Genomic DNA, 72,089 nt, shown 5'->3' with positions numbered 1-72,089 from the left:
CTTCACTCATACATACATCAAACAGGGACAGCACAAGCAGTTCAAGCTTCACTCATACCTACATCAAACAGGTACAGCACAAGCAGCAGTGCAAGCTTCACTCATACATACATCAAACAGGTACAACACAAGCAGCAGTGCAAGCTTCACTCATACATACATCAAACAGGTACAGCACAAGCAGCAGTTCAAGCTTCACTCATACATACATCAAACTGGTACAGCGCAAGCAGCAGTGCAAGCTTCACTCATACATACATCAAACAGGTACATCACAAGCAGCAGTGCGAGCTTCACTCATACATACATCAAACAGGTACAGCACAAGCAGCAGTGCAAGCTTCACTCATACATACATCAAACAGGGACAGCACAAGCAGTTCATGCTTCACTCATACATACATCAAACAGGTACAGCACAAGCAGCAGTGCAAGCTTCACTCATACATACATCAAACAAGTACAGCACAAGCAGCAGTGCAAGCTTCACTCATACATACATCAAACAGGTACAGCACAAGCAGCAGTTCAAGCTTCACTCAGACATACATCAAACAGGTACAGCACAAGCAGCAGTGCAGGCTTCACTCATACATACATCAAACAGGTACAACACAAGCAGCAGTTCAAGCTTCACTCATACATACATCAAACAGGTACAGCACAAGCAGCAGTTCAAGCTTCACTCAGACATACATCAAACGGGTACAACACAAGCAGCAGTGCGAGCTTCACTCATATATACATCAAACAGGTACAGCACAAGCAGCAGTTCAAGCTTCACTCAGACATACATCACACCGGTACAACACAAGCAGCAGTGCAAGCTTCACTCATACATACATCAAACAGGTACAGCACAAGCAGCAGTTCAAGCTTCACTCATACATACATCAAACAGGTACATCACAAGCAGCAGTGCAAGCTTCACTCATACATACATCAAACAGGTACAGCACAAGCAGTAGTGCAAGCTTCACTCATACATACATCAAACAGGGACAGCACAAGCAGCTCAAGCTTCACTCATACATACATCAAACAGGTACAGCACAAGCAGCAGTGCAAGCTTCACTCATACATACATCAAACAGGTACAGCACAAGCAGCAGTGCAAGCTTCACTCATACATACATCAAACAGGTACAGCACAAGCAGCAGTGCAGGCTTCACTCATACATACATCAAACAGGTACAGCACAAGCAACAGTGTAAGCTTCATTCATACATACATCAAACAGGTACAGCACAGGTACAGCACAAGCAGCAGTGCAAGCTTCACTCATACATACATCAAACATGTACAACACAAGCAGCAGTGCAAGCTTCACTCATATATACATCAAACAGGTACAGCACAAGCAGCAGTGCAAGCTTCACTCATACATACATCAAACAAGTACAGCACAAGCAGCAGTGCAAGCTTCACTCATACATACATCAAACAGGTACAGCACAAGCAGCAGTTCAAGCTTCACTCAGACATACATCAAACAGGTACAGCACAAGCAGCAGTGCAGGCTTCACTCATACATACATCAAACAGGTACAACACAAGCAGCAGTGCAAGCTTCACTCATACATACATCAAACAGGTACAGCACAAGCAGCAGTTCAAGCTTCACTCAGACATACATCAAACGGGTACAACACAAGCAGCAGTGCGAGCTTCACTCATACATACATCAAACAGGGACAGCACAAGCAGTTCAAGCTTCACTCATACATACATCAAACAGGTACAGCACAAGCAGCAGTGCAAGCTTCACTCATACATACATCAAACAGGTACAGCACAAGCAGCAGTGCAAGCTTCACTCATACATACATCAAACAGGTACAGCACATGCAGCAGTGCAGGCTTCACTCATACATACATCAAACAGGTACAGCACAAGCAACAGTGTAAGCTTCATTCATACATACATCAAACAGGTACAGCACAGGTACAGCACAAGCAGCAGTGCAAGCTTCACTCATACATACATCAAACATGTACAACACAAGCAGCAGTGCAAGCTTCACTCATACATACATCAAACAGGTACAGCACAGGTACAGCACAAGCAGCAGTGCAAGCTTCACTCATACATACATCAAACATGTACAACACAAGCAGCAGTGCAAGCTTCACTCATATATACATCAAACAGGTACAGCACAAGCAGCAGTGCAAGCTTCACAGTTACATACATCAAACAGTACAGCACAAGCAGCAGTGCAAGCTTCACTCATACATACATACATCAAACAGGTACATCACAAGCAGCAGTGCAAGCTTCACTCATACAAAGCATCCTGGGACTGAATTCAGGGTATCACCCCACATTAGCCAGGCTAGCTTGACGCCAGTGGCATAGTAAGCACAGGACCCACGTCTAGGAATACCTGTCCCACTCGGGGTGACAAATGCAAAAAAGCATTTGCAATGCAATAGGTCTCGCAATATTACAGTTTGAGCTATTGGCATTGCTAAATAATGCAACACCAATAGCTCCAACTTTAATAATGCGAAACCTATTGCATTGCAAATGCACCACTGCCATGCACACACGGACACCACCACTGCCATGCACACACGGACACCACCACTGCCATGCACACACGGACACCACCACTGCCGTGCACACACGGACACCACCACTGCCGTGCACACACGGACACCACCACTGCCGTGCACACACGGACACCACCACTGCCGTGCACACACGGACACCACCACTGCCGTGCACACACGGACACCACCACTGCCGTGCACACACGGACACCACCACTGCCATGCACACACCGACACCACCACTGCCATGCACACACCGACACCACCACTGCCATGCACACACGGACACCACCCGTGCTTAATTTGTAAAAAAAAAGTGCCAGGGCTTTCATTTGTAAAATATTAAGTGAAAGGGCACTCGTCAGGAGGCTACTGTAGTTTGCCATACACATTAGGCGACTTTGAGCTATTGGCATTGTAAATGACAATGACTTTTATTTATGTTTTGGTTTTTAAAACATAAATAAAAGACATTGTCATTTACAATGTCAAGACCTTAAACTGGCGTTCATTTACAATGCTAATAGCTCTAACTTCTGCAATGCCGAGACCGTTGCATTGTAAATGCTTTTTTATCATGTTACTGTTCATAGCTGCCTTTAAAGAGCCCTACCCAAATGACCAAAGTAAACACTCCTGGGATTAACTTGTAAATTCTATTGACAATTTACATGGAAATCCTTTTGAAGATAGAACCCTGCGTATGTGTAATTACCTGGACCCACAGCACTGTTGTATCCACGCTAGCCTTAGCAGGCCAGAGGAGAGGGTAGTTACGGCCAACACAAGCGTGGGAGTGACCACCGAATTTCTTTTTACTCCCCAAATATTCCACAGCTGTCTAGCACCTTTGTGCACTCAAAAACACTGAGAATGAGGCAGTATCACGCTGGATTTTATAACTGATTGTTTTTGATAGTGTAGAGTCGCTCATTGCTGATTTCATTATCAACAGACTGGTATTTATTTCAGGGAGAGTCCAAGGAAACATCCCTAAAAAGCCTACCTACACTTTGCTTCAAACTGTTGACACAGCTAGTTCCTTTGCTGGGGTGGTCGGTAGAAGAGCTGGTCTTGCTGTTCATATGTGGTTTAGCCTGTGCACAAGACTTGAACAGAATCCCATTTCCACCATCTTGCTTTGGAGGAGTCCAGAACATGTGTGTATTGTTAAAACATATTCTATTGATGCCAGTTCTTGTTTGTACTCTAACATTTGCTTTCTGCTTACTTTAAAAGAAAAGGACATTTTCTTATGTACAGCGGACGTTCTCAAGCTACGATGGTTCAGAAGTTTTCTGGACTAGATGGGATTTTTGTCTTAACCCGACTATCACTTTTGGGTTACTGATTCTTCCAAGACGTATGGCAAGACAGTGTTATTGTCATTCAGTATTGGTGCTGTGTACAGTTACCTGGGTATTTTGAGGAAGGCGCATGGTTCTCATTCTTCCCTTCTCAAATGTTTCACAACATCAATATTTGAAATTACAGTCCCTAATTGACAAGATCATTCAATTCACAAATTGGCTCGTGTGGATATCAATCAATCCCTATGCCGTCCGTTTTATTAGTCTTGAGGCACTTGTCTGTGTGGTAGAGGGTGGTAGGTCCCCACCCATTGTCGTGTGTAAAACCAGCACTTTTTCTAATGTATTATTCAGTCAAGAAATACACAATAAAATGTGTGAAATATGTTCTTATTTTTTTACAAGCTGATTTGACTTTGTCGTCATTGCGTTTGTGAGTGGTCATACCATTTGTTTTCCATTCTCGTGTAGCCTTTCTTTAGTCTATGTTGTAAAACTTGCTTTTTTTGCTCTTCAGATAACTGTGTTGTTTGCCAAGAACTCAAGCTATTTCTAGGTACTTGTAGCAGGGCAACTTAGCCCTTTAAACTTATTACTGTTCCATCTTTTCTCTAGAAGGTGCAATGTTTTGGTCTTTTGTCATCGGCATGTGATTTTTAAACGGTCAGGTGTTATAGTGCCAATCTTTTTGTACAAAAGTGAACGCCACCCGTTCACGGCCAAATACTTTATTTCAATGGCATACTTTTTCGTGAGTAAATTGATAACAATTGTATATCATTTTAATGTGTTTATATGAAAATCTGTCACATATTCATGATTATCAAACATTTTGTTCAGCAGAAAAAAAAATATAGAAACTGAACACCCGTACCGTGAAAAACTATTGTGCTGCAAACAATTCTTCCTGTGTTATTGTAACAGAGTTGTGCCGTGCCACGGGTTGAGTGCATATGAAGGATTTGCAAAAACACTAGCAACACATGGTTATGACCGGAACCTTGTATCATCAGGTCAGTTGTCAATCTAAAGAGGAGGAGGTTGTGCATTTAGAGGGTTTAGAAAACGAGTACTGGTAGTGCTAATCGGTCTCGTTTGTATAAATTAAGCGAGACTAGCATTGATAACTTAATTTTATTGAAACCGTATTATTTCTTCATATTTGTATCTCCGTGATTGCACGGTCCACTAACAAAAAACATAAATTTATCAGCTTTCGTTTTGCTGCAGTTTGTTTAGTGACCACTAGATGGCACTTAACTGCAGCAAACGGGAGATTACAGTGGCGCTGGATGCAATGCTCCTGTTTGTAGCAGGACGAAATGAAGATCTCTACAGACGGCGAAACCAGAAAGCTCTGTGGGCGGGCTGAACACAGAAATGGATGGAAAGCTTCATGTAAGAGCAATGCAGCTGAGAAGCCATGTAGTCTTTAGCAAGGATTGACTCCGTGCACTATTATATACAAAGCTGTCTCCCAAGGGTAAGGACACGGCACAACAAAGCAGGAAGACCGTGGCAGTATGTAAACACATGTGATTGCACCCTACAACAAAAATATTACTGAAAAGGCAAACTTCACAGTTGAGGGGTGACGCTCATAAGGGTCATGACCCCACTTGTTTGTTGATTTCCTCATGCCTGGGACAGCTGAAAAGGAGTAGTAAACCGGTCTAAGGAGTCAACACCCTATTGCCATACAAAACTGCACATGCATCTAAAAATCCAAGGCAGTAGGATTTAGATTTCCGTGCCCGATGGTCCTGCATGCTGTTTGAGCGGGGCGCGGATGGAATCAGAATATCTTTATTCGACTTATTAAAAGCCATACAAAGTGGAGAAAAAATTAAAAACATTTCATACAAGGTTTTTCTTCCTTTTTCTTAAAAAACAGTAAATATAAATAGACAATTAAAAAGTATTACAAACGGTTAAGAAAGTATTACATTCAGAAAATGAGTATAAGTAATAAAACATTTGCTTTAAGGCGAATCTTGGCAGACAGCTTTCACCCTTGAGGCGGCTACCAGAAAATTAGCTATGCAAAAGGTAATGTGGGGATTGGGCAATAATTGTAAAAAGAGCAGGGCCGGTCTCACTTGAGTGAAGCCAGCCTCTTTAAGAATAGGGAACAAATATTTTTTTCTTGGCTCTAAATACAACCCACAAAACATGACAAAATGCATTGTATCTTGTACAGAGAACTGGTCGCAGCTACAGGGCGGAGCTAATTCCGGCTTCTGCCAGCTTTTAAAAGAGCCTAAATAAAAATGTAGCAAATTAAATCTAAACTTGGTTAAAAGGAACCTGTGGAAGGGAATTGTAACGAAACTGAGGTAAAGTGCAAGTGAAAATGAGTTAACAAGTAGGCAATGTTCCCTTACTGACGATTTCGCCAATTCACGTTCTTCACGGCATGCTTCCTTCCTTCCCATAAAAGACTTTTTTACAAAATCGATGTCATGTGCCTTAATGTTCTCAGGGGAGGAAAAAAGCTCCGGACGTCCCAGATCTAAGAATGCCTTAGCCAAATAGGCCAACCAAGGGATCTTATTAGATTTGTCCAGAGACAGGACGTCAGACATGATTTTATGATTTAAAGGAAGTTCTTCATTCATCCACATTTTCAACCAAAAGATCAGAGGGGCCATGCTCAACGTGTCAGACAAAAAATGTAGGCCCACTTCTTTGTGGATGGAATAGGTTGGGGTCGACTGTGGTACAGAAAGCAGGGTTCTAATGAATCTATTCTCTGCTCTCTGGATTGATTCCAAATTTACATGCCCCCACAATGCGGAACCATATAGCGCAATGGCCACAGATTTGCTCTTATAGATATTTAACAGAGCTTCCATAGGCCTAGCCCCTAGCCTACCAGCAAAGCCCAGGAGTGCTGATGATGATCTAATAACAGCCAGCCTCTTTGCTCTTACCTGCGGGCCCCAGGTCCCTTTCTGATCAAACAGTACGCCTAGATAGGGAAATGTAGATACCCTGGAAACCATGTCCCCCCTGCAAGTAAATGTTTTATTTCTCTTCTTACTGCACTCACGCCCCATCACCATTGTATGCGACTTAGTTACATTTACCTTAAGATCCAATCGCTCCATGAACGAACCAAAGGCATTCAAAAGGTGCTGAAGGCCAACACCCGTGCGAGCGATCAGTACGGCGTCATCCGCATACAGAAGCGCTGGGATTTTGACGGCTCCTGCATGCGGGACGTCGGCTTCCTGCTCCCCTAGGTGTGCGCCCAAGCCGTTGATATAAATGGTGAAGAGCAAGGGGGCTAATATACAGCCTTGCCGTACCCCCTTTAAAGATTTAAAAAGGGGGGTACGTCTACCCTCATTCGTTACACGTACAGCTGCAAAGAGCTCCTGGTGCAGAGTGGCCATGAACGAGACCAAAGCCTCATCAATGCCCATCTCCAACAAGATGGCCCACAACTTTGTCCTATTGACCAAGTCAAAAGCCGAGGAGAGATCCATGAATGCAAGAAACACGGACCCCTCCTTGGCCACGGTATATTTGGAGATAAGCAAGTACAAGTTAACGCACTGTTCGATGGTCCCTTTTCTTTCTCTAAAACCATATTGTATCTCAGACAACCCGCCACAGCTCCCAACATTTTCCCTCAATCTAGATAAAAGGACTCTACCTAAGATTTTTACAGATGAGTCCAAGAGGGATATAGGCCTATAGCAGGCGGGATCATCCCGCTGGCCTTTTTTAAAAATGGGGACGATGGTAGAAGTGTCCCATGAGGCAGGTGCTGGGTTGCCATTGACTGCGTTAAACACGTTTGCCAATACCTCTGCCCACAATTTTGGTGAATACATGAAAAAGTCAGCAGGGACTCCATCAGGACCGGGTGCCTTGTGCTTTGTAGTAGCCAGGATAGCTTTTTCCACTTCTTGGTAGTTAAAAAGAATAGGACAGGCGGCTACTGTTACCAACGGAACACCTTTAATTGCTTCGTCATTATCCCCGTATACATTTTTAAAATGAGACAACCATTTTTCGTCGGGGATAACGCAGTCCATGGATTCATTATTATCATCTGAGAAGAAGGGCTGTTTAATAATCTCCCAAAATTTCCTACTGTCCTTCAGGACTGCCACTGAGAGGAGATTTTCCCACGCTTCACGTTTAATGGTGTTCTTTCGTTTCTTTATGGCTAGCTTATAAGTTTTCCTTAGTCTGGTAATCTCATCTTTTACCCTAGGAGTATTTTTTAGGGCTGCCAGCAATAATCTGTGAGCTTTAGAGCATGCTGAGTCAAACCAGCGCTTGTTTCCTGGGATTCCTTTTTTTGGCTTAGCTAAAAGATCCTGTGACACCTGGCCACATATTACCTCGAATGCCTCTACAATTTCTTGGCCCTGCGCACAAGGATTTTTACAAATCTCAAACTGGTCCTTGATCTTAAAGAAATTTTCTGCATAACATTTTTCCGGGATCGCCTTTGCCCATTTCACTCGCCTGCCTTGGTCAGAAATCCTCAGGGTGTGAACGGGCTTTACTATTATTGGGGATGTTCCCATATGGGCTCCCCAAGCCACTTCGAGTACTACCGGGTTATGATCGCTAAGGTGTGTTTGTACCGTACGATAGTCCATAACTTGGTTTAAAATACCTTGGGAAACAAAGATATAATCTATTATTGTACCTTGGTGGACACCAGTAAAAGTTGGCAGTCTGGGGCCACCATCTGGTTCGTGCAAGTCGAAGTTAGCAAGAAATTCTTCTAACTCCTCTCCCTCAGTGGTATGTTCAAAGTGGGGTCCCTCTAGTCCTTCGTCCCCGTCATCACTGCTTCCCCTACAGGCTAGGTTACATGGGTGAATGTTAAAATCGCCTAATAAAATATACTCTAAGTCATACTTGATATTCTGGCTGGCTGATTTTAAAATGATATCTAGATTAGTAATGTTACATCCTCTATGGTCACTGTTCCCTGAGTTGTAAAAGTTTATATATATGGTCCTGCTAGTGTTGTTGATCACTCTTTCTACCATTAAGATATTATGGGAATCGGTGCTAATCTGCCTACAACTTCCCTTTAAGTCTAAGGAGAACAGAATTAAAAGGCCTCCCTTAGCTCTCCCCATACGACTGGGAACAGCTGCTTTGGTAAAGCTAGTAAACCCATCCCACCAAAGATTGGCGGATGTGTCCCAGGTTTCCTGGAGAGCAATGATATGGTGGCCTAAAACAAAACTTGACCATGCCTTATCCTGTCGTTTGGCGTTTAGCCCCGCTATGTTCCAACTTATCATCTTGCAAGAATCTATAGATTTCTTAGGTTCTGGGTACCGCACCGATACCCCTTCAGCTGCTCGTGACAGTTGGGTCCCCTCAATAATTCCCACTTTCGAAAGACTCTGCGGGTTATCACTGGCAAGGCTCTGGTTCGCACAGTGCTCAGGCAGATTTAGGGTGGGGAGATGTTCATATTTTGATATAACTTGGCCTTCTTGCCCTGTCTGATAGATGGACTCACTGGGATCTAGGCCATAAATGAATTGGCTGCTCTTGGCTGGTGGCAAATCCAAAGCATCTTTTACCAATTCAATGTCCTCCATATGTCAGTCGCAGTCATTTAAATTGGATAAGACTCCATACCTATTCCCCATTCCAAATCCTCAGTCAAAAGGGGTGGCCACCTGACCCCATCCGCTAGCTGTAGTGTTCCACATGGGTCGTGGGGTATTTGGACGCATCGGGGGCTGTTCATTTCCCATCCGGGCTATAAACCCATTTCCCCGACCTCTATGGTCATATCCCGGGGTGCTTGGTCCCCATCTGTTTATAATGGGCCCATTTAGCCTTGGTGTTCTGGCAATTGGCTCAGTCGAATAGTTACATTGTCCTGTCCCAAGACTGATCATGGGATGGAAACGGTCATTATTATATCTGGGTCTAGTGTCCCCTCCCCAGTTAGTGGCTTTTGTATTTCTTCTAGGTCTAGGGATGTTGGAGAAGGTCGCAATCTGGTTCTCACTATAAAAGAATTTCAGGGTAAGGGGGATAATGGAACCACTTCTTCGTTGAGGGGGAAAGATGTTGGACAGGATGTTTGGGAGCACTTCTGCGTTAGCAAAGTTTAATATTACGCAGTCCCCCTTAAACTTCTTTGGCTTGTTCCCAATCCATGGTACCCTCCTTGTCATTACGATCTCCCCTGCTAGTTGGTCAAACCCCTGATATGCCATATGCATATTATTAGTGAGCCAGTGTAAAGCTTTATCTTTTAGTCCTTGAATAGATTCTATTTTATCATGTGATAGAGCAGGGACATTGGCCAATACAAGTACTACTGATGAGGCTTCCATAATGAATTGTGATGAGTCATCCCCTAGTTGTAGTGGTGCTGGCACGACAGATGGTACAGTGGGGGACTCTCTTACTACTTCCTGGCTAGGCGCAGATGGTGGTAGCTGCCCTAGCGGAATAGACTGTATTTGGCCTTCCGTAGGACCCATGTCCGCACCAGTGTCCTCCACAACTGTGGCCACCGGTTTTGTGACATGAGTAACTAGGTTCTCCACTTCATCAGCCAACTTACTTTGTGACCCACCCAACTTTTTCACCTCAGCAGTTAATTTGTCTAATTTCCCAATCGATGGTTTAATGATATTCCTGATTTTCATATCTATCATATCTGAGATCCTATTGAATAGGTCGTCATCAATGATGTGTCTTGACTCAACGTCAACATCAAACTCCACATTTTTCCCTTTGCGCCTAGGTGGTGTGGTCGGCTTTTTTCTTCCTTGCTGTTTCCCCCCACGTTTTGGCTGAGATTTTCTACAAGTTCTCACGGCCCGTACTACAGGCAACGGGGGTGATAGAACTTCATCGACCATATTTTGCTGTTGATCAGAGTCAGACGCTGCATTTGCTGACAAGTCCACTAGCAGATCTGAGTCTTCATCATCATTGCCAATGTCTTGAGAATTAAGATCCGGTATATATATGGTGGGATTTAGTGATGGTGTGTCAGACATTAGTGCATTAGAGGAAGGACTCGCTGGGAGCAAAGTTGGTGATTGGCTCAAACCTAGGGATTGCCTTCTTTCGTTATTAATCTTACTTACCACTTGTACTAAGTAAGAATCTAAGGTGTTAAGTGACTCTGTAACTGCAGGTGCCAATTTCTTAGGCATGTTTACAGCAGGGTTAGGATGCTATCAGGAGTCTGAAAGGTACTCAAGGAATTAACTCCGAAGATATTACACAATACTAATAAGACGAGGGAAAGATACGACCATGCAACGATAGGCAGGTTCTTGCTCCAATCAAGTCATGGACCAGATGCAAACAGTAGCTAGGGTCCAAGAATGTTCGTTAACACTGTACAGCAATGATCCACAATGTTTTCCTACAACGGGTACAGTACCTTAGCTGCTCAATGAAGGAGATATCAGGGGGATAGCCTTGCCTGGCCTTTTCGTGCCTCTGAGGGCCACAGAGGGCCCGCCCTTTGCCCGGGCTTAGCCCCGGGCGTCCCGCGACGCTGAGGGCTCGCTGAATTTCTAGCCCCTCCTGGCGCGTCTAGCGCGTCCGGGAACGCGCCGCCGCAAAGGCTGCCGGGATTTGAAGTCCCGGAGCGGCGGCGGCGTGCCTGGTGGCGGCGGTCGCTGTTTGTGAAGTTATCCGGCGTGGCGCGGCTCCTCAAGACTCCCCCAGTGCCTCGCTCCCAACGTCTGCTTGCCAGGTAAAGGATTGGTTCCCCCCGCTCCACCGAGGGCTCGCTGAATTTCTAGCCCCTCCTGGCGCGTCTAGCGCGTCAGGGAATGAGCCGCCGCAAAGGCTGCCGGGATTTGAAGTCCCGGAGCGGCGGCGGCGTGCCTGGTGGCGGCGGTCGCTGTTTGCGAAGTTATCCGGCGTGGCGCGGCTCCTCAAGACTCCCCCTGTGCCTCGCTCCCAACGTCTGCTTGCCAGGTAAAGGATTGGTTCCCCCCGCTCCACCGAGGGCTCGCTGAATTTCTAGCCCCTACTGGCGCGTCTAGCACGTCCGGGAACGCGCCGCCGCAAAGGCTGCCGGGATTTGAAGTCCCGGAGCGGCGGCGGCGTGCCTGGTGGCGGCGGTCGCTGTTTGTGAAGTTATCCGGCGCGGCTCCTCAAGACTTCCCCTGTGCCTTGCTCCCAACGTCTGCTTGCCAGGTAAAGGATTGGTTCCCCCCGCTCCACCGAGGGCTCGCTGAATTTCTAGCCCCTCCTGGCGCGTCTAGCGCGTCAGGGAACGCGCCGCCGCAAAGGCTGCCGGGATTTGAAGTCCCGGAGCGGCGGCGGCGTGCCTGGTGGCGGCGGTCGCTGTTTGTGAAGTTATCCGGCGTGGCGCGGCTCCTCAAGACTCCCCCTGTGCCTCGCTCCCAACGTCTGCTTGCCAGGTAAAGGATTGGTTCCCCCGGATGGGGTTGGAGGAAGAGTGTGAAGTTTCAGTGTCCAGTCCATGTCAAATCCAAGGTGCCTGAGCCGATTCCTTGAAGCTACACTCGTACCTTTCTGGGGAGTTTAAGAGATTGTATTGTATTGTAATTGCATTTATATAGCGCTTACTACCCCTGACGAGGCGTCGAAGTGCTTTTTCGGCGAGTAGCACGCTACTCTCCGGGACCCATAGAGGATTAGTGTTGAATTAGTATAGTGAAAAATGCAAGTACATTTTAAGTGGTGGATAGGTTAGTTAGTTATTTGGAATGATAGCAGAAGGACAGAGGAGGACAAAGGATTGTATTTATTTAGCGCTTGTTGACCTACGCTATTCAGGAAGTCTATAAAGGATTAGTGGTGAATTAATATGGTGAAATATGAGGTAATTTCAGTTGTGGAAATTAGTCTGTTACTTGTAGTGAGAAGGAAAGCGGAGGGATAAAAGGGGAAGAAAGATTGCATTCATCTAGCACTTGTTACCCCTGATGGGTGTTGAAGCGCTTTTCTGGCGAGTAGCACGCCACTCCGGAACCCATAAAGGATTAGTGTTGAAAATGAGTATAGTATAAATATGAAGTAATTTGAGTAGTAGATAGGTTATTCAGTTATTTGGGTAGTATATTATTATAGTCTGTTAATTTTGATTGAAAAGGATAGTGGAAGGATAAAAGAGTGAAGTATTTTTTTAATTTTTTTTAGGTTTTAGCAGTAGGAGGCTTTTGGATGAGTAAAAATGAGTTATGGAGGAGAGGAGTCAGAGGGAAGAGTTTAGAAAGGTTTGTTTTAGGGGATCGGTATAGTAAAAAGAGGTATCAGATGATGCAAGGAGGGGTAGAGTAGGAGAGAGTCTAGAAAGGGTTATTTTGGCGATCATAGTAGTGGCATGGCGTTTGGGATAAAAGTGTTTGTAGAGGATATATTGATGTATAGAATGAGAGATAGGGTAGTGCATTGGAAGGAGTAGTAGAAAGAAGTATGAGATGAGTTAGAAGGTGTTGCTGGATCTGCGCTTGCCTGGTTGGCCTCATTTCTCAATGAGCGTACATTCCAGGTTTTTTCAAACAAAGCTGAATCGGCGATCTGTCCATCTGCGTACGGCGTCCCTCAGGGGTCTATATTGAGCCCTTTGTTGTTCAATATTTACATCAGACCCCTTGCTTCTATCGTTGAGGACGCCGGTCTGTCCATATACTCATATGCTGACGACACGCAGATTGTGTTTTCCCTGTCTGGCAGCAGGGTCCAGGATACCTCTGCCCTTAAAATCGGCCTTTCCCGGGTTGCTGCCTGGATGCAGGCTAATCTGCTAAAACTTAACGGTGAAAAAACCGAGGTTATTATACTTGGCAAACATAAAGATCTGTGGGGCTCTAGACACTGGCCCAGTGACATGGGTCCACTGCCCACCCCCGTGCCAGTTGCTCGTAACCTCGGCTTTCTAATCGACGAGAAACTGTCGATGCGACAGCAGGCAACTAAGGTCGCTGCAATCTGCTTTAATACCTTACGCTGGTTGCAGAAGATCCTATGGATGTTGCCTGAGTCCACTCGTCGAATAGTTGTTCAGGCTCTTGTAATGTCCCGTATCGACTATGGAAATGTGCTCTATTTGGGAGCCGATAAAGCCACTATAAATGTTCTCCAGGTTGTACAGAACTCAGCTGCCCGCATGTTGTGCAATGTCCCACGAAGAATGTCTGCTACGCAAGCCCTGTGTGACCTTCATTGGTTAAAAATTCCCGACCGCGTGGCTTTCAAAACTTTGTGTTTTCTGTTCAAGATTCGCCAGGGCTCTGCCCCTACTTATCTGTACAATCTTGTTCAGGCTTACCAACCTTGTCGTCCCCTCAGGTCATCCAATCAAGCCAACCTTGTAGTTCCTAGAATTCGTTTGGCAAAAATGGGAGGCCGTTCATTTGCCCATTTGGGGCCGAAGATGTGGAATGCTCTTCCGCTGGCGCTAAAAATGGAGACTAATCTTTTTGCTTTTCGCAAAAAACTGAAAACTTTGTTGTTTAACTGATCACGGCTCTGTGTATTCTTTATTCAGCATTCATCTGTCTTTTCTTCTTCAGTCTGTCCCTGGCGCCGGGAAACCCATTACGGGTAGCTGCGCGCAATACAAATTTAATAAATAATAAATAATAAAAAAAATAATAGAAGGTTGGGCTAGAAGATATATTGAGCGAAGTGCAGGCTGAGAAATAGGGTTGTGCATTGGAAATGCTAAATTAGAAGAAGGTGTTAAATATATAGATCCATAAGTACATTGAAAGTATATAGATACATAAAGGAAGGAAGTATATGTAGATTACAGATAGTGATAGAGGCACAGGATGAGAAATAGGGTAGTGCATTGGGTATGCTTTTGCAGGAGAAAAGTAACGGACACACAGATCCAAGTACATGGAAGGTACATAGATGCACAATGGAAGTATGTACATGTAGACCAAAGATGATTTTTGCACAATGGAAGTATGTACATGTAGACCAAAGATGATTTGTATTTATTTATTTATTTATTATTATATATATTCTTTTCTCTCTTAACATAATTATTTTACATGTTTATACAAAGTAATACACAAAGATAGGTACATGTCTATAGTGAAAACAAATGTTTATATACAGAGGGATATGCTGTAAATTTCTGTTTGCGTATGGTGCTTATGTGGGGAAGAGCCAAATCTTGAATAGTTTTCTGAACATAAGGTGGTTGTCGGTGGATCTCATGTTGGGCGGTAAAGAGCTCCATAGTTTGGCTGCTTGAACAGAGAAGGATGTGCTACCCATTTTTAGGTCTCGCCTGCCAATGCGCTTGCGCATTGCTGGCGAGAGATATAGAGGGCAAACCAAGGTCTGAAACCATCGCGGATTTCGGAGAGTTCGTGTGGTGCACTCGGGCAGAACGCGCGTCCACATCAAAGCCATTAGCCTCCCTCCCACAGGCATCTGAAGCTTCCTCCAGCGTGCGCTCGGCCTCAGGCATTTTTCCTCCCCCCCCCTAATTATTCACCCCTGCTGTTGCTTCCACGGCCGTACTTTCACTTTCACGGCTGCCATGCCGTGTCTCGCTTTTCTCCTCCCCCCCCCCCTAATTACTCACCGTACTTTCACTTTCACGGCCGCCAAGCCGTGTCTCTTTCAACATTTATTCAATTATTCAATTATTCAATTATTTATTTTTTCCTTTCAAGGAGGCAGTTTCAGTCACATGTGCTTTTTACACCGCTGCCTTGTCAGGCAGTCAAAAGTGTCAAAATGCTACGAAGACGGTCGCAACACTGCACACTATCCACAAATGGTCACTAAGTGACCCTCTAGATCATTGAATACAATTTAACAACCCTATATCAAAAATAAATCACAAGAATAACAAATGTACTTGTAAATGTAAACCTTTACAGATAATTGTTGAAATCCCCCACATTTTTTTTACATTGATATCATTTTTTAGTTGCATTCACATAGAAATCAAAAGCATGAATTCCTTATACATGTATCTTGAGAACATTTACAAAGAGACAGATAATCAATTGTTTACCAAAAATTTTTTAGCGTGGGACCAATGCATTTCGGGTCCTGAGAGTCCCTTCTTCAGGGGACAATCTGTCCGTCCTGTGGGGAGACCTTCTGAATAACCTCAGATAAGGTAGACAGTGGAGTCTTCAAAATCTATAACGAATACCGGCAATTTTCAGGTGATGCAAGTGAGAAAAAAACGAACAGTCACCACTTTGATTCAAAGTCTTTTGTTGAAATCAGACTCCCGGTTCTAACTGCGAGAAGAAACAGTCTGGGGGTCTTCTGAAAGAGAAACGCTACTGGTCTCCAACTTGCACAAGGTGGAGACCAGCAGCGTTTCTCTTTCAGAAGACCCCCAGACTGTTGTTTCTTGATATCAATGTAAAAAGAAATTGGGGGGATTTCAACAATTACCTGTAAAGATTTACATTTACAAGTATATTTGTTATTCTTGTGATTTATTTTTGATATAGGGTTGTTAAATTGTATTCAATGACCTAGAGGGTCACTTAGTGACCATTTGTGGATAGTGCGCAGTGTTGCGACCGTCTTGGTAGCATTTTTACACTTTTGTCTATTGACCCCTGTTAGACAGCGAAGGTTACACTGTTGCACCAATTGTGTTAAGATTGTTTATTTGTTATCAATATTTGATTACCTTTTGAGGACTTTTAATTGGTGTGCACTTCCAACCCCACTTCTTTTGTCAGGCAGTCAGACACAAAAAGAACACGCGCAGCAGAGCGCAGACTGCCACATCACTGTATCTCCTACACAAAGAGCGAGTAAAGATGATCGTGCTGCTCGGGTTGTTGCTGGGCCCTTTGGCAGGGATTGTCCACTGCTCCCCGAGGTGCAGCCCCATGGACGAGGCACTAGGTAACACTTTTTTTTTGGCGTGGGATTTATTTTACAACCCGGCCAGGAATGTTTGCGGCTGTACATTTCTTAAATTTCGTGTAGAAACATGAGACAGACGTAGACTGGGCTAGTACACTACATGCGGATATGACGTATACATAGTTATTTTTCCACATTTCATAGGCCGAGGATGTAAACGAATATTTGAGACGTGTAATACTTTTTATCTACAACATGAGCACTTGAATTTCGCATGCGGTTATATTATGCTCTGTTTTTTGTTATGGGTACATATTTTTGATGTGTTGATTTGTACGTGGCAAAAACGTAGCTTTTCACCCTTTGAAAGTTGCGTGCAATTGCCCATGCGTTTTTCTCGCACCTATGAGTCGTTCAAACATGAACGCTGAGCACACCAACAAGAAAACAATGGAGTGTAACAACAGCATGTTTGTTGTGCGCATTATTTTCCTTCGTGAATGATGTCATATGCAAAGCCACGAGGTAACACAACTGTATGACTTGTAATTGAACCTAACGTCACTACTCCAATATTTTTAATAGTAAAGGTATGAAGCGGATTTCAAACTCATTTGTTCTTTATCATGATTGCAAATCAGACACAGCGTGTTTCGTGGCGCAGGCGGAGTTCAGCTGTAATTAAAACATTGGGATGATTACTGTAATACAATTTTGCAAAGGTTCACATCACTTAATGGTTTGGTTTATTTTGATATCGATTGTTGGCAAAGATTGAATCCACATAATGTGTTCAATGTTTTATCCTTTCGTAGTTACATGCCAGAATCTAGTTCAGGACGTCCCTTCTGACATCATAGGCTGGTTAAACTAAAACATCTGTGATTATTTATCACATGTATGCCTTCATGAACGCTCCCACCCCCCCCGCCCCTCTCCCTCTATCTTTTCTCTGTGGTCTTGTACTTTAAGGGTGTTGGTGATTACATCAGAGGCACCACCATCATTTGTCTTCAAAGGCTTGAAAGCCCGAAGGCGTCTGCTTCTCCGCCCCCTGGCGTTTATGGCTTTTATCGCTCGCTTATGCGTTTCCCCCTTCCCCCCTCCCTTTGATGTCCGCCGCGCGTGGCTTCTGCCTGTCGCCTCTCCGTCCTTCACAGCCCCTCTCTGTCATGGAATCTCAAATTTGGGGACTACATCTTCAAAACAAGCCAGTTCATGTTGACACTTGCAATTAGAATCCTTTCTTTCTTTTCGTCCTTTCTTTCCTTCTTTTCTTTCCTTCTTTGTTTCCTTATTTTCTTTCCTTCCTTTCCACCCCAGCATCACTCAGCCCCACCCCAGCACCACTCAGCACCACCACAGCATCACGCAGCGCCATCCCAGCATCACTCAGCACCACCACAGCACCACCACTCAGCAGCACCACTCAGCAACACCCCAGCATCACTCAGCGCCACCCCAGCATCACTCAGCACCACCACAGCACCACTCGGCATCATCACTCAACGCTACCCCAGCATCACTCAGCGCTACCCCAGCACCACTCAGCACCACTCAGCACCACCACAGCACCACTCAGCACCACCACAGCACCACTCAGGACCACCACAGCACCACTCAGGACCACCCCAGCACCACTCAGCACCACCACAGCACCACCACATCATTACTCAGCGCCACCCCAGCATCACTCAGCGCCACCCCAGCATCACTCAGCGCCACCCCAGCATCACTCAGCGCCACCCCAGCATCACTCAGCGCCACCCCAGCATCACTCAGCGCCACCCCAGCATCACTCAGCGCCACCCCAGCATCACTCAGCGCCACCCCAGCATCACTCAGCGCCACCCCAGCATCACTCAGCGCCACCCCAGCATCACTCAGCGCCACCCCAGCATCACTCTGCACCACCCCAGCATCACTCTGCACCACCCCAGCATCACTCGGCGCCACCCCAGCATCACTCGGCGCCACCCCAGCATCACTCGGCGCCACCCCAGCATCACTCGGCGCCACCCCAGCATCACTCAGCGCCACCCCAGCATCACTCAGCGCCACCCCAGCATCACTCTGCACCACCCCAGCATCACTCTGCACCACCCCAGCATCACTCTGCACCACCCCAGCATCACTCTGCACCACCCCAGCATCACTCTGCACCACCCCAGCATCACTCTGCACCACCCCAGCATCACTCTGCACCACCCCAGCATCACTCTGCACCACCCCAGCATCACTCTGCACCACCCCAGCATCACTCTGCACCACCCCAGCATCACTCTGCACCACCCCAGCATCACTCTGCACCACCCCAGCATCACTCTGCACCACCCCAGCATCACTCTGCACCACCCCAGCATCACTCTGCACCACCCCAGCATCACTCTGCACCACCCCAGCATCACTCTGCACCACCCCAGCATCACTCTGCACCACCCCAGCATCACTCTGCACCACCCCAGCATCACTCTGCACCACCCCAGCATCACTCTGCACCACCCCAGCATCACTCCGTGCCACCCCAGCATCACTCCGTGCCACCCCAGCATCACTCAGCACCACCACCGCACCACTCAGCACCACCACAGCGTCACTCAGCACCACCACATTATCACTCGGCATCACCACAGCACCACTCGGCATCACCACAGCACCACTCGGAACCACCACAGCACCACTCGACACCACCACATTATCACTCGGCACCAACACATTATCACTCTGCACCACCACAGCATCACTCAGCACCACCACAGCACCACCACAGCATCACTCAGCACCACTTAGCGCCACCCCAGCGTCACTCAGCGCCACCCCAGCATCACTCAGCGCCACCCCAGCATCACCACATTATCACTCAGCAGCACCACCACAGCATCACTTAGCGCCACCCCAGCATCACTCAGCGCCACCCCAGCATCACTCAGCGCCACCCCAGCATCACTCAGCGCCTCCCCAGCACCACTCAGCGCCACCCCAGCACCACTCGGCGCCACCCCTGCACCACTCAGCGCCACCAAAGCACCACTCAGCGCCACCACAGCACCACTCAGCATCACCCCATCATCACTCAGCGCTACCCCAGCATCACTCAGCACCACATTATCACTCAGCACCACTAAGCACCCCCACAGCACCACCACATTATCACTTGGCACCACCACAGCACCACTCGGCACCACCACAGCATCACTCAGCGCAACCCCAGGTTATGGGTGTCACATTTGCGAAAGTTATAACTATTGGCATTGTAAATGACAAAGCTATTAATTTAGCTATTTTCAAAACCAACACATAAATAAAAAAATTGTCATTTACAAGACCAATAGCTCAAACTTTCCTAATGCGAGACCTATTGCATTGCAAATGCTTGTTTTTTTTATTGTATGGTGGGATTTGGAGGCGAGATGCTCTTTTAGAGCGGAGGTTCCTTTGCTGAATGTCTTTGGTGATTTTATTCCTGATGAAGTGTTCCTAGTCCATGTATTGCTTTGTGGATGATACAAAGCAGCTTCAACGAGGATCTTCTGTCAACCGGTAACCAATGCAGAGCTTTCAAGGCAGGGGAGATGTGGTCTCGGGGTTTGATATGCAAGAGTAGTCTGGCAGCAGAGTTCTGAATCCGTTGTAGTCTTTTCATGGTCTTTAAAGGTGATCCGTGGTAGAGGCTAATGGCGTAATCAAGTTTGGACAGAACAAGGGAGATGGTAGCTTGGACCTTCTGTGGAAATTGTTGCTACCGTCGGCCGTAGCAAGCACTACCTCAGTAGTGCTGCGCACGTCCGTTGGCCGACGCGGCCCCGCCCGCGCAATAGAACGCCCGCAGCGAAGCGTATTCTGCACCGCGCTAAACGGGTTAATAAGCCTTTCATTTATTTATTTATTTATTGAAAAAGTTTTGCATAGTGTTGAACAAGGCGTATCAGAACGCTTTACAGATTGGCAGTTATGAAGGTACAAAAAATGTAAACAATAGCACAACCAGACAAGAAAATGACAAAACAGATCATAACAATCGTAAGAGTTCAATAAAGACAAGAGTAAGATAGTGAGTCCTAAGGTGAACTGGGGATCTAGCCCAGAAATTTCTCAGCAGAATCTCTTTAACTTTCCTTTGCAATAAATTGTAATCCCTGTCTGGAGTTGCTGAAGTAGGCATGGTGGTCTAGGGTTGTGGCTCTCAGAGGCTTATTCATAGTTGCTGTAAGAACATATTGACCAACAAGGCTCAGTAAAGATGCAAATCGCCTGTAGCGGCATGGCTGGACAGCAGTTCTTTTGGGCATTCTCAGTACCTACATACCAAAAGTAATATACAGGATGAGGAACAGTTCCTGAGACCAAACATAAGAGGAGGATGGGGATGGTGGGAATAACAAAGGTAGGAGTCATTGGTGTCAAGGTTGGCGTAATCTCACTTTATTCACCACGGACGACTTGGAATCTCCCAGCTTATTCTTGAAGTCTGCAAAAAAGAAGATAATGTCCACCATTAAAGACACTGAGGACATGACTTGTGTTCAGAGCAACAAATGAGAGTCTGGGGCAGATGTTGCTACATTCTGGGCATTCTGATTGGCTGGTGGTAAAGATACTTACCTTCCATTGCACATCCATACCTGCGTGTAGCAATGTTCTGTTACTAATGGATATCTAGTATTTCAGGGTCCACGCTCCACCTCATCATCCCCATCTTTCTTGGTATGCACATTCACGCACCTTTGTTGCAGTAGCTCACCATCTAGGTCCTGACGAAAGCCTGACAATGGGTCTAATAGGCTGAAACATGTTGACCACCTGCACAGCGCCACAGTGTAGTCATAAGTTTCAACTACCTGGCGTGTTTTTAACATTAACACTCAGACATCTCTGAATAAACCATTTATTTGCCTGAGTCGCTAATTTTAATTTTTTCACCACAGCACTGCACACACACCCTGAGCACCACCCTATGAGTAACAGTTTGGCTAGAGTGTACATTCTACATCCATTTCCGCACCATCAGCCGATGGTTTGGGCGGTAGGTTGGATGTTGTAACAAATATCCCATATGATGATATTCCGCCAAAAATGGGTGGTCTGATGGGAATATCTCAGCCTACTGAAACTCTAGTATTCGCTTTAGCCTGCTCTCACAGTTACTTGTACAGCCACGCACCATAGACCATTCATTCTCTCATTGTTATATATGACATAGACACCCTCACCTCAACCTTGGCAACTCCTTATATTTTTATTACAGATATTTCAAATCATTTAACTGCTTCCTCCTCCGCTAACAAAAACCAACTACAGAGGACCCTCCAATCTCTCCCCACCACCACACAATTGCTAGCCACAAGCATTGCAAAAGAACAGTAGTTGCCCTTCCCTGTACACTGTCATTGGTGGATCTGACTAACCTCTCCCATTGTAGTCAGTCTTCTTTGTCCCAAAAACTTTAGTACCTAGTATTTCTTAGGCATAACACCTCTCCTTAACCAGCTTATACAACCCTCATGAGATAGTCTTTCACAAAGCTCCACTCAAATAAGATAGCTGGACAACTTTGTTTTAATTTTAATGCTGTTGTATTCCACAAGGACCGAGCTCGCCCTCTTGTATGTCTCTTCCACTTGATGTGTGTCCCCATTTCATATTACTGTGTCAGGATCCTCATTAGCTTCTAGTAACTGGATTTTTTTAATCTTGGGAAAGTTCTCACTTTATACACCACACTCTGTTCAGCCTTCCACATACACCCCATATCCCTTTACCTCACCAGGCCATCTGATTCTCTCTTCATAATAAAACTCTGTAAAAATGATTGCTGAGGGCTTCAAATTATACCATAACCTTACCCTGACCCTGATTACTTGGACCTATCTTCATCTGTACACAAACATAGCATCTTCTCACCACCCCTTCTGTCCAGGGGTTTCTAGTCCATTGCTTCCTCACATCAGAATAAACAATCCCTCCTCCCAAGGACTAAAGGTCTGTCTTTTCTTTGCCCCATTTCAGAGTCACTCTGAGAATTCACCTCTTTGGCCCAGAGTTCATTCAATAAAATGATATTGCATCCTGCTCAGGAGCACAGGAAACAGGAACAGCATGAGCTATCAGTGCAAGGTCTGGACAATGGAGCGATCTCTTCCCTAAACTGCAAAGCCATGTTATGTCATACTCACCCTCATGTACAGTCTGGAACAAGGAATCCCTGGATAATGTCACTCTCGACTGGTCTCTAAACATAGACTATTCATCTCTGCACTCATTTTGTGTGAGGATCAGGAAATATGAATAAAACCTGTGGCACGTGAACGGAGGTGTCAGTAGTATTAGACAACAGGAAAACCAGTTTCCCCTGTTCCTGGAAAAGCAATAGACTGCTTCAGTTGTGCCTCACCCTGGATATTCAGGTTGTCCTTTAACCTGGCAACACAAGTTTGTACACGACCTGAAAACAAAGTATGACTTCACTGTTGCGTTCCTCTTAAAAAGAGTAGGATTTACCAGCAGGCCATACTCATTAGATGTGTCTGTCTGTGGTGGACGTGGGGTTGTGGTGGTGGACGTGATGGACATAGTGGATGTGGTGGACGTGGAGGTGGAGGATGTGGTGGAGGTGGAGGATGTGGTGGAGGATGTGGTGGTGATGCGAGTGGTAGTGGTGGACATGGTGGTGGTGGACATTGTGGTGGTGGTGGACGTGGTGGTGGACATAGTGGTGAACGTGGTGGTGGACGTGGTGGAGGACATAGTGGTAGTGGACATGGTGGTGGATGTGGTGGACATGGTGGTGGTGGACAAGATAGTGGTGGACGTGGTAGTGGTGCTGGACGTGGTGGTGGTCGTGGTGGACATGGTGGTGGACGTGGTGGAAGACGTGGTATTGAAGATACTGGGACCAAAAAGACCCCATATAGTGCACTTGATTTGGTGGTGGTGGACATAGTAGTGGTGGATGTGGTGGTGGTAGAGGTGGTTGTGGATATGCTGATGGACGTGGTGGACATGGTGGAGGACGTGGTGGTGGTGGTGGAGGACGTGGTGGTGGTGGTGGTGGTGGTGGTGGTGGTGGACCTGGTGTACGTGGTGGTGGTGGACGTGGTGGTGGTGGACATGGTGGTAGAGTTGTGGGTGGTGGTGGTGAATGTGGTGGTGGTGGATATGGTGGTGGGGGTGGTGGACATTGTGGTGGACATGGAGGTGGATGTGGTGGACATGGTCGTGGACGTTGTGGAAATGGTGGTGGATGTTGGACAGGCCCCACGAAGGGCTCGCTCCCTCCCCGCATGGCAGGGCCCAGACACCGGCTCTCCGGGGGCTACCCGCAGAAGCAACCCGCAACCCGTCCCCTCCGGGACGCCTGCTCCCGGATATCTCTGTGTCACGGGCCCGGGCCCCCGTCAGCCCCATTGCCCGGCCCAGCCGCCATCTTGGACACTGCACCACGCGGCCGCGTGACCTCAGCTCGACCCCAACCCTGGGCCCGGCCAGGCCCCGCCATCCCGGCACCACCATCCATCCAGGAGGTGAACGGACCACTTGGCAGGCTAATGGGAGAAAGAAGTGTCGATGGCTCTCCCCCGCCAGGTGCCGATCACCCCCAGCCTCCCCGGGCGCTGGCTCCACCCCCCTGCTGGGTGTCTGGACTCCCTCATCCCGGACCTCCCGACTTCCCAGTGCGAGGGTCCGGACATCAAAGGGCGCCAGACCTATAACCGAGGCAGCCCCAGAGCAGGAAGGCAGTTGTATCCTGGAGTCGAGAGACACGGAGAAGAACTCATCCTTGACGGACTGCTGGCGCTGCCGCAGCCCTGCCTTGTGAACTATCGTCCTGCCTGCTGGCGCTGCCGCGGCCTTCTGCAACCTTCATCCTCGTGGGACCTGCTGGCGCTGCCGCGGCCCGTTGTAACTTCCATCCTCGTGGGACCTGCTGGCGCTGCCGCGGCCCGGGGTAACCGTCATCCTTGTTGGGACCTGCTGGCGCTGCCGCGGCCCGTTGCCACCTACGATCTCTTCGGGACCTGCTGGCGCTGCCGCGGTCCGACCTGTCCGACCGCCGAGCTCGAGGATTGTGAGCTACTGCCGTTTCACCTCAGTACCCATAGGTACCAAGACTGTCCCGCTACCCCCTTTCCCTACTAGAGACTAGAATTGAGAGGATCATCGTGGCCTGATCTCCTTGTATCGTACTACCTTACTTCTAGAACTGCCTATAAAAGGTGTTAACCTGATCTTCGTGTGGTGTCCATCTGTGGGGGGGGGGGGAGTTACTTGTCTGTACGAACGCTGGAGACGGCCCTCACCGGAGGCCTCTCCCCTTGTGCTCGGCCGACCCTCCCGGTCCCCGTCTAACATTGGTGGCCAGCGGCGCGATCCGAACCAACGCGTAACCGTACAGAGAGTAACTCACCCTACGACTAATCCACAATGACGACCAGAGAGAGCGGATCTGCAGAGAAATTCCAGAGGGAAAAACTGGAAGAGTACAACCACCGAGAGCTAAAACAATTTTGCATAGAACTAGGCATTGCCACTACCGGTCTGAGCACGAAAGAGGACTTCAAACACACCCTAGAATCCTGGGCAGAGACAAATATCGCCGAAGCCCCGGAGACAAACACCACCCTGACGGAAGAAAGGAGAACGGATCTCTCCCGGGAAGAGATCCGAGAACGAGAGAAAAATAGACTACACGAGTTAGTTGGCACGGCTCAAATTAGACGGAGAATTGAAACTGGCAGAACAAAAGATGAATTTAGAACACTTACGGCTCCAAGAAGAGCGAGAGGAAAAGCAGAGACAGAGAGAACTCGAGGAAAAAAGACTGGCATACGAACACGAGTGCAAGCTAGCGGAGATAGAAATGCGCAAACAGAACAAAGACCTAGGGGTGCCCGAGCAACCGCGCCCCCCAGGTACTACCGAACAGAAGGTCCACATCCCCAAGGATGTGGTCCGGGAATACTATCGGAACGACGACATACAGCAGTGGTTCAAGGCCTACAAGATCGCCATGACTGTCCACCGGATCGCTCGAAGTGACTGGGGAGCCGGTCTATGGGGGAGATTCGTCAATGAAGGCCGGGATGCCTTGCTGCAGCTTCCGGACCATCAAATGACGTCCTATGACCACATGAAGGCCGCCCTCCTAAGTCGATATGGGCTGACGCCCGAGATGTACCGCTAGAGGTTCCGCAACTGCACCCGGATCCCGGGTACAACCTGGATAGAATATGTGAACTATTTCAGCCGAGCCTTCGAGGGATGGATCAAGGGTAGCAACGTAACAACCTACGAACAGCTCTTCAACCTCATTGTGTGGGAGCACCTCTCCAACAACTGCTTCATCGAGCTCAGGCAGCACCTCCTCGACAGTAAATTGACTGACCCACGGCAGCTCGCCGCCGAGGCTGACCGATGGGAGAGCACCCGAGTGACCCGGAGTGGGCCAAACGAGCAGAACAGAACCAACCAAGGTCATCATCGTCCCCGAGGAGGAGGACAGGGCCGGGGCAGAGACGCCGTCCCGGCCGCTCCCGCCAACAACACCCCGCCCCCGGCCGGCGCAACACCCCGATGCGCCCGGGGTTCCGAGCCAACGTTACGTGTCATCGATGCCAGCGAGTCGGCCACTATGCCAGTGACCCGACCTGCCCAAAGAACCAGACCCCCGGGCCCCGCCAGGTGGCTGCCGCCGCCCTAGGAGAAGAGCAAGTCTCCGAAGAGCCTGAAGAGTACGAGCAGGAGCAGCCCGAGTGGGAGCCTGCCGCCATGACCCTGGCCTGCCTAGGGGGAAGGGACCTGATCCCGCGGGCTCCCCTACCAGCCAACACCAGGAAATACAGCCAGTGGGTGAACATAAATGGGCGTAAGGCCGAAGCCCTGCGTGACACAGGGGCCAGTGTGACGGCCGTCCGTTGTCACCTGGTGACCCCAGAACAAATTCTGCCAAACGTTCTTTGCCCCGTCCGATCAGCCGACAATTCGGAGAGCCTGTGTCGGATGGCCTGCGTCCCCTTCGAATGGGGAGGCGTCTCCGGTATGTTAAAAGTGACTGTCCGCGACGATGCCCCCGTGGACTGCCTCCTGGGGAACGACCTCGAGAGTTCCCCGTGGGCAGCCGTTGAAAGAAGAGAGCACCTGGGGATGTTAGGCCTCCCGGGCTGGGCGTGCGTAACAACCCGGTCCATGGCCGCCGACACCATCCCTAGATCTGAAGAACTCGAATGGCCAGCACCTCCTCCCCCGATCGCTCCAGAGGGAGACTCCATCCCTACCGACACCCCGGAACAAACCCACGAAGAGCCCGCTCAGCCCCAAGACCTTCCGGACCTGGCTCAGTGGCGTCAGGAAGGGGGGCCCACCCAAGAACAATTCCGGCAAGAGCAAAAGACATGTCCCTCCCTCGAGGGACTGCGACAGCAAGCGCTCGCCCAGGGCACAGGAGACACCGCAGGGGCCCACTGGATCTATTGGGACAATGACCTACTGTACAGCGAACAAAGAATCGCAGAGCTGGGGGCCAGTCGAGTGCTGGTGGTGCCCCTCCGTTTCAGAGACTTCCTTCTGAACTTGGCCCATGATGTCCCCCTGGCTGGACACTTGGGGCAAGACAAAACATACAACCGCCTGGTGACTCACTTTTACTGGCCGAAAATGAGAAATGACGTCTCCAACCACTGCCGGTCCTGCCCGACCTGCCAGGCCAGCGGGAAGAGCGCCGCAAACTCAAGGCACCTCTGCAACCATTCCCCGTGGTGACCACCCCGTTCGAAAGGGTGGGAATAGACATTGTGGGGCCCCTGGACCCCCGAACAGCACAAGGGCATCGATTCATCCTGGTCCTAGTGGACCACGCCACCCGCTATCCTGAGGCGGTCCCCCTTCGAACTGTAACAGCACCAGTGGTAGGTCGAGCCTTAATGGGGATCTTCTCTCGAGTGGGCTTCCCCAGGGAAGTCGTCAGCGACAGGGGCACAAACTTTATTTCAAAATATATGAAATCCCTATGGCAACAGTGCGGAGTCACCTACCAATTCACAACCCCCTATCACCCGCAAGGAAACGGACTGGTCGAGCGATTCAACCGCACTCTCAAGGGGATTATCATGGGGCTGGAAGAGCCCCTACGCCGCCAGTGGGACGTGCTACTCCCGTGCCTCCTCTTCGCCTACCGAGAAGTCCCCCAGAAGTCCCTCGGCTTCAGCCCTTTCGAACTCCTGTACGGACACCCTGTTCGCGGGCCTCTCAGCCTAGTTAAAGAAGAGTGGGAAATGGCCCCCCTGAAGACCCCTCCAGACGTCTACAAGTACCTCCTGACCCTCCGTAATCAGACCCGGCGATTCAGAGAGCTCGCCAAAGCCCATCTTGAAGCCAGTCAGGAGGACATGAAGAAGTGGTACGATCAACATGCCTCCTCCATCGAATTCGAGCCTGGCCAGCAGGTATGGGTGATGTCCCCCATCGAACCTTGTGCCTTACAGGACAAATGGACGGGGCCCTTCAAGGTGATCGAGCGTAAGAGCCCCGTCACCTACCTCATCGACATGGAATCCCCCCGGAACCCCCTCCGGGTCCTCCACGCCAACAGACTCAAACCCCACTTCGTGCGCTCGGAGCTCAGCCTGCGGATGGCTACCGACAGTGGGGCGGAAGAGGACTCCGAGCCCCTCCCTGACCTACTGGGGGCCGGGGAAAAAGATGGTTCGGTGGACGGGGTCCAACTCTCCGAGGCTCTGACCCCGGAGCAGCGCCAAGACTGTCGGGCCCTCCTGCTGCAATTTGCAAACCTATTCTCCCTCACACCCGGGGTCACCCCCTGGTGTCGGCATGACGTGGACACTGGCGACAGTCCTCCTATCCGACACCGGCCGTACCGAGTACCAGATCGGGTACGCACCTGCATCCAAGAAGAAGTCTCCAAGATGCTCGCACTCGGAGTCATCGAACCCCCGGACAGCCCCTGGGCCAGCCCGGTTGTACTGGTCCCCAAAGCTGCGGCCCCGGGCACCACACCCGAGCTCCGGTTCTGCGTCGACTATCGGGGTCTGAACGCTGTCACCCGAACCGACGCTCACCCCATCCCCCGAGCCGACGAACTAGTTGACCGCATGGGGGCGGCCCGCTACCTAAGCATCTTCGACTTGACGGCGGGCTACTGGCAGATCGGCCTCACCCCCAGGGCACAAGAACGATCCGCTTTCTCCACCCCGGATGGACACTACCATTTCAGAGTGATGCCATTCGGCATGAAAAACGCTCCAGCCACGTTTCAACGACTTGTGAACCAGGTATTGGCGGGCCTCGAAGAGTTCAGCGCCGCATACCTGGACGACATCGCGGTGTATAGCCACCACTGGTCAGACCACCTCCGCCACCTCCGAGGGGTCCTGCAGGCCCTCCCTCCTCACAATCAAGGCCAGCAAGTGCCAAATCGGCCAGGGGTCCGTGACCTACCTCTGACACCAAGTGGGGAGCGGTCTGGTGGCCCCCCTCCAGCTCAAGATCGCTGCCATCCAGTCCTGGCGCCCCCCCGTAACCCAAACCGAGGTCCGAGCCTTCTTGGGGCTCACTGGATACTATCGGCGGTTCGTAAAGGACTATGGCAGCATTGTGGGGCCCCTCACGGAGCTCACATCCAAGACCAACCCAAAAACAGTCAACTGGACTCCCGACTGTCAAGCGGCCTTCGAGAGGCTGAAGGCCGCCATGTGCACCGCTCCTGTGCTCCAGGCTCCCGACTACAGCCGTGAGTTCATCGTCCAGACTGATGCCTCAGACCATGGCATCGGGGCCGTCCTCTCCCAACTGAACCCCGAGGGAGTCGACCAACCAGTGGCCTTCATCAGCAGACGCCTCCTGCCCCGAGAACAGCGCTGGAGCACCATTGAGCGAGAGGCCTTCGCAGTAGTATGGGCCCTCAAGAAGCTCCGGCCTTACCTCTTCGGAACCCACTTCCGGGTACAAACAGATCATCGGCCCCTGCAATGGCTAATGCAAATGCGGGGGGAGAACCCCAAACTATTGCGATGGTCCATCTCCCTGCAGGGGATGGACTTCACCGTGGAGCATCGCCCTGGCCAAGACCACGCCAACGCGGATGGCCTGTCCCGCTTTTTCCGCCTCGAGGAGGAGAGTCCCCAAGAGGATGGGTGACTCTCCCCGCCTTCAGCTGGGGGGGACGCATGTTGGACAGGCCCCACGAAGGGCTCGCTCCCTCCCCGCAAGGCAGGGCCCAGACACCGGCTCTCCGGGGGCTACCCGCAGAAGCAACCCGCAACCCGTCCCCTCCGGGACGCCTGCTCCCGGATATCTCTGTGTCACGGGCCCGGGCCCCCGTCAGCCCCATTGCCCGGCCCAGCCGCCATCTTGGACACTGCACCACGCGGCCGCGTGGCCTCAGCTCGACCCCAACCCTGGGCCCGGCCAGGCCCCGCCATCCCGGCACCACCATCCATCCAGGAGGTGAACGGACCACTTGGCAGGCTAATGGGAGAAAGAAGTGTCGATGGCTCTCCCCCGCCAGGTGCCGATCACCCCCAGCCTCCCCGGGCGCTGGCTCCACCCCCCTGCTGGGTGTCTGGACTCCCTCATCCCGGACCTCCCGACCTCCCAGTGCGAGGGTCCGGACATCAAAGGGCGCCAGACCTATAACCGAGGCAGCCCCAGAGCAGGAAGGCAGTTGTATCCTGGAGTCGAGAGACACGGAGAAGAACTCATCCTTGACGGACTGCTGGCGCTGCCGCAGCCCTGCCTTGTGAACTATCGTCCTGCCTGCTGGCGCTGCCGCGGCCTTCTGCAACCTTCATCCTCGTGGGACCTGCTGGCGCTGCCGCGGCCCGTTGTAACTTCCATCCTCGTGGGACCTGCTGGCGCTGCCGCGGCCCGGGGTAACCGTCATCCTCGTTGGGACCTGCTGGCGCTGCCGCGGCCCTTTGCCACCTACGATCTCTTCGGGACCTGCTGGCGCTGCCGCGGTCCGACCTGTCCGACCGCCGAGCTCGAGGATTGTGAGCTACTGCCGTTTCACCTCAGTACCCGTAGGTACCAAGACTGTCCCGCTACCCCCTTTCCCTACTAGAGACTAGAATTGAGAGGATCATCGTGTCCTGATCTCCTTGTATCGTACTACCTTACTTCTAGAACTGCCTATAAAAGGTGTTAACCTGATCTTCGTGTGGTGTTCATCTGTGGGGGGGGGGGGAAGTTACTTGTCTGTACGAACGCTGGAGACGGCCCTCACCGGAGGCCTCTCCCCTTGTGCTCGGCCGACCCTCCCGGTCCCCGTCTAACAGTGGACATGGTGGTTGACGTGGTGGTGGACGTAATGGCGATGGACGTGGTAGTGGTGAACATGGTGGTGGATGTGGTGGTGGTCATGATGGTGTACGTGGTGGTCGTGGCTGTAGTGGTGGACATTGTGGTGGTAGATGTGGTGGATATGGTGGTGGACATGTTGGTGGTGGTCGACATGGTCGTGGTGAAGGTGATGGTGGACGTGGTGGTGGTGATGGATGTGGTGGTGGTGCATGTGGTAGTGGTGATGGACATGGTGGTGGTGGACATCGTGGTGGTGGTGGTTGTGGATGTGGTGGTGGTGGTGGACATAGTGGTGGCGGATGTTGTGGTGGATGTGGTTGAAGGTGGTTGATGTGGTGGTTGTGGACATGGTGGAGGTGGACATAGTGGTGAACGTGGTGGTGGTGGACGTGGTGGTGGTCGTTGTGGTGATGGAGGACGTGGTGGTGGTGGATGTGGTGTTGGTGGACGTGGTGGTGGTGGTGGTGGGTGATGTGGTGGTGGAGGAGGACGTAGTGGTGGTGGAGGAGGACGTAGTGGTGGTGGAGGACGTAGTGGTGGAGGACGTAGTGGTGGACATGGTAGTGGACGTGGTGGACGTGGTGTTGGTGGACGTTGTGGTGTTGGTGGATGTGGTGGTGGACGTGGTGGTGTTGGTGGACATGTTGGTGGACGTGGTGGTGTTGGTGGATGTGGTGGTGGTGGTGGATGACGTGGTGGATGTGGACGTGGTGGTGGATGTGGTAGTGGTGGAGGAGGACGTATTGGTGGACATGGTGATGGTAGTGGACGTGGTGGTGTTGGCGGACGTTGTGGTGTTAGTGGACGTGTTGGTGGACGTGGAGGTGTTGGTGGTGGTGATGGACGTGGGTGATGGATGTGGTGGTGATGGACGTGGTGTTGGTGGTGGACGTGATGTTGGTGGTGGACGTGGTGTTGGTGGTGGACGTGGTGTTGGTGGTGGACGTGGTGTTGGTGGTGGACGTGGTGTTGCTGGTAGACGTGGTGTGGTGGTGGACGTGGACATGGTGGAGGAGGTGGACGTGGTGGTGGAGGTGGACGTGGTGGTGGAGGACATGGTGGTGGTGGATGTGGTGGACATGGTGGTGGTGGACAAGATAGTGGTGGACGTGGTGGTGGTGGTGGACGTGGAGGACATGGTATTGAAGATACTGGGACCAAAAAGAACCCATACAGTGCACTGGATTTGGTGGTGGTGGACATAGTGGTGGTGGATGTGGTGGTGTACAAGGTAGTGGTGGATGTGGTGGTGGTAGAGGTGGTGGTGGTAGAGGTGGTTGTGGTGGTTGTGGATATGGTGGTGGATGTGGTGGACAACGTGGTGGTGGTGGTGGTGGAGGACGTGGTAGTGGTGGAGGACGCGGTAGTGGTGGAGGACGCGGTGGTAGTGGTGGACGTGGTGGTGGACCTGGTGTACGTGGTGGTGGTGGACATGGTGGTTGACGTGGTGGTGGACGTAATGGCGATGATGGACGTGGTAGTGGTGAGCATGGTGGTGGATGTGGTGGTGGATGTGGTCGACATGGTGGTCGTGGTGAAGGGGATGGTGGACGTGGTGGTGATGGATGTGGTGGTGCATGTGGTAGTGGTGATGGACATGGTGATGGTGGACATCGTGGTGGTGGTGGTCGTGGTTGTGGATGTGGTGGTGGTGGACATAGTGGTGGCGGATGTTGTGGTAGACATGGTGGTTGACGTGGTTGTGGACATGGTGGAGCTGGACGTGGAGATGGACATAGTGGTGAACGTGGTGGTGGATGTGGTGGCGGTGGACAAGATTGTGGACGTGGTGGTGGACGTGGTGGTGGACTTGGTGGTGGACGTGGTGATGGTGGACGTGGTGGTGGACGTGGTGGTGGACGTGGGTGTGGGGGAGGTGCACGTGGGTGTGAGGGTGGTGGACATGGTGGATGTGGACGCGGTGTTGGTGGTGGACGCGGTGTTGGTGGTGGACGCGGTGTTGGTGGTGGATGCGGTGTTGGTGGTGGACGTGGTGGTGGATGACGTGGTGGACATAGTGGTGATGGACGTTGTGGTTGAAGTGGTGGACGTTGTGTTGGTGGACGGTGTTGTGGTGGTGGAGGAGGATGTGGTGGTGGAGGAGGATGTTGTGGTGGTGGTGGTGGTGGTGGTGGAGGATGTGGTGGTGGTGGTGGAGGATGTGGTGGTGGTGGAGGATGTGGTAGTGCTGGTGGAGGATGTGGTGGACGTGATTGGGGTGGTGGACGTGGTTGTGGTGGTGGACGTGGTTGTGGTGGTGGACGTGGTTGTGGTGGTGGACGTGGTTGTGGTGGTGGACGTGGTTGTGGTGGTGGACGTGGTGGTGGTGGTGGTGGATGTGGTGGTGGTGGTGATGGTGGTGGTGATGGTGATGGTGATGGTGGTCGTGGATGTGGTGGTCGTGGATGACCTGGTGGAGGTGGATGTGGATGTGGTGGTGGTGGGGGACATGGTGAAGGTGGATGTGGTGGTGGACGTTGTGGTGGTGGAGGGTGTGGTGATGGATGACTATTTGGTAGGAGGGAGCTGGCAAAATGCGGAAGGAGAGCAGAAAGAGGCTGAATATTAGAAACAACAAAAATGTAAATGTCGGAATTTGTAAAGCGCACAGCTACCTCCACCGGAGGTGTCCCGGCGCTGTCCGTATACCGCTTAGGAACCCTTCCTGGCTTTCCTGGGAAATGTCCACTCCTGGGCACCCCCCCAGGTGCAGCCAGGCATCCCAGCGCTTTTGGGGCCGTTGTGGAGACTAAGCAAACTATTGCCCAGAGTTGCAGCGTGGTACCCATGATCAGAACAGGTACTGAGGCGAGAATTATCCAGTCAGGGGAATTAATGAGTCGGAGACCCGCCGAGGCAGGAATTGAACCCTGGTCCCTGGCCAGAGCTCTGCATCAAGGTCTGCCTGCTCTAACCATTGAGCCACACTTCTCCACAAGCAGTCTCTGCATGGTCACAGGGACCAGACATGCACGGCATTTACTTTTGCTTAAACGCGTGCATTTGCATTGGGTTGTTTTGCCACTGGTGCACGTTTGGCGTTTCCCCAGCAACCCCACCTGTTTTGAAAGCGCGATCAAAATAATTAAAAACAGATGGCGCTGCTGCTCGCTCCCACAAGGATAACGCCAAATGTGCACGAGTTACAATACAAACCAATGGAAACATGCAGACGTTTAGGCAAAAGTCCTGAGTGATGGTGAAAGGTTCCCCCCCAAACAGCGCTCACTCGCTGCGTAGACGAGACCTTAAAATGAATCTGAGGAGCCATGTACTCCTAAACAATCAGTGGAATAACAATAGCTCCTGTGTTGTAGGGGGTGTTTGGCACTGTACGGACACTGGGTTCTGAGCGTGGGGGGCCCTCTGTCAACTTTGCAGCCCCACCCCAAAGTGTTGTTACCCCACTGTAAACAATGCTGCCTATGAATTACGGACCACAGAGCCATGCCATGGTTCTTTTAACCCAGGCTTAGTGTTACATAAGGACACTAAAACGAAGTAATCTTCCTCGTGTTGACACCAGAATCAAACCACCAGCACAGAATGAATCCCATGAATGAGCCATTAACCAACGTTTGGTCTAATATCAAAGCTTCAACAAACCACGGGCCCTAAACTAAACCTCTTCCTGGCAACAGACCCCCTAAGCAAGTCTGCCCTCGACCTTTTAAACAGTTTGCTATGTGAAGTGGACTTCAACACCGAACACCGAACCAAGGAAGAAGGACCCAAAATCAAACCCTGGAAGAAACTAACCACAACCAAGTTTTGTATGACCCCTGCATCCCAGCTGTGTTTTCACCAGGGATCCCCACACCAATATATCTATGAAGCATGGACCCTATGCGATCTTTCTGACTGCGAACTTGTAAATACTGCACTGATCAAGAGTAACTCCAATGCAGGCATGAACTTCTCGACCACGTTTAAATCTGGTGCCTTTTGCTGGCTGTGGACTTTCAGTAGACGACCAGAAGTCTCTTACACAGCAATGAAACAGACTTCCTTTGGAATCAGTGAGTCTGGCACAGTGCAGGTGAGAGGCGGGTTACATGTGGTAGGTTTCTCCCTCAGGTTTGGGTATTGATGCGGTGCTTTTTCACTTCCGAAACCACTCTTCATATATGCATTTTTCCCAGAGTATGGCCCCCTTGGATATGAAATCATCTGGCTTTGGGACCCGCTGAAACTTTAGGAAAGGTTCAGTGGGTTCTGCATGCCACCCACAAAAACTCCTGCTATTCAGCAGATTATATGTGAGATTGATAGGTAGGGACAGCGGTTAGCTTGAGCTGAAGCCCACCATGAGCTCTGCAGAAAATTAATAAGAGTGGGAATGTGGTGAGCGATGCTTCCTTCTAACTTTTGAAAGTATTTCGGTGCCCAGAATCTATATACTATTAACTCTGGCTGTTGGCATGTTCATAAGCACTGTCCGGTTTTATAGACGGTGAATCTGCGAAATAAAAGACATTCCCTCTTTCTGAACCTTCTGTTGATATTGAAACCCAACCTAGACATAGCCAACTACTGACCCATCAATCGCCTACTTGTGTAATGAAAAATGATAGAAAAGGCAGTAGCCTTTCAAGTACATTTTGCCACCATCCACTCACTGCATCACACACAAATGCAACCCCTATGACAGTCACCAAGATCGCTCTGCGGTCTTTGAACGCCAAAGATTCAAGAACAGCCACTCATTGGGCACTTGATTGGCCAGAAGCGTACTCTAGATATTCATCCACTACCTCAACTCTCAATCCCAGTTTATTTTTTACAAATCAACTTGCCATATTTTCATTGGTTAATGGTGACCTGTGGAGTCCATAAAGGTTTCATACCCTTTCTAAATGTCTTCAAAATATATAGGGAGCCCTTTGCAGTCCACGAACCAATCACAGTGTCAGCCAATAAATAGGCGGACGATATCCTGCTGTACCAAGGATTCTCCTCAAGCTCTAACTATGTGCTCATATAATGCCTGTAGTTTAAACAAACGTCAATGTCGGGTGCCTATCTGAAACTAAATCCTAGGAGAAAGAAATACAGCCAGGTGACAGGATTGACTCAAACAGCCTGCTACTAGATGGAATTAACCCACAACTCAGACCGAATACAAAGGTCTCCGCTTCATCGTTGACCTAGGCTTATCCTCACGCGCCTCACCTGTTAGTATCCCGCTAGCCGGGTGGCTAGCTCTCGTTGGTTGATGGCCACCAAGGTCTCGCGGCACACGGCCAGGGCTTTGCTTGTTGTGTACGTGTTCACCATGAGGTCAGTCACTTCCAGGGCGCGCGCCTTCTCCAGCCGAGCCCTGCTGATGCCCGGGCACCCCTCGAGCAAGCCCCCCTGGTTCAGCCTTGCCTTGAACCGCTTCAGCTCGTGCTCCAGCAGCTCGTCCAGGACGGACAGCAGGACCTCCCGGGGAGAGGGCGCCGCCATTGCTCAACTCGACGGCGGGCAGCTGCGGGTCAACTTAATATGGCAGGTTTGGGAGAGCTGCGGACCCTCTGTCGTCCAGACTCGCTCTGTTTTGGACGCGCACTCTACTCGCCTGTGAACTTGGTTAAAAAAAAAAGCACCAGGGGGAATTTCCTCCACTATTGGAGCCGACGTGAAAGGCCAGCCCTATTCCGGGAAAGGCCGTATTCGTGCCACGCCCCGCAGTCTCCAGACGAATGTATGCTAACAAGGAACAACACGAAGATGTATGTGCGTGCCCATGAGAACGTCCTTGCATGAAAGCGAAACTAGTTTTTGCTCAAGGGAAACTTCCTTCTCTTGAGGACTCATTTTTTCCGCCACGTTTCTTGTTACTGCTTCCCGTAAACATATCGTTCTATATGTGACAGGTGGTTGCACGAGGGTGACTCTTCCGCTGCAAGTGCTCCTTATACGAGTGGGGTACCCTGCTACGACGACCCCTTTAGCTCTTCTATGTCAGGGAAGCTCGCACTTCTACTTCTGTTGGTGGATCTGTATTGTGTGTGAAAGTGGCACTTACACTGCCATCGAACGTTTTATGTAAGCGAAGTGTGCACTCTGCTACCCAATTCAAGTTGTATCTGTTATTGATGAGCGCTGCAATTCTGTGCCCCTTGGTGTCGTCCTTCTTTAGTTTTTACGATGTGTCCCAGTTTTTTTTGGTTTTAAAAACCTGGCCAGCCTAGAATTCTGTTCAATTTCGGAGTGTCCCCAGTACGTTTTCGCTGCTTTGACAGTACACGCTGACTCTACACGTGAGTGAAGCGTGCAGTCCTAATTTCTGTTAATTTATTTTCTACCTGTTGTTTGATTCACCGGTAGGTTTTCCGTGCCACCAAAGTTCGTTCAGCATGCGAGCGCAGCTTGCACTTCTCTCTGCTGGGTATATACCTTCCCTTGAGGGTTCAGGACATTTCGAATCTTGCTCTCTGCTCACGTTCTTTGTGCCAGGCAAGCTTCTGCAAACCAGCGACCTTTAGAACTTGCGATTAGGCGGAGACTTTGAAGCAGGGTTGCTAATCGAGTGCAAAGATAAAGCTTAGAAATATAGTGCATATATTATTTAACGAAAGGAGCAGCAAGTGAACGCATACAGTAAACACTCTCTAGGCTCGTTGAAGTGCAGAACACAAAAACCGGAAAGATTGCACGCATGCCGTACAAAGGGCAAAGCTGGAGTTCAGTGGAAATGGGGCGGGTCTGAGCAGAGCGCGCACCGCAATCTGCCTCAAGCTTTTTGTTTGGGATGAAACTATAACATTGAACATGAATCGTGTTCAATATCTTGTATGTGTTCAATTACTTGGTGAGTTAAAGCCATTATTGCAGAGCCTTGCAAGAAGCCTGAATATCAAAGATTTTAGTGCCACCATTGGCAACACACCCCACCCACACAAACACATAGCATGCATGCTAAATAAATAAATACACAACACAACTTTGGTTTTTAATATTGCTGCAGGTTTATTCCATACAAAAGTATGCAATATAGTGGGTTATATTACTGGCGATCCAAGGGTAGGCAGCTGTAACCAACTGTGCTGCCTGCCCACCTGATGAGCCAATCAGCACTGGGGAGAACCCAATCAGTACTACACCCATTGAGGCAAGATCGATCTACAAGACTGCCTGTATTACCCACAAAGCCTTGCAATCCTCTCCTCGCTACCGGGCGAACGTAATGCGGAAAGTTTATTGCTTGAACCTCCCGCTTTCAAAAAGGAAAGATCGATGGCCCAATCCTTTTCAGGCAACGCAGTGAGAATCTGGAACTCACTTCCGCCTCAGCTCCGGACCACCACCTCTTCCCGGTCCTCCAAAACTGACCTCAAAGTTCTCCTCCTTCAAAGACACTTCCAAATCTAATTCACGCTCTTTCTATTCCCTGAAGGAAGTTCTTCTACTATAGGAAATTCTATACTCCATGCCTATAGAAGTGCCTTCCCAGTGTGTTCTTGTGTTTTGAGTGTCTGCCATTTATTGCAGTTTTATACCTCTACTTGTATCTTGTACGCTTATGTAATTTGCACACGTCATTTTTTCCTCTTATAACATATATCGTTTGCTACCTCTTCTTGTATTTTGTTTGCTTTTGATACATGCACAATTGTCACCTTTGCCTCATGTAATTTAACTTTTGCTTTTGTATCATGCCCACTTATAATTTACTCCTCATCCAACGCTGCTGTTCCAATTGTGAAGCGCTCCGACACCTTCGGGTAAAGTCTGCGCTGTATAAAAACGCATGAAATAAATAAATAAATCATGTGAATCATTAGTCCTTTATTACTCACGCCCCTTTCAGGGCTGAGCGTAACAAGGCAAGCCCCCGGTTGTTCAGGCCCACAACCGCCCAAAGGACTAACGGGGCACCAACACGGTTTTCCAGGAACCTCCAATAAGGCTAATAGGATTTGGCTCTGGCACCCCTATTGCGCCCTGCAGAGGTACCCTTCCAGATCGCCCTGTAACTCCGCCTGCAACGAAAAAGAAAACATTACAACATTCCATGTACCTTGTCTGCCATCCACCACGCCGGGTAAGCAGTAGGGTGGGAGACGGCGCGTCCGGCACATAAGAGGATGCCAGGATGGCGGGGAAGACCTATATACCTTCCCCTAATCCTCTGCGCGCCAGAAGTGATGGGCGTATCGCACCAAAGGCAAGGATGGGGTACTCCTCCCTGAGTACCCGCCTTAGGGTGGTGGGTTGGTGCCCAGATGGTACTAGAGGGCCTCCCTCTTGAGTGGCCCCCTGCGTGGGCCATGGGCAGCCGCAGAGTCGAGAAGAAGTTGAAGTTGTTCTGGTTTTTCAGCCTTGCAAGGTCAGTAAAAGTAGTGACATTGTATACCTCAGGGCACAAGTCCTAAAAAAAGAAGTGGGATGGACTGACCTAGTGAATAAGTATGCAAGTGACATCACGGCGCGTGACTTCATATCTTAAGCCCTCACATATATGTTTAACATGTCTAACAGAGTGCATTGGAGCACATTCCTAGTGTACAGGGAAACCCTCCTGAAGATCGACACTTTTGTAAGCCACACATAAAACAATGTTGCCTTTTATCAGCGTAAACTTCCTCTACACATAGTGCTTTACAAGAATAAATAGTGATTTTCAAATTATTACAACATCTCCTTAGGGGTAATAAGCACTATATAAATGCTAATTATTTTTTGTAAATACTGGGAAAGACCTACACATCTGACATTCTTACAGTGCACAAGTATCTCCTAAACAGAGTCCGAACAAAGTGAAAAGCTGCTTCTCTTAAGCATGTGTGAAATGCTAACAAGGTGTGAGCCTTTGTTTCCCCTCTGCTGTATTCGCTTCTTGGTGTGAGGCTCCCGACGGCTCCCAGCCTGGAGGAGATTCCTACAAAAGGGGAACTGATGACCCCTCAGATTCCGCCTTTGTTATGGGCCCAGCAGGAGTTTGAAATGAGAGCCCCCTCCTGCCTGCACTGTGTTACGGATCGAAAGCAGACAACGACGAGCAGGCACTGCTGAATGTTTCCTGGTGTTTGCAAATTACACCAGGACAAATTCAGCATATTTTTCAGTGGGGCCCAATTTTTTTGCCAGGGTGGACGGCATCCACCCTGTGAAAAAAGTGTTTAGACGTTGTATACCCGTGTGTACCCCCGACTTGTGCCCTGGTATACCTACAGCGTCCCCCTCATTCTCAGTAGAGGTACATGGTACCGTAGCAGTGCAAGTTTCCCTCCTATATAAGACACGCTGTGGCAGGTGAGCTTGCAAGCTTCCCTAACATAGTAACCTGTACCATGGCAGCAGTGCAGGGTTACTTCACGTACAGAACAAGTCCAGTGGCAGTAGTGCAAGTTATCTCGTCCACCGTGTAAAGGTACAGCAGGAGCAGTACAAGCTTCACTTTGATAAAAAAAACGTACTGCCCAGCAGTAGGGTATTCGTGTTTTTTTTTAAAAATCAGATTGTTTGGGGAAAATTGTAAGCAGAACTTAACTAGTGATGGTCCTCAGAATATTTGTGGCATAAGAAAGCGTTTCAAGCCCATAGTGTCCTTCAGTGAATTTAGGGCAGCTGCTGTCTGCCTTTATATGAACTTGATATTTAAAAAAAATATATATATTTTTGACCTCATATCACTATTGTTTGCAAAGTCAAGCCTGATACCCGACCTGTACCGCCCCAGACAATTTGCAATTGAACATCTAGTCCTGCAATCCAGTCCATCCAGTTTCCTGGTTACTTGTTCCACGCAGGTGTAATCATAGGACAAGGGAATTAGGTTCTTACTATTCCAATCCAACTCAAAAAATAATCCCAGAACTTACTACATGGGCCACCCTCAATTCCTGTATCCATTTTGCAAATCGTTTTAAACGCCTAGAGCCAGTCAAGACCACAAGGTGGTATGGGGTCTGTCCATCTCTTGAAGATCTCTCTTCTGGCAAGGAGGATCATATAAAAAAGTAATTCCGGCCTATTTGCCGATAGGTACGGAGTCAGCTCATCTTCCAGCACTATCCGTACCAACTTTAAGCTCACCGCATCTATAGCATCTTGGAGCTGGGGCTAATGTAAATTGTGCAAGTTTCTGGGGCGTCCAATATAGCCTGTTAATTGTAAAGATGTGGTTCCTTTAAGATTGGCTGGTTTAACCACCCTGTAGAGTAGCCCTCCTTAATGGGATATTTAGCTGATCTTGGAGGCACCCTGGCGTGCCTGGTTAGTCGCAAATTGGTGCACAATCCGAAAAGTAGCCTATTCCAAGTATGTTCCTTATCCCTAACCATAGGGTAAGTGCTGCCTTAAGCGTCTTCAGTCTAACTTTAAAAAAAAAATTCCATGCCCCAAACTTATAAAGAAACCCTTTAGAGTCCCACTCCTTTACCATTTCCTCCAATAGCCCACCCCATTCCAGGGGCCCCAGTTTGCCTAAAAGGATCCTGCAGTTTTTAAACTGGAAGGCCATGCAATATAGTCTTAAATCCAGAAACGCCAACCAGCCCTTTTCCAACGTACGCCTCTGTTTATTCCAGGCGAGCCCAGCTCCCCTAGTTGCCCAGACAAAACTAACCAATTTCCCCAGTAGTTTATCAATCATGCCTTTGGGTAAAATGAGAGGAATACAAGTAAAAAGACATGTTAGCTTGGGTAGTAACACCATTTTAATTTAATTAATTCTCTCATATAATGACAAGGCCAGATTCTTCCATCTGGCAAGTGTTTTGTCAATTTCTTTCACTATCCTCTCTAGATTGAACTGAGGAATTCCCTCTAATGAGTTGGTGATGCCTATTCCAATGTACACGATCTCTTTCTGAACTTCTCCCTTCCAATCTGGGACATTCCAACACAATATCCCAGTTAACACTTTGTTGACCAGATAGCCAGATAGTGCCACAAACTCTTTAGCTAAAATTTCTACCCTGGAATAGTTGAGGCCGATCTGCTGTAAAGATTACAAGATCATCCGCATATAGTGTGATTTCCTTTTTTTATACGTACCTGATCACCTCATCATCCTGACAAAGCATAAAGCATCGGGGCAAATGATTCAATATAAAAAAATCGAACAATAATGGTGAGATGGGGCACCCCTGCTGCGTCCCTCTGAAGATTGGGAAACTCTTAGTGAGAGAACCATTGAGGAGGATCCAAGCTGTTGTACGGTTATATAAAGCTTTTAGTGTTGTTACAAAGTATGTCCCAAACCCCATAACCTCCTGTACTTCCCAAAATAGTCCCAACATGCGCGGTCAAAGGCCTTGGCGGCATCCAATGTAACTCCCGCCAAGGGTGCTGCCCTTGATTTAGCCAGGTCTATACTTCCAATTAATTGCTGGGTCAATTTGTGGATCTGCCTCCCAGGGATGAATCCTTTTTGATCCACATGAATCAGTTGGAGAGCTAGTTTAGCCAATCTGCCTGCTAGAATGCTAACAAAGATCTTATAGTCCGCATTCAGAAGGGAGATCGGTCAGTATGACTCAGATTTCCCGAGGTCCTTGGCTGGTTTAAAGATCAAAACTATGGAAGCTTCTTTCCACGATTCTGGAACCTGTGTTCGTAGCACGGGAACATGTCTGCCGTGAGCTAGACGGCCATGGGCACCTTTCGGAAAGTGTAACGGAATCATGTGAAGAGAGCCACCGCCGGGGTAATAGTGAAATAAAATTACCGTATTGTAGAGATGCTGGAGATGTGGGCCCCTTCATGGGTGGCAAAGGGGGTGTCTTCTGAGAGCCAGCCAAAGTATTATGGGTCGGGGATGCAGTGGAAGGAGGTGGCGGTGGAGCTCCAACGCTCCAGGGAAGCCGGCGTCAGGAGTGGCCGCAGAGTCAGAACAACTTGAGGCTGCCTGCAGCTCTTCGAGGAAGCTGAGGAGACAGTTGGGGACCGGCCAACCACACTAGGAGCACAGAGGTGGAGTGAGCCGGGTGAGAGAGCGAGTCAACTCTTGCATATGGAGAAAGGTATCATCAAGGAAGGTGAGGCTGGAGACAAACCCTCCAAATACACTTTGAGGACCAGGAACACTAGAGGAGGTAAGGCGAGTTTTTTATCTATCTCGTCAGACCCTCTTCCAGGGACAACGCAAAAAGCAAAAGTTACTGCTAAGTAGAGGCGAGGTCGGCAAGGTGGAGCGAGCCTCCAGTGTAGGAGAGCAGGAAAATCTCCAGCCAAAAATAGTGAGAATAACAAAGCTACAAAATCACCCATTAAAATAATAATAATAATAATAATAATAATTCTTTCTTTATTCGGTTAATCACAAAGAAAACCATAAAAGAAAGAGTCAACAATTTCATTGAAGTACATGAGAAAAAAAAAAAACATTTCAGAAAACGATAAAAATTTTAGAGAGAACAAACATATGTTTAAAAAAAAAAGGAAATATTTGCTTTAAAAGTTATTGTTTTGGCATGTTGCTAAAGGTTTTTTCTGTGATTCATAATGCATTTTAAAAAATTTAGGACTAGGTAACAAACTTCTTCAGACTCTAAGGATTGCAATCGATAAAAGGCCGGTCGGCACTGTCTGAGGCCCCACCGCCTGCATATCGGGAGGATCCAACGTTTTCTGTGGGGATGGTAAAATTTGCAAAACAAGAAAGCGTGGATGTTCGATTGAATTGATTTCCCGTCGCAGGGACATGGGGGCATGTTTTGTTCCCAGGCCTTATTCATGGGAAAAGCTACCAGTCTGAAAAAAAGATTCAGTCTGAGCCTGGTCAACAACATCCTCTCGTAGGTTTTGCTCTGTAAGGTAAGATAGGGTTGAATGCCAAAAGTTTGCTGGACTATGTTCGCATGTATCACTGAAGGTTTTGCAGCGTCAGTTGACAATCTTAGTGTTTCCAAGTGTCGCAAGGCAAGTTCCTTGAGCTCCTTTTTTGGGAGGGAAACAATCGACTCAGGTTGGAAGTAAAAGTTTTCGAGCCCAAGGTCGGTAAAAAAGTTTTTGATATAACGGAGCCATTTCAGTCTGGAAGAGTGGTCGAGTGACATTGTATCGGCCACTATCGACTGAGATAGTGTATTCATGTCCGATACCCAGATACGCCTCCACAAGAGCAAAGGCTGGATTTTGATAAGATCCTGAAGATAGGGAATTCCCAGTTCTATGTGAGAGGCGTAGGTTGATGAACCTTTCGGAGTCACGAGAAGAAATCTTATGAACTCGTTTTCGATTTTCTGTAAGGGTCCAACGTCTGTGTGACCCCAGACTCCTGCTCCGTAGAGAGCAATAGCCTGGCACTTGGCTTTGTAAATTCTCAGCAATTCTACTGGACGTCTCCTTCCCAATTTTCGTGAAAAGGACTGCAGGGCCGCTGTCGAACGTTTAAAGAGATGGCATCTGGTGTCCACAGCTGGTTTCCATGTTAGCTTGTGATCTATCATCACCCCAAGATATGGATATTGTGTTGTGGTCTCAAGTGGTTGGTTATCAAGGAGGATGTTTTTTGTACCTTTCTTCACCCCCCCCGTGATCATAACAAACGTTTTTTTTACGTTGACCTTAAGGTCCAAAGAGTTCATGAAGGAGGTGTATCTATTGAGTGAGAGCTGAAGTTCGCGGGGAGTTCGGGCCAGGATGACGGCGTCATCCGCGTAGAGGAGTGCTGGGATCGATCTCTGTTTCAGTTTTGGGAGGTCCTGAGCCCCTCTCAACATCTCTTCCTCCAGGCCGTTGGTGTAAAGCGAGAAGAGAAAGGGGGCCAGAACACAACCCTGCCTGACTCCACGCTCCACGCCGAACTACGCCGTCAACTCGCCGTTCTTTCCAAAGCGGACTCTCGCCGAGGCCCCGGAATAGAGCTCTCTCAGGAGATCCAACAGGGAGGGGTCTATGTCCATTTTTCTTAGGACTGTCCATAATTTGGAGTGTGAGAGACAGTCAAAAGCGGCAGACAGGTCCACGTAGACCATGTATACCGTGGTTTTCTTGGCATGCATGTATTTGGCCATTATGAGACTGAGGTTAAGTGCCTGCTCTACTGTCCCGAGACCTGCTCTGAAACCAAATTGGAGATCGGAAATGATTGCTTTTTCCTCGCACCACAGTTGGAGTCTCTCCAAAATGACCCTTCCCACCACTTTGCCGAGGGAGTCCAGGAGGAAAATCGGACGATAGCATTTCACGTCCTGGCGGTCCCCTTTCTTAAAAATGGGGACCATAATTGATCTGGTCCAGGAGTCTAGAATTCCTTCACTGGCTGCAGCTGCATAAACTCTTGTTAGGATGGGTGCCCAGAGATCCTGATTGAATTTAAAAAGGTCGACGGGGACGCCATCGGGACCCGGGGCTTTTCCTGTCTTACTTCTTTCCAGAGCCACCAAGATTTCCGAAATGTCAAAGGATATTGGAATCGGGTATTGTACCTCGTTAGGGAGGTTCGTTGAATGGTCTGTGATTCCTTGGTCTTTGAATATGTTTTCAAAGTGAGCTATCCAGGTTCCCTCGTCTATAGCTACCTCTATCTTGGGAGAGTTGTTATCTGAGAGGTATGGGGATCTGACCGTTCTCCAGAAATCCTTACTGCATTTTGATAAGGAGCTCTTGTCTAGATCTTTCCACAGTTTCTCTTTCAGTTGTTGAACTCTAAGGTTACGATCCTTTTTATACTGTCTTCTCAAGAGTTGAATGAGGCCGACGTCTCTTGGTTTTTTGTGAAGGGCAGATTTTAGATCAGTTAGGGCCTTCGTACAGTTGTGATCAAACCAACCTTTTTTTGCTGGATGTTTGTTTGTAGCTTTCCCCGTGAGCAACTCTTTAGCTACTTTAGCTACACCCATTAAAATTAGAATCACACCCTCACTAAAATCATTCTTTCGTGTCCTACCAAGTAGGCAGAAAGACGGCTCTGGTGGTGCAGTTCCTAAAAATATGGGATCAGATACTTTCAGCCTGCGGGCTAATTGTGAGGCAAATGTAAGCAGTATAAATAGTGGTACAAAGCGGTACAAAAGGGGTGGTGATGGACGGAGCATCTGAACCAATCAAACACTCACACCCAGTCAAAAGATCTGTGTTAGAAGGGGCGATCTCAGAGGGCCAGGTTGTGCTCACCCGACCACCCCAGGACCCACCTCTCCCATAGATCTTGCCGAGTCTTATCGTGAGGTCCTCACCGGGGAGGACTTCGAGTCTAGGATCGTACACACTGAGCTCACACCACACTTACGAACGGACACCACACCGTTGAATTTCAGTAACAGGTTCTTTATAAGCAGTAAAAGAAAGTAGCACTCTTATGTACAATTGATCGAGGGATCACAAAGTCTTTGAGGGTTCGGGAAGAGGGAAGCGGGACAGTCTTTAGCCTTTAGGCCAGTACGAAGCGTACCCTACGCACAGCTCTCAATCCTCGAGCCGGGGGATACGGAAGATGATGGTCACACTGGCTGCTTCACTCACGTCGAGTCGGCTCGGTCGTGATGGTGATCTCGATGGTCCAGCCGGACCAGAGTACTCCTCGAGCCGCGACGAGGTCAGCAGGGCTCGATCCGGAGAAGTTCGTGAGGAGCCGCGACAGCATCAGCAGGGCTCAGGTGGTCACAAGTTCAAGCTCGAGCCACGTCAGCAGGGCTCCGAGGTCTTAGAGAGGACGAGCCGCGACAGCGTCAGCAGGGCTCCGATGGTTACAAGTTCAAGCTCGAGCCGCGACAGCGTCAGCAGGGCTCCGAGGTCTTAGAGAGGACGAGCCGCGACAGCGTCAGCAGGGCTCCGGTGGTTCAGTTCCGTGTTACGAAGAGGGAGCCGCGACAGCGTCAGCAGGGCTCAGTGATGCAAGGTTGAGTTCTTCTCAGGGTCAGCCGCGATCAGATCAGCAGGGCTTCCGGTCCAAGATACAACTGCCCGCTAGTTGTCGGGCGGGCCCTGATATAGTCCATGGGCCCTTTGATGTCCGGACCCTCGCAGGCGGAGGTCTCATGCCTTGGGGGCTGGTCGTTGGCGAGGTCCGGCGGTTGGCTCTTTGATCTCTTTGGAAGATGCGTCCGGGAATTTCCAGACGCCAAGCAGGTCTGGAGCCAGCCCTCGGGGAGGCCAGAGGGGCAATCGAAACTGGCCCCCAGGGGGAGGCCAAAGGTGTGACAGATACCGGTCTCTCAGGGGAGGCCGGAGGTGTCATCGAAACTCCCTGGCTTATCTCACTCGGGGAGCCCTTTACCCCCCAGCCGGGACTGGCGTGCCTTTGGAGCCTGGGTTTCGCTGGGGCCGGGGTCACGCTAGGCCCAGGGAGACAGGGATCTCGGGAAGGGAAAATGGCTGCCGGGCCTTGTGGGGCATGCAGGTTGGAGGCGCTCGGAGCCGGGAGTGGGACGGTGATAAGCGGGGCTGGTCGTCGGTTACGGGGTCTGGGCATACAGGGAGCAGGACGACCAGGGAACTCTGGGTGCAGGCTACGCTAACGGGGTGCTGCGCAGGGAACTCTGGGTGCAGGGCTACGCTAACAGGGTGTGGAGGAGCAGGGGCGAACCACGCCACGAGGCCGGGTCCAACACGCGTCCCCCCCCCAGCTGAAGGCGGGGAGAACTACCCATCCTGGGGGTTCTCTTCGCTGAGGCGGAAGAATCGGGACAGGCCGTCTGCGTTGGCGTGGTCAACACCAGGCCGGTGCTCAGCAGTGAAGTCCATCACCTGGAGGGAGATGGACCAGCGCAACAATTTGGGATTCTCCCCTCTCATCTGCATTAGCCACCGGAGAGGTCGGTGGTCGGTCTGGACCCGGAAGTGAGTACCGAACAGGTAGGGCCTCAGCTTCTTCAGGGCCCAAACCACCGCGAAGGCCTCCCGCTCGATGGTGCCCCACCTTTGTTCTCGAGGGAGTAGCCTCCGGCCAATGAATGCCACTGGTTGGTCTAGGCCGTTCTCGTTTACCTGGGACAGAACTGCTCCGATGCCATGCTCGGACGCGTCTGTCTGGACTACAAACTCTCGGGAGTAGTCGGGGGGCCTGTAGGACTGGGGCAGTACACATGGCGTCTTTTAAGGTTTCGAACGCCTCTTGGCAGGCGGGGGTCCAGCTGACTTTCTTCGGCTGGTTTTTGGAGGTTAACTCCGTGAGGGGGACTACGATACTGCTGTATCCTTTGATAAACCTTCGGTAGTACTCCGTGAGCCCTAGGAACGCCCGCACTTCCGTCTGGGTCGTGGGGGCCTCCCAGGTCACAATTGCATCGATCTTGGGCTGGAGGGGGGCTACGAGGCCGCTTCCGACGTGGTGCCCGAGGTAGACTACGGACCCTTGTCCGATCTGGCACTTGCTTGCCTTAATGGTGAGACCGGCCCTCCTCAGGGCCGTCAGCACCGCCCAGAGGTGCTGGAGGTGCTCGGGCCAGTGGGAACTGAACACTGCGATATCGTCCAGATACGCACCGCTGAACTCTTCCAACCCAGCCAGTACCTGGTTAACCAGCCTCTGGAAGGTGGCGGGGGCGTTTTTCATCCCGAAGGGCATCACCCGGAAATGGTAGTGACCATCTGGGGTGGAAAAAGCGGATCTCTCTCTGGCCCCTTCTGAGAGGGCGATCTGCCAGTATCCGCTGGTCAGGTCGAACGTACTGAGGAAGCGAGCAGCCCCTAGGCGATCAATAAGCTCGTCTGCTCGGGGAATGGGGTGAGCGTCGGTTCTGGTGACTGCGTTGAGCCCGCGGTAGTCAACGCAGAACCTCAGCTCGGGAACAGCACCGGGGGCGGCCGCCTTCAGAACCAGGACCACGGGGCTAGCCCATGGGCTGTCAGAGGCTTTGTACCGGCAGACTGTCCCCGGTGTCCACGTCGTGGACGCACCAGCTGGTGACGCCGGGGATGAGGGAGAAAAGGTCAGAGAATTGTCCCAGTAACTGGCGACAGTCCTCGCGCTGCTCGGGAGAAAGGGAAGAGGAGAGACTCACTCCCTCTATGGAGCCATCTTTGTCCTTGGCGCACAGGAGATCGGGGAGAGGCTCCGTTTCCTCTTCCTCTCCATCGTCCGTGGCGAGGAGCAAGCTCAACTCGGACCGGGCGAAGTGGGGTTTGAGGCGGTTCACGTGGAGGACCCTCATGGGGTTCCTGGGGGACTGCACATCAATGAGATAGGTCACCTGGCTCTTGCGCTCCACCACTTTGAAGGGCCCTGTCCACTTGTCTTGCAGGGCACAGGGCTCCACGGGGGCCATCACCCAGACCTGCTGTCCGGGCTGAAACTCGACCAGAGTGGCATTCTGGTCATACCACCGTTTCATCTCTTCTTGACTGGCCTCGAGGTTTGCCTCGGCCAGTTCTCGGAACTTCCGAGTCTGGTTCCTGAGGGCCAGGATGTATCGAAACACATCCGGAGGAGGCTCTGGGGCCGCGGTTTCCCATCCTTCTTTGACCAGGCTGAGGGACTCCCTGACGGGGTGCCCGTAGAGCAGCTCGAAGGGGCTAAACCCCAAGGATTTCTGGGGCACTTCGCGGTACGCGAAGAGGAGACAGGGAAGGAGGACGTCCCACTTATGCCTCAGGGGCTCTTCGAGACCCATGATCATTCCCTTGAGGGTCCGGTTGAATCGCTCCACCAGACCGTTACCCTGGGGGTGGTGAATTTGTACGTCACCCCACATTGTTGCCAGAGGGACTTCATGTATTTCGAGATGAAGTTGGGCCCTCGGTCGCTTACGACTTCTCGGGGGAATCCCACCCGAGAGAAGATCCCCATGAGGGCCCGCCCCACTACGGGGGCCGTCACCGTTCGGAGGGGAATGGCTTCGGGGTAGCGGGTGGCATGGTCCACCAAGACGAGGATAAATCGGTGACCTAAGGAGGTCCGGGGGTCGAGAGGGCCCACGATATTGATTCCCACCCGCTCAAAGGGGGTACTGACCACGGGGAAGGGTTGGAGGGGGGCCTTGCGCTTCCCTCCGCTCTTTCTGCTGGATTTACACATGGGGCAGGATTTACAGTGGGCCTCTACATCGGAGCGCATGCCCGGCCAGTAGAAGTGCGTAACCAGGTGGTGATACGTCTTGTCTTGTCCTAAGTGTCCCGCCAGGGGTACATCATGGGCCAGGTTCAGGAGGAAGCAGCGGAAGCGTAGGGGTACCACCAGCACCCGGGCTGACCCTAGCTCGGCAGTCTTTTGTTCGCTGTAGAGGAGGCCGTTTTCCCAATACACAAAGTGGGAGCCGGACGGGTCACCGGCGGCCTGGGCGGCGGCCTGCTGCCGCGGCCCAACCAAGGACGGACAGGAGGTCTGTTCGAGGCAGAACTCTTCTCGGGACGGTCCTCCTTCCTGGTGCCACTGGGCCAGCTCAGGAAGGTCGTCCAGGCTCGGGGTCTGTTCGACGTCAGGGCCGAGGGGACCTGCGTCGGAGGGAGCTCTCTCTCCGGGGGACAGCTCGGGGGTTTCAGGGGACTCGGGGACCTTGGGGTCCTCGTGGGCTGGCTGTGCGTTCTCAGGGTTCAGCCTCTCGTGGGTGGCCACCCGGGCGGTCATGGACCGGGTGCTCACACAGGCCCATTCGGGCAGGCCCACCATCTCCAGGTGGGTCCTTCGTTCAACCCGCTTCCATGGGGAGCTCTCCAGATCGTTGCCGAGCAGGCAGTCCACGAGCATGTCGGTGCGGACCGCTACTCGTAACTCCCCGGAGACGCCCCTCCACTCGAACGGGACCTGAGCGATCCGGCAGGTGCGGACGGAGTTGTCAGCTGCGATCACCCTGCAGGAGATGTGGGGAACAATCTGGGCTTCGGTGACCAAGTGACTTTTCACTGCGGTGATACTGGCCCCGGTGTCTCGGAGCGCCCCTATGCGGTGGCCATTGACGGTCACCTGTTGTCTGTACTTCTCCGTGTTGTCTGGCAGGGGGGCTCCTGGGACCATTTCCCTATTACCCAGGGAGACCAACATCATTGCGGCGGGGTCACCCCCCTCGAAATCCTCCTCCCCTTCTTCTTCGAGGGCTACAGAGGCTATCTGGCGCGCTGGGGGACCCGCAGCGACGGGCTTCTTGAACAGAGGGCATCGGGGGTCATTGGCATAATGCCCAGGTTGCTGGCAATGGTAGCAGGCTTGGCTGACTCGGCCCCTGGTTTGGCTGGGGGGAACCCTGCGCGCGCTGTGGGGGGCAAGGTGCCGGGCTGGTTTCTAGGGGGACTGCGCGGGGACCCTACCTGGGACCCCCTCTGTCTATTCTGACCCCCCCTCCCCTCGGGCGGGAAGATCCTTGTTCGTTTCGGCCAGAGTCTCCCCCGGGGGACCCTGGTGCTCACCCAGCGATCGGCCTCGACTGCCAGTTTCCGGGGGTCAGCCAACTTGCTGTCCAGGAGGTGCTGTCTGAGTTCCACAAAGCAATTTGTGGACAAATGTTCGTAAGCAATGAGGTCGATGAGCCCCTAAGGTGGACACCTTGCTTCCCTTGATCCACCCTTCCAAGGCCCGGCTGTAGAAATTCACGTATTCTACCCACGTAGTGCCGGGGATCTTTTTGCAGTCTCGAAACCTTTGTCGGTACATTTCCGGGGTGAGCCCGTACCTTGTGAGGAGGGCCTCCTTCATGTGGCTGTAGGAGGTTTGCTCGGAGGACGGAAGGTCGAGCAGGGTGTCTCTCCCTTCGCTCAGGAATCGACCCACAGCCCGGCTCCCCAATCCGCTTGTGGAACTCGGTGGGAGGCCATGGCGACTTCGTAGGCCTTGAACCATTGCTGGATATCATCGTTCTTATAATATTCTTTGACCACATCCTTGGGGATGTGGACTTTTGGTTCCGCCGGGGGAACGGCCTCTCGGGCCCCCGATGTTCGGTTGTCTTCGCTCCGGGCCATCAGTTCGATCTCCTTCAGGCCGCGCTCATGCTCCAGCTGGAGTCTTTTCCCTTCGTGTTCTCTCTGGAGTTTCTTCTCCTCCAGTTCTCCTTGCAGCCGCAACTGCTCGATGGCTAGCTTCTTCTCGGCCAGCTTGAGTTCTCCGTCTATCTTCATACGCGCTAGTTCTAGCTCGTGGTTTCGGTTGCGTTCTCGGTTTGTCATCTCTTCTTGAGACAGACCTCTCTCCGTGCTGGGACTCCGCGTCGGGGACTCTGCTCTCTCATGCTCTGGGGCGTGGGTTTCGGTCAGTGGCCCTCCCCCTCCACCGTCTTCGGTCAGCGGGGGAGGTTGTGCTCTGGCCTCCGCCCAGGCTGTCAGGGCTTTTTGAAAGTCTTCTTTGGTGCTTAATCCCGTTTTCGGGATATGGCGATCTTTGCAAAATTGCTTCAACTCTCGGTGCGAATAGTCTTCCCGAAGCTCCATCTGGAAGGTGGTCTCGTCATTCGTGAGACTCATGGTTGTTCTTCGTTTGGGTAGTGTGTCAGTACCAAACGATCCCTAGACGTAGGTTCTTATCGCGACGCTGCCACCAATGTTAGAAGGGGCGATCTCAGAGGGCCAGGTTGTGCTCACCCGACTACCCCAGGACCCACCTCTCCCACAGATCTTGCCGAGTCTTATCGTGAGGTCCTCACCGGGGAGGACTTCGAGTCTAGGATCGTACACACTGAGCTCACACCACACTTACGAACGGACACCACACCGTTGAATTTCAGTAACAGGTTCTTTATAAGCAGTAAAAGAAAGTAGCACTCTTATGTACAATTGATCGAGGGATCACAAAGTCTTTGAGGGTTCGGGAAGAGGGAAGCGGGACAGTCTTTAGCCTTTAGGCCAGTACGAAGCGTACCCTACGCACAGCTCTCAATCCTCGAGTCGGGGGATACGGAAGATGATGGTCGTACTGGCTGCTTCACTCACGTCGAGTCGGCTCGGTCGTGATGGTGATCTCGATGGTCCAGCCGGACCAGAGTACTCCTCGAGCCGCGACGAGGTCAGCAGGGCTCGATCCGGAGAAGTTTGTGAGGAGCCGCGACAGCGTCAGCAGGGCTCAGGTGGTCACAAGTTCAAGCTCGAGCCGCGACAGCATCAGCAGGGCTCCGAGGACTTAGAGAGGACCAGCCGCGACAGCGTCAGCAGGGCTCCGATGGTTACGAGTTCAAGCTCGAGCCGCGACAGCGTCAGCAGGGCTCCGAGGTCTTAGAGAGGACGAGCCGCGACAGCGTCAGCAGGGCTCCGGTAGTTCAGTTCCGTGTTATGAAGAGGGAGCCGCGACAGCGTCAGCAGGGCTCAGTGATGCAAGGTTGAGTTCTTCTCAGGGTCAGCCGCAATCGGATCAGCAGGGCTTCCGGTCCAAGATACAACTGCCCGCTAGTTGTCGGGCGGGCCCTGATATAGTCCATGGGCCCTTTGATGTCCGGACCCACGCAGGCGGAGGTCTCATGCCTTGGGGGCTGGTCGTTGGCGAGGTCCGGCGGTTGGCTCTTTGATCTCTTTGGAAAATGCGTCCGGGAATTTCCAGACCCCCAGCAGGTCTGGAGCCAGCCCTCGGGGAGGCCAGAGGGGCAATCGAAACCGGCCCCCAGGGGGAGGCCAAAGGTGTGACAGAAACCAGTCTCTCAGGGGAGGCCGGAGGTGCCATCGAAACTCCCTGGCTTATCTCACTCGGGGAGCCCTTTACCCCCCAGCCGGGACTGGCGCGCCTTTGGAGCATGGGTTTCGCTGGGGCCGGGGTCACGCTAGGCCCAGGGAGACAGGGATCTCGGGAAGGGAAAATGGCTACCGGGCCTTGTGGGGCATGCAAGTTGTAGGCGCTCGGAGCCGGGAGTGGGACGGGATAAGCGGGGCTGGTCGTGGGTTACGGGGTCTGGGCGTACAGGGAGCAGGACGACCAGGGAACTCTGGGTGCAGGCTACGCTAACGGGGTGCTGCGCAGGGAACTCTGGGTGCAGGGCTACGCTAACAGGGTGTGGAGGAGCAGGGGCGAACCACGCCACGAGGCCGGGTCCAACAATCTGGGTTTAATCCATCACCGTTCTTTAGCCCACTCTGCCACCCCAGTTCAGACAAAAGTTGGCAGGGTATGCTCAGACGTGAGTCCCTTGCTCACTTTGCCACTGGATTCAAGCAAGCCTGGCTGAAGACGGCTGAAATGCCAGAAACCGGTCCTAGGAAGCTTGTTTACGGTCCGGGGAAGGCATGGCTTGGCAGTTCGGGCTGGACTGTTCCCATGAGGCACAGGGTCAGACTGATTTGCATATGGCCATGTCTAAACTGGGGTGGCAGAGTGGGCTAAAGAACGGTGATGGATTAAACCCGGATCTTGTGACTGGGTGTGAGTGTTTGATTGGTTCAGATGCTCCGTCCATCACCAACCCCTTTTGTACCGCTCTGTTCGCCATAAGTTGGCAGGGTATGCTCAGACGTGAGTCCCTTGCTCACTTTGCCACTGGATTCAAGCAAGCCTGGCTGAAGACGGCTGAAATGCCAGTAACCGGTCCTAGGAATCTTGTTTCCGGTCGAGGGAAGGCATGGCTTGGCAGTTCAGGCTGGACTGTTCCCATGAGGCACAGGGTCAGACTGATTTGCATATGGCCATGTCTGAACTGGGGTGGCAGAGTGGGCTAAAGAACGGTGATGGATTAAACCCAGATCTTTTGACTGGGTGTGAGTGTTTGATTGGTTCAGATGCTCCGTCCATCACCACCCCCTTTTGTACCGCTCTGTTCGCCATAAGTTGGCAGGGTATGCTCAGACGTGAGCCCCTTGCTCACTTTGCCACTGGATTCAAGCAAGCCTGGCTGAAGACGGCTGAAATGCCAGCAACCGGTCCTAGGAAGCTTGTTTCCGGTCCAGGGAAGGCATGGCTTGCCAGTTCGGGCTGGACTGTTCCCGTGAGGCACAGGGTCAGACTGATTTGCATATGGCCATGTCTGAACTGGGGTGGCAGAGTGGGCTAAAGAACGCTGATGGATTAAACCCAGATCTTTTGAGTGGGTGTGAGTGTTTGATTGGTTCAGATGCTCCGTCCATCACCACCCCCTTTTGTACCGCTCTAAATAGTGGTACAAGCAGCTTTGACAGATCCTCACAACAAAATGAGCCCAACTGTAATTCTGTGGTATCTCAAGAAGAAGCTGTTACAATCCCTGTAAGTAACAGGTTTGATGAGTTGGCACCAACAGATGTTCCAGGAGAGTCCGAACAGTTTGAAAATGGATACAGTCAGAGAAGTGCGGAAGTGGCAAATACTGAAGCAACCCAGGGAAACTCAGAGGACTTTCTGTCAAGTATTCTATTGGGTCTATAAAACTAAAGTAAGCACAGTTTCGAAGTCTCGGAAGCAGATCAGGTAGGCATACAAGCCTCCTGCTTGGAGCTAACCCAAAAACTAGACGCGGTCACCCTTCGCACCAAGATGTTCGAAGAAGATGTGGTAGTGGCAAAGCAGTACGTGACAACGCATCTGAGACTTCTAAGTTAGCCAAGCAAAACCAAAGTTTAAGGGGAAGATCTTGAAAGATTGGAAAACCATTCCCGAAGGAATAATCTGAGATTTCTGAATATCCCAGAAGCTGAAGAGGGGTCGGACATGAAGGCCTTTATAATCAAGTTGTTACGGAATACGATCCTGAAGAATAAGGAAGATCTAAACCCGAGCAGGAAATTCAAGCGGGGGCACAGGTGGGGAGCAGTGGGTTAAAAAAACAAAAAAAGTCCTCATAATCAGGCAGTTGGGAGAGTTGAATCAGTGATGAAGCAGGAAGTGGAATTAGAGAGGAAGTACAATAGCTAGCATTGATATACTTACATGGAATGTGAACAGCCTTATGTCAAAACCCAGACAGAGGTTAGTGCTGAGGTATCTGGAAGAAAGTCAGGCGCAAATCATGGTTTTACAGGAGACACATTTGTTTGCAAGTGAGAGTAAGGATCTGTTTGGCAGGTGTGGTTAGATCCAGAATTTTGCAGTCTCAGACCAAGCACAATGCTGCAAGGGTGTCGCAATTTTAATTAGAAGAGGCAGTGGGTTTGAGCTCAAGTCCTCAAGTACAGATAGCTCCGGTAGATGGGTCAGCAGTTATGAAATGGGCAGATAGTGAGTTCATATGGACCTAATGAGGACGATACACAGTATATTATAGAGTTGGAACTGAGATTAGTAGATATATCAGTCCCTCTGATTGTTGGCGGGGATTTTAATATGTGGTTGGATCCTGTAATGGACGGATCTACACGGAGGGATAGTGCCCCAGTGCCTAGAACAAGGCATTGCTTGAAAGCTTCATGCAGAACCTTGGTTTAGTAGATGCTTGGATGCATCTGAGAGGGAAGGCGAGAGGGTATACCTACCACAGTAAAAAATATTGTCACATTTACAAATTGGACTACTTTCTGATTGAAAGTAACCCTGGGGGTAGTGGGCATAGGGTGGCTACGCCGAGGACCATGGATGTACAAACAAACACCATGGTCCTCAGTGTGGCCCTCCGTGTAGCCCCACTATGCCACCCGCCTCCCCGATATATTAACAATGAATTTTAGTACTTAAAAATAAATTAAAAAACACTTACCTGTACTGCAGTGTCCCCGGGCTGCCCTCCTCCTCTTTGTCACTGTTTCTTCTAATCCAAGCAAACTGTGCGTGCACCTGCACATGCGCATTCCTTACAAGAAATGCGCATGTGCGGACGCGCGTGCGTGCTCAGTTTTCGCAAGGATTAGAAGAAGCGGCGACGAAGAACGGGAGGGCAGCCCGGGGCGCCGCAGTACAGGTAAGTGGGTTTTAATTTATTTTTAAGTACTAAAATTCATTTTTAATATAGGGGAGGGGGAGGCGGGGGCTGGCCAACCCTGCTACACTGCAGAGTGTGCAGAGATTTGCCTTCTCCGCTGAATGCGGTTTGTCTCAATATTTCTTCTTACTTTTTTAATAAGCCTCCAGTTTGTTTCTCTATATCGAGGTATGGTTTTCAATAGGATTGCTTAAGGCTTGCTATGATGGGGAAGCATTTAAAGATGTCTAACGTGATGGCTCACGTAGATTCGACAGTGGGCCTCAAATCCTAATCACAAGTAGCACACATGAAGATAGTTTCGGCAGTGGCAACAGCCGAGCGCTCTCAAAAATCTCGCCGAGGGTCAGCCTCAGTTTCAAGCCCCATAAGTTCAGAAGAAGATTTGACGGAACATGGAATGTAGGTCAAGGCCAGAGCCCAAGTCATAGAAACTATCCAGGCAAGGTCGGCAGAAGCAACAGGCATTGAGCGGCAATCTCTAGCCCAGACTGCTTTAGCTGGAAAAGTAGCTAATTCTAATGAAGGAAGTGGTGAAGCAGAGCATAAGGATGATGAGAGCCCAATTCAAGATGAGGGGTTGAATAAAGTGGTCCACAAAAAAGATACTTCTAGCCTGATGCAATGAAAATCTTAGCAATATCTATATTTATCAAATCCAAAACAAGTTCAACGTTAGTGCCTGTAGCACAATCACAAGAACAAGGATCTGCCATAAATTTACCATCAGGACTGCTTCAAACTGATCAATTTCTCACTCCGCTACAAAGCATTGTGGTAAAAGAAAAAGGGGCTCTCCTATCCGCAGAACCTCAGAATGCCGCCTCTATGGACTCCTAGACATGGACGACGATCTCCATCTTAGGTAAATTCCCTGAGATGGGTCAGCAAGATCAGGTGCGGCAAGCAACAGATGTTTCCTCAGAAAAGCAGGCGCTAGAAACACGACAAAAAAGAGGTCAGACTGCCCAATATAATATTAAAACCATGTTAAGTCTTATTCTTGATGATATACAAGAGTTTAAGGCAACACAGGCAAGTGAGATTGCACCTCTACATCGTCTGTCAAAAATTAAAGATGCAGTCAGTAGCTATCCGGCCAGAATGCAAGAGGCCGAATCTCGCATCTCCTTGCTTGAAGATCAAATGAGTATGATGCAACATCAGGCTACACTCGACAAAAAAACAGAATATCCTCCTCTAAAGCTAGCTTGAAGAGATGGAAAATCTTTAACAACTTGGGCTTAGTGGGAGTCCCAGTAGGGTGTGAAGGTTCTGAAGCCCACAAATGGGTCGAGAAATGTATTAAAAACAACATTCTGCCAGAGTTTACAGGTGACCTAACAATTACAAGAGCACACAGGATACCAGCACAGCCGTTCAAAGCTGCCTCGAACAATTTTAGTGAACTTTGCAGATAACCGAGTGAAAGAATAGATACTTACTAGGGCAATCAAAAGAGACGATTTTCAACTGGCAAAGTTCCTAGCTGCCGTACCTTTTTGGATATGTCAGCAGCAGCTGCATGCTCGCGCAAACAATTTGTTTAACTTTTTTATTTGTTTAAGGCACAGGGTGCTCAAGCAGCCATTGCTCAGCAACCCAAGTTAGAAGTCTCAGTTTAAGGGAAGTTCCATATGTTTGAGAATCTTGCTGCTACAGGAAATTACAATTAAAAAGTAGATAAGAAAGGACAATGGGGGATGATCTTTTTCAATACTGAACAGTTCGGAATACACGGGATGGGGGGGAAGGAGTAGTTCACTTAGGGTGCAGTACCATGGCACCCAGACTTAGTTCCAATCAGGGGAGGGAGGCTTGGGGTTTGATGAGCGATTCCCCAATTGCCAAAAGTGGGGGGAACACAGGGGCTGCGAAGGGTTCGGGGAGTGAGGGCGGCTGGGGGTGGAGGGTAGGTTTAGGAGCAATAGTAAAAAAAGAGCAGGATTATAGTAGTAAAAAAGTAATTGCGAGCAAGAAGAGGAGAAAATGAGAAGGGGAGGAAAAAAGTATATGGATTTGTTATATAGAAGCTTTCATTTAAAAATGTGACTGGCTGGCTTTACCAGTAAGACATGATGGCTTTTAAAGTGCGTATAGTCTCTGTAAATGTAAATGGAGTTTCTAACAAACAAAAATATGGTGCAATGATAAGATGGTTAATTTCTTTTTCTCCTCAAATCTTATTTTTCCAGGAAACTCATCTAAAAACAAACACACCAACACCTTTTATCCCCAAATATTCACAGGCGTACTTTGCTTCAGCAGGGCTGGCAATAAGTGGGGAAGCTATTTATTTTGGGCAAAGGATCGATTGGGGGATCTCGCAAGTCCTGAGAGAACCCCAGGGAAAGTGGATTTGGGGGGTTGCCGGGGTGAACGGCATGCTTTATAAATTTATGAATTACTGTGCCCCAATAGAAGATGATCCCAAAACCATTTTGAAGATCAATGAGATGGCTGGAGGGGCAGTGGGCCCCATAATTTTAGGTGGGGACTTTAATTTTAGTTAAGATTTAGAAAGGGATTACTCTAATAAAACAAAAAACCATGGAAACCCAAGACTAAAGTATTAGACTTTATAAAGCAGGATTATAAATTAATCAATCCATGGCATAGGGCCTACCCAGAAGTTTTACAATTTACCTGTCATGCTCGCCTATTTCAGTCCACCTCGCGTATTGATTTAAAAAAAAATTCTAGTTATATTTATTGTTTAATTGCAGAAATTGGAGCTAATTATTTTTCAGATCATACACTAGTTAAAATGGAAATCGAAATAGAGGCAAAGAGAAGGGAAAAGTTCCGGTGGCAAATGGACCGCCTCCTCCTCTTGAACACTCAATGGGTTGAGGAAACAAAGAAATGGATAAAAGTATTTTTCCAGGAGAATAAGGGTACAGCAGCACTTTTTTCTGTTTGGGGAGCCTTTAAGGTCTCAATTAGGTGGCTGATGTAGGCTTTTACAGCTGTACAGTTTAAAACTGGAAGAGCGCGCATAACAGAATTGAAACAGACAGTTGATTTAGCTTTAATGCTGAGAAATTGTATCCCGGGGCAACATTCTGTAGCCGAGCAGCACTTAACCAAAGCTAAGCAGAAGCAAAGGGAATTTTTTATCCTTGAAGAAATAAGTAGCTCAAGAGAGTTTTAGAAGCGTGTTTATGAGGAAAGTCAGATGGTGGGGAAACAACTGGCTTGGTTAAGCAGAGTTAAACAGGAGGCAGCATTAACCCCTTCGACGCTCATGACGAGCTGGGCTCGTCATGCAGTAGCCTCCTGCTACGCTCATGACGAGCCCAGCTCGTCATGATAAAGGGCATCTGCAGATTTCCAGCACAGGGGAAAAATCCCCATAGCGTTCAAGGTGTTAATATCAGAACTGGAGGAACCAGGGACCAGGCTTTTGGTTGCTGAGAAAGAAAAGATAGCAAAAATCTTTCTAGATGATTATCATAAGCTGAATGCAACAAAATATGTGGCATCAAATGAGGCCAATACTTTTATGGCACCAAGCTCCCTCAATTAACAAATACGCAGGCAGAGTAAACAATAGCTGAAATTACTGCTGAAGAAATTCAGCGTGCCCTTCCCTCAATGTCCAGTGGGAAGGCCTGCGGTAATGATGGTCTTCCCACTGTGTTTTATAAAGTATTCTCTGAGGAACTAATACCATTTTTGATTGAGCTTTTTAATTTTGTGAGAGCGAGAAATGTGGTTCCATTCACTTTTAACCCCTTCGACGCTCATGACGAGCTGGGCTCGTCATGAGGTAGCCTCCTCGCACGCTCATGACGAGCCCAGCTCGTCATGAAACATGGGAATGAGTAAATCCCATGGTACGGGCGGAATTCCGCCCGCACTAAAGAGGTTAAAGAATCCATCATAGTCAGTTTCATACAAAAGGGTAGGAATCTCAAAGATGTTAATGCATACAGACCGATTAGCTTGTTGAATGCTGATTATAAAATACAAATGAAAATTTGGGCAAATCGGTTTTCTCCAATAGCACAGAAATTGATCCATAACGATCAGACAGGATTTGTGGTGGGCAGATCAATGTAATCGAATACTGGATTTTTAGTTCAGGCTCTTGATTACATCAACCAAACCCATGCATTAATTATGACAGTCGATGCTGAAAAAGCATTTGATCTCGTAAATTGGGATGCACTTTTTTATATTTTGACAAGTATGGGGTTTCAAACTTTAATAAGTGATCTGTTACGGAACCTATATCAAGGGGCCCAGGTTATCATAAATTCTCTCGCAGTAAAGATAGTTGACATAAATTGAGGCACCCATCAGGGCTGCCCCCTTTCTCCTGTGCTATTTACCTTTTTTTAGATTCCCTTACAATTAGGTTTAGGAATAACCATGCGATAAAATTACCAATAGAGGGTATATCTAAATTACGCTGTTTGCACACAATATTATTCTCTATCTTAGATCTGAAGAGCAGAATATGTAAATAACATTGGCAGAATTCATGCAGTTTGAATCAATTGGGGGCCACAAAATCAATCATGATAAAGCAGAAATGTTGTTATTTAATTCTGGGTGCCAATTTCTTCCAGGCAATCTTCAAAGGCAAACGTGTTCCCATGACCCAATTCGATATTTGGGTATTTACGTTACCAATCGCTATGAGAATCTTTTTTAATTGAATTTTGGGTTAATGCTTACCAAGATAAGAAGTTTACTACATAGATGGACCCTCCTCCCGCTCACATTAATTGGCCGAATTGCTCTTATAAAAATGTCAATTTTACCACTACATATTTGATCTTTTTACAAATGTCTCGGTCAAAATCAATATGTCGTATTTTAAAGAATTAAAGGCAATCTTTCGCCAATTTATTTGGCGTAAGAAGGCTTCAAGGGTAAAACTCCCAGTCCTACAACTAGACATTGGCCAAGGGGGGCTGGCACTCCCCCTAGTTCGTACCTATTATGAGGCTTTCTCTTGTGGATATAATGGCTCGTTTGATAGACTATAAGGACGCTGTGGACAGTTTTTTGTTGAAAAAAATGGTTCAGGAAACAGAATCTCAGATTCTGTTTAAAAAAAAAATGGCTATACTCCCAAAGAAAACTAGATACAAAACACTAAAGGAGTAAGGGCTTAGACTTCGGTAATTTTACTCCAGGGAGACCTACACTGCTGGTTATGAATATTTGAAGCTTTCTTAATGCAAGACTGGGTCTGCATAGCCAGAATAATCAGATAAAGTTATGGGAATCTAAGGGCTTTAAAGAACTTGGCCATTTTATAGTAGGGGGGAGGTTTTTAAATTGGCAAGAGATACAAGCAAGGTGTGGAGTCCGGTGCAAGCTTTTTTGTTTATGGTATCTTCAAATTATTCAACTGATAAAAACATTACTGCCTTCTTTCTAGTCGCGCCCCAGGGTCTGTCTCCGCTGCCCTTTTTAGAACTAAGCTAAGGGGGGTGGGGGGGGGTTGTTATTGCCTTTTACTGAGCCCTAGGGGGTGCACCATAATATCAAGTTTTCTAGATAAAATTACTCACGAAACACTGCACTTTCTCAGTGGCAGAGTGGCAGGTGATCTCGCATTATGGCAACAATGCATTAACAGCAGCTAATTTGAAAATAATGTCATTTTTATCATGCTGGATGGTGTACAATACTCCTAGAGCGCTATGCAAAATGCACCCAGGTATAGATGCTTTCAATGCCAGCAACTGGACCAAGGGGGCTGGTGTCCTATCTTTTTTACTTGCCCAGTGTGGGCCCTGTTCTGGGAGAAAGTTTTTTCTGCCCTAAGTGATGGCCTACAGAGGAAATTACAATCAGAAGCGGAAATTACACTTTTTGGGATAGAATGACATAGACAAAACTCCCTAATGGGAGCATTTATAGCAATATCCTCTCTTCTGGCACGGACCCTGATTCCACAGAATTGGAAGACAACTAACGCCCCAGACTATTTAAATTGGTATAATAAAATGATTTGAACCAAACCTTTTGAGGAGGCCTATGCAAAAAGAGTTCCAAGACTTAATGTTATTGTTCTCCAGGCACACAGAGTTAAATTGAGGTTGTGGTTTCCCTTTTGTCAACACGTGTTTCATCTCAAGCTGTTGATGTCACAGCACACTTCCTTAGGGCAAAATTTTAGTCTTCTTACGCAAGCTCGGTATTATGGCTTGGACCAAAAACTTGCTGCCAACACACACGGCGGACTGAGATATGTGAAGGAGACACATACAGCGACTAATAATACATCCAATCATTTACTTATGAAATCAAGCTCAGCAAATCTTCCACCTGCACCAGGGATCGAACCGTGATCCCCAGATTCTAGCGTCAGTCGCCCTGGCCGTGGCACCACACCTCTCCCTCAACAGCTTGAGACAAAACACGTTTTGGCAAAAGGGCTCTGTTCATCAGAATCAAGGAATAAAAAAGACTCTTGAAACCACAATCTCAATTTAATTCTGTGTGCCTGGAGAACAATAACATTAAATCTTGAAACCGTTCCGTTGGGGAAGAATGGATAGCTCTTCCTCCTCCGGAGCACCAGCTAATATATAGACATTGTCCTAAAAAAATGCTCTGTTTACAATACTTTATTGAGACATTTTGATTGAATGCGCCGATCTCCCAGCCATTGCCTTGTTTTGCTACTATGCAAAAAGGGAGGTGCGATAAAAAGATTTACAGTTGTCAGGTAGTATATGGATAAAGTAGTGAGTCAGTAGCTGGCTTAAGTTAGATTGTATAAAGATGATAACTCTTGAACTATCAAAACATTGTATTGCACTATACTGAACATGCACAGCACTTTAATTACAAGAGTGTTATTGTATTCAGTTTTCCAAGTTGATTGCCATTATAGGGCTAGATGTAATGTTTGATGCTTATTAGGAATATGAGAACTTGAACTTTAAAATGTAGAGTAAGGAGTTTTTGGGCATTTTAAAAGATCTGAATGCACTGCACTAATAGCACTTTGTCTACCTTGAAGTTTGGTCATTATCATGTTTATTACGGATGAAATTATAAAATGTTGGATGTACCTATTTTTAAAAAAGTATTTTTATCTCACGAACTTTAAGTAACAACATTTAATGTGAAATTAATCTTTTTGCTGATGTAAGGTTTTTCTTTGTAATAATTCTGCAAGAAAAAGAGAGTAGGTTCTGAGAGGCTGCCAGTGTTTGATGCTTTGCTGTAGTCAGAGGGACCCTTCACCCAGCACCGCTGTAGCTGCAAGAGTGTTCTCTCCCCCATTCTGTGCCTCTGGTCACAGAACATACCACAATTTCACTTTACAAGATGTGAATGCAGGTGTGATTTTCTTTGAATTGTGAATAAATTATCACCTGAAAAAAATTCATTTGGTGTGCCCTTTTCGTATCCTAAAATGGAGATGAACTGAATCATTACCTACTGGCGGTCACCAGTAGGTAGTTATAGTTAGAACCTAGTTTCCGTAGGAAAAGCATTTTTTGATTTGCTAACAACTTTGGCGTCGTTTGACGAATCTTCGTGAAACTCTCCCAAAAAAGGTCTATCTAGGTCAGCTCCTATCCTGAAAGTTTGGGGGTGATTTATCAAGCGTGGGTGGAGAAAAATGGGGGGTCCCAAAACACATTTTCCCATGTTAATTTCCATAGGAAAGTTTGCGACGGGCTACAGCCTGAACTACTGAACGGTATTACCTCAAATTTGGCAAAATAAGTAGAGCTTGGTTCAGAAAGCGACCTTTCTCTTAAATGGTATAAATTCGTTCAGTAGTTTTTGAGAAAATAAAAAATAAGAGTATCGATATCTGGGCAGAGCCTAAGTCCCGAGCACGAGCTTCACTGTGATTGGCTGCCAACAATCCAAACCAGGAAGTGTTGGCAGCCATCTTGTGACTCGGTAGAAGCGAGTCACCAGAAAACAGAGAAACAAAGATATAAAACAAGAGAAGGGGGCAGGGTAGAAACACCCTGACCCTCTAGGCCTGGTCAGGGGGCCCCAGAAGAACCCCCACGCCTCAAAAAAGCATTGAAAAAAAATGTGCGCAATTTGCACTGGGGTCACTGGTTCCCGGGTTTTATTTTAATGAGGCCCCTGGGTGGGCAAGGTTCCGGGGGCATTTATTAAAATGTAATAGCGGAGGCTCACTGTGGCTGCAGTGGCCCGCTTGGGCCCCCGCAGCCCCGGGGCTTCACTCATGTTGGAAGGGGGGTTGCGGGGTCCCCCTCCTGGAGCCTTCCATGTGCTTATAACTTTGGCATTGTTTGACGAATCTTTAAGAAATTTTCCAAAAAGTTTCTATTTTTTGATCAGCTGCCATCTTGAATGTTTTGGCTGTGAACTGTTGAAACTAGGAAGTGTTGGCAGGCATTTTGTGGTTTAGTCCGTCAGCTTGCATCTCTCCATCTACCAGCCATCGGTTCCGTAGTTCTACCTCTGCAAGGCAACACTAAAAATATACCGCAGCTCTGTCTCCACGTGATTCCCCCTTCACGGTTCCTCTCCCCACATCACCAGTTAACGGGTATGCTTTTAGAAGTCAGTGCTTCGGCTCCCAGCTCTGGGTCTGCAAGCTGTCAGACATTTTGTGACTCAGTCTGGAGCTTGCCTCTCTCCCTCTACAAGCCATCGGGTCCGTAGTTCTACCTGTGCGAGGCCACACTGAAAATATTCTGCATGTGTGTCTGTTTGAGATACCCCTTTCACGCTGCCTCTCCCCACATCACCAGGTCGTGGCTATGCCTTTAGAAGCCAGTCCATCGGCTCGGAGCTCTGTGAGTCAGTCCATTAGCATGCCCCCTACACTATCCAAACACCACTGCTCTACCCTAAACACAAAAACTACTCCCAGTATGACCTCCTACACCACTGCACTATCCTAAAACACTACTCCAAGCATGACGTCCTACACTACACAAACATCACTGCGCTAACCTAAAACTCTACTCCCAGCATGACCTCCTACACTACAAAAACACCACTGCGCTACTATAAACCCTAAAACGCTATTACCAACACAAACCTCCAAACAGTACACAAACACCACTGCACTACTCTAAATCCTAAAACACGACCTCCAGCACGATCCCCTACATTGAACAAACACCACTGCACTTCCCTAAACCTTAAAACACTATCCCCAGCTCGCCCCCCTACAGTACCCGAACACCACTGCACTACCCTAAACACTAAAACACTACTCCCAGCATGACCCCCTACACTACCCAAACACCACTGCATTGGCGGAAACTCTAAAACACTACCCCCAGCAGGACCCCTACACTACACAAACACCATTACACTATCCTAAAGCCTAAAACACTGTCCGCAGCATGACCCCCTACACTACACAAACACCACTGCACTACCCTAAACCCTAAAACACTACTCCCAGCACTACCCAAATACTACTGTACTACCCTAATCCCTAGAACACTATCCTCAGCACAATCCCCTACACTACCCAAACACTACTACACAGACCTAAACCCTAAAATACTGCCCAACACATCCTGCCACCAGCCCCTTGTCCGCCATCCCCCTCACCCCCCACAAACAAATATGAGAGCAACCTTCGGAAATCTGGAACGTAATAAATTGGCTGATGTCGCACAAATATAATAAAAAAGATGCATGTGAGGTTGGACAAATAGGAAACTCAGTCATCTATGGATTTACATATAAAACATTTTATTTAAACAAAACAACAAAATAAAAGTAGGTACAGCCATGGTGTGTCATCCCTCGACAATTTGTGAATTACAGCCTGCAAGACAAAAAGAAAGATAAGATTGTGCGTCATGCGTCCATCAAAGGAGAGAGACAGAGAGAAAAAGAGTGAAAGAGGAACAAAGAGAGAGAAAGAGAGTGAGAGAGAGGAATACAGAGAAAGAGAGAAAGAGTGAGAGGAAGACAGAGAGAAAAAGTGAGAGAGAGGAAGAGAGAGATAAACAGTGAGAGAGAGGATGAGAGAGAGAAAGAGAGAAAGAGTGAGAGGAAGAGAGAGAGAAAGAAACAGTGTGAGAGAGAGAGGGAGAGAGAGAAAGAGTGTGACAAAGAGAAAGGAAGAGATAGAAAGTGATAGAGAGAGAAAGAGTGTGAGTGACAGAAAGGAAGAGATGGAGAGGGAGAGTGAGTGTTGACACTGTGGAGAAAATCCTCAAGGCTCACCTTTCTGCCACCGGTGTGACTACAACCATGTGCCGGGATATAGGGCGGCAATTGCAAAAAACAACAAGTGATGGACTGAATGTGGATCAATGTCACACACTCCCCCAGTCAAAAGATCTGGGCCCAAATCCATCGTTTTTTTGCACTCCACACCACCCTGGGTCAGATAATGGCTTTATGCAAATCAGCTCTGACCCTGTTGCCCCATGGGAACAGTCCAGTCCGAACTACAACAGCCATATCTTTCCCAGACCGGAATCAAGCATCCGAGGACCGGACCGGTTTCGAGGTAACACCTCTCTTCAGCCCGGCTAGCTTGACTCCAAGTGGTGTGGAGTGCCTGGGACCCACGTCTGGGCATCCCCAGCGCACTTAGGGCGGCAATTGCAAAAAACAACAAGTGATGGACTGAATGTGGATCAATGTCACACACTCCCCCAGTCAAAAGATCTGGGCCCAAATCCATCGTTTTTTTGCACTCCACACCACCCTGGGTCAGATAATGGCTTTATGCAAATCAGCTCTGACCCTGTTGCCCCATGGGAACAGTCCAGTCCGAACTACAACAGCCATATCTTTCCCAGACCGGAATCAAGCATCCGAGGACCGGACCGGTTTCGAGGTAACACCTCTCTTCAGCCCGGCTAGCTTGACTCCAAGTGGTGTGGAGTGCCTGGGACCCACGTCTGGGCATCCCCAGCGCACTTAGGGCGGCAATTGCAAAAAACAACAAGTGATGGACTGAATGTGGATCAATGTCACACACTCCCCCAGTCAAAAGATCTGGGCCCAAATCCATCGTTTTTTTGCACTCCACACCACCCTGGGTCAGATAATGGCTTTATGCAAATCAGCTCTGACCCTGTTGCCCCATGGGAACAGTCCAGTCCGAACTACAACAGCCATATCTTTCCCAGACCGGAATCAAGCATCCGAGGACCGGACCGGTTTCGAGGTAACACCTCTCTTCAGCCCGGCTAGCTTGACTCCAAGTGGTGTGGAGTGCCTGGGACCCACGTCTGGGCATCCCCAGCGCACTTAGGGCGGCAATTGCAAAAAACAACAAGTGATGGACTGAATGTGGATCAATGTCACACACTCCCCCAGTCAAAAGATCTGGGCCCAAATCCATCGTTTTTTTGCACTCCACACCACCCTGGGTCAGATAATGGCTTTATGCAAATCAGCTCTGACCCTGTTGCCCCATGGGAACAGTCCAGTCCGAACTACAACAGCCATATCTTTCCCAGACCGGAATCAAGCATCCGAGGACCGGACCGGTTTCGAGGTAACACCTCTCTTCAGCCCGGCTAGCTTGACTCCAAGTGGTGTGGAGTGCCTGGGACCCACGTCTGGGCATCCCCAGCGCACTTAGGGCGGCAATTGCAAAAAACAACAAGTGATGGACTGAATGTGGATCAATGTCACACACTCCCCCAGTCAAAAGATCTGGGCCCAAATCCATCGTTTTTTTGCACTCCACACCACCCTGGGTCAGATAATGGCTTTATGCAAATCAGCTCTGACCCTGTTGCCCCATGGGAACAGTCCAGTCCGAACTACAACAGCCATATCTTTCCCAGACCGGAATCAAGCATCCGAGGACCGGACCGGTTTCGAGGTAACACCTCTCTTCAGCCCGGCTAGCTTGACTCCAAGTGGTGTGGAGTGCCTGGGACCCACGTCTGGGCATCCCCAGCGCACTTAGGGCGGCAATTGCAAAAAACAACAAGTGATGGACTGAATGTGGATCAATGTCACACACTCCCCCAGTCAAAAGATCTGGGCCCAAATCCATCGTTTTTTTGCACTCCACACCACCCTGGGTCAGATAATGGCTTTATGCAAATCAGCTCTGACCCTGTTGCCCCATGGGAACAGTCCAGTCCGAACTACAACAGCCATATCTTTCCCAGACCGGAATCAAGCATCCGAGGACCGGACCGGTTTCGAGGTAACACCTCTCTTCAGCCCGGCTAGCTTGACTCCAAGTGGTGTGGAGTGCCTGGGACCCACGTCTGGGCATCCCCAGCGCACTTAGGGCGGCAATTGCAAAAAACAACAAGTGATGGACTGAATGTGGATCAATGTCACACACTCCCCCAGTCAAAAGATCTGGGCCCAAATCCATCGTTTTTTTGCACTCCACACCACCCTGGGTCAGATAATGGCTTTATGCAAATCAGCTCTGACCCTGTTGCCCCATGGGAACAGTCCAGTCCGAACTACAACAGCCATATCTTTCCCAGACCGGAATCAAGCATCCGAGGACCGGACCGGTTTCGAGGTAACACCTCTCTTCAGCCCGGCTAGCTTGACTCCAAGTGGTGTGGAGTGCCTGGGACCCACGTCTGGGCATCCCCAGCGCACTTAGGGCGGCAATTGCAAAAAACAACAAGTGATGGACTGAATGTGGATCAATGTCACACACTCCCCCAGTCAAAAGATCTGGGCCCAAATCCATCGTTTTTTTGCACTCCACACCACCCTGGGTCAGATAATGGCTTTATGCAAATCAGCTCTGACCCTGTTGCCCCATGGGAACAGTCCAGTCCGAACTACAACAGCCATATCTTTCCCAGACCGGAATCAAGCATCCGAGGACCGGACCGGTTTCGAGGTAACACCTCTCTTCAGCCCGGCTAGCTTGACTCCAAGTGGTGTGGAGTGCCTGGGACCCACGTCTGGGCATCCCCAGCGCACTTAGGGCGGCAATTGCAAAAATATAGGGCAGCCCTCCAGCTTAGTCATCTGAAACATAGCATGGAATCAGTAATGGATGAGTACATAAAACTGTGCACGCCTAAATCACTGTCCCGTATCCATGTTAGTGTACCCCATCCACTTCCACTGCCCAGAGGTGTGTGCCCGCCGCTGCGCACCCAGGCTGCTGCACCCCATCCACTCCCACTGCCCGGAGGTGACTGCCCTCTGCTGCGCAAACAAGCCTCTCAGATCACCTTCTGCCACCGGCGTGTGTCGAAGAGCATCCACCACGTGCCGAAGCAACCTCCTCACCCATTGTGTACACACGGTGAAGCCGAGCTCACAATTCAGGGTGAGAGTTGATTGCAGGATGGCCACTCATCATCACAGGACTGCTAGACAAAAAGCAAGATAAGATTGTGTGTCATGTGTCCATCAAAGGAGAGAGGGAGAGAGTGAGAAAGAGTGAGAGAGGAAGAGAAAGAAAGAGTGAGAGGAAGACAGAGAGAAAGAGTGAGAGAGGAAGAGAGAGACAAACAGTGAGAAAGAGGAAGAGAGAGAGAAAGAGAGAAATAGTGTGAGAAAGAGGAGAGGAAGAGGGAGAGAAAGAGAAGGAGAAACAGTGTGAGAGAGAGAAAGAGATTGAGTGAGAGAGAGAGGAAGAGAGAGAGAAAGAGTGTGACAGAGAGAAAGGAAGAGATATATATAGAGAGAGAGAAAGAGTATGAGTGACAGAAAGGAAGAGATGGAGACGGAATGTTGACACTGTAGAGAAAATCCTTATAGCTCACCTTTCTGCCACCAGTGTGTCTCCAACCACGTGCCGGGATATAGGGCGACCCTCAAGCTTACTCATCTGAAACGTAGTATGGAATCATTAATGGTAGAGTACATACAACTGCGCACACCTAAATAGCTGTCCCGCCGCTGCGCACCCAGACTGCTGCACCCCATCCACTTTCACTGCCTATAGGTGTCTGCCCGCTGCTGCACCCCATGCACTACCACTCCCAGGAGGTGACTGCCTGCTGCTGCGCAAACAAACTTCTCTGCTGACCTTTTGCGAACTCCGTGTAGAAAAGAGAGCCTACCATGTGCCGCTGCAAGCCCCAAACCCGGGGCCCGCGGACAGGGCACCCTGCATATCATACTGCCCCACACCTGCCGTCATCGCAGGTTGCACACACGCTCAGCCCTTGCGGTGGCACTAACTCTGTGACCAGTTAGGCCACGCCACGTGGCGGTAGGCCCCTGCTGTTCGATGGCTCAGGCCTACACTACAGTCCAGTAGGGCACACAAAACCTGACCTGTCCGGACCGCCAGGACGGGCCATCACCGCTCAGCACTTACAGTGCCCCAACCTCAGTACACCGAAAGTCACCGTCCCGTGGCGGTGTGCCTGTGCTGGCCGCAGTGCATCCCGTGCCACCAAGTCTGAAATGGAAATGGCATGGAACACATGCGCCCGGTCCTTTTTATTGGCAGGGTCACATGTCCTCTCATGCCTGTGTTTCATGGGTGTGGTGTGGGTGTAAACCAACCGTCAGGGAGTGGCTGTGGCGTACTGACAACTAGACCTGTGAGCAGCAGATCACTACAAAGAAAATCTGGGCCATGTAGCGCTGTTGCCCCTCCCTGTATGCGTAAGCGGAGTGGACTGGCCTGGCATATGCCAGTCCTGCGTGAGGTTGTGAAGAATGACTCCGGAGCTCTGGGTGTGGTTCTATCCTGGGCTGTATGAGGAATCAACTGATGCGGGTGACCCTGTTGTAGTGCTGCCGCCACCCAGGCAGCAAGCGCCAATGTGTCACCCTGTGAACCAAGACCCAAAACATGGCCAACATGGAAGGTAGGGAGAATCACTGACCCTACATTCATCCATACTTCCACACATGAAAGATCATACACATGACACATCTGTGTGGATATGAGTGTTTATTGCACATTCAGTGGAGTGTTGCAGCTGTAGCAATGCAGGCTCGTGCAAATCCCAAATTTCAGTTTTTGGCACATGGAGGGCAGCCAATTAGAGCCAAGCTCATGCTCGGGGGTTAGGCTCTGCCAACATATGTATTTACCCAATCACTCCGCCAATCCCCAAGCATTTATACATTCACTATACACTGTCCTTGCAGTACTCTAATGATCCAGTCTCTAAGTACGTACTTTTACAATGACCGAGACAAAGTTACATAACCAAAGTTTCCCCCACTGCCAGAGGTAACATGGTTGCATACGCTGTCCACAACACAATGTAATGTGGTAGGGCCTAGGGGCAGCATCTTGCATACATAATGAACACACGGACTCAGATAGATAGTGAAACTGGGTACGGGCATGTGCGCTTGACTCCTTTTTATTAAAAGCGTCACATGTCCAGTGACGTCTGTGCTGGATGCGTGTGGGGTGACTGCAAGCCAGCCCTCCGGGAATAGTTAGTGCTGGTAACAAGTACAACAGTAATCATTGGATAAGACACAGAGATTCAATAATAAAGGGTCAATGATTTGTGCAGCACTAAGGTAGGGGCAGCACTAAGGTAGGGGCAGAAGATGTGAAATAAGACACAAAAGATTCTATCATAAAGGGTCCATGGCTTGTGGTACACTGAGGATGGGGCAGCAGAG

General features: G+C 49.6%; 1 long non-coding RNA gene across 8 annotated transcripts; it reads right to left on the bottom strand.

Moving 5' to 3' along the window:
* Window positions 1-17,917: 17,917 nt before the first annotated feature.
* On the bottom strand, window positions 17,918-36,701 carry LOC144768649 (uncharacterized). 8 transcript variants are annotated; one of them, XR_013598593.1, is made up of 4 exons: window positions 36,160-36,701; window positions 19,230-21,142; window positions 18,348-18,619; window positions 17,918-18,023 (listed from the first exon to the last, which is right to left on the bottom strand). It is a non-coding gene; the product is annotated as an uncharacterized LOC144768649 (long non-coding RNA). The 8 variants fall into 8 exon arrangements; XR_013598595.1 differs by having other exon boundaries at window positions 17,918-18,002; window positions 18,411-18,579; XR_013598600.1 differs by having other exon boundaries at window positions 17,918-18,002; window positions 18,369-18,579; window positions 19,706-21,142.
* Window positions 36,702-72,089: the final 35,388 nt, after the last annotated feature.

Source organism: Lissotriton helveticus, chromosome 7 (assembly GCF_964261635.1).
Source record: "Lissotriton helveticus chromosome 7, aLisHel1.1, whole genome shotgun sequence".
NCBI classification, from domain to species: Eukaryota; Metazoa; Chordata; class Amphibia; order Caudata; family Salamandridae; genus Lissotriton; species Lissotriton helveticus.
The sequence above is the reverse complement of the archived record's forward strand: the minus strand, read 5'-3'. Positions and strand labels throughout refer to the sequence as shown.